Source organism: Solanum dulcamara, chromosome 11 (assembly GCF_947179165.1).
Source record: "Solanum dulcamara chromosome 11, daSolDulc1.2, whole genome shotgun sequence".
In the NCBI taxonomy this organism is placed as follows: domain Eukaryota; kingdom Viridiplantae; phylum Streptophyta; class Magnoliopsida; order Solanales; family Solanaceae; genus Solanum; species Solanum dulcamara.
Window position 1 is genome coordinate 50,404,254 of NC_077247.1, and position 67,827 is coordinate 50,472,080.

The 67,827-nt window shown below is 31.8% G+C and overlaps 7 protein-coding genes across 15 annotated transcripts; 3 read left to right on the top strand and 4 right to left on the bottom strand.

The window, feature by feature from the left end:
* Nucleotides 1-749: 749 nt before the first annotated feature.
* On the top strand, nt 750-6,932 carry LOC129874192 (deoxyhypusine synthase). 4 transcript variants are annotated; one of them, XM_055949442.1, is made up of 9 exons: nt 1,043-1,133; nt 1,719-1,871; nt 2,346-2,513; nt 3,051-3,269; nt 3,489-3,575; nt 4,872-4,952; nt 5,593-5,716; nt 5,803-6,038; nt 6,462-6,932. In XM_055949442.1, exons 3-9 carry the CDS (start codon nt 2,376-2,378, stop codon nt 6,555-6,557), a joined length of 981 nt encoding a protein of 326 aa, XP_055805417.1. In that variant the 5' UTR covers nt 1,043-1,133; nt 1,719-1,871; nt 2,346-2,375; the 3' UTR covers nt 6,558-6,932. The 4 variants fall into 4 exon arrangements, with proteins under 4 accessions (XP_055805415.1, XP_055805416.1, XP_055805417.1 ...); XM_055949440.1 differs by lacking the exon at nt 1,719-1,871 and having other exon boundaries at nt 750-1,133; XM_055949443.1 differs by lacking the exon at nt 1,719-1,871 and having other exon boundaries at nt 1,056-1,133; nt 2,350-2,513.
* Nucleotides 6,933-20,336: 13,404 nt separating this feature from the next.
* On the top strand, nt 20,337-22,423 carry LOC129873532 (deoxyhypusine synthase-like). Its single transcript, XM_055948646.1, has 7 exons — nt 20,337-20,613; nt 20,870-21,037; nt 21,118-21,336; nt 21,487-21,573; nt 21,689-21,815; nt 21,900-22,135; nt 22,234-22,423. Exons 1-7 carry the CDS (start codon nt 20,416-20,418, stop codon nt 22,327-22,329), a joined length of 1,131 nt encoding a protein of 376 aa, XP_055804621.1. The 5' UTR covers nt 20,337-20,415; the 3' UTR covers nt 22,330-22,423.
* A 1,698-nt stretch (nt 22,424-24,121) lies between these two features.
* On the top strand, nt 24,122-28,323 carry LOC129873807 (uncharacterized). Of its 6 annotated transcripts, none has more exons than XR_008762779.1 (9): nt 24,122-24,256; nt 25,412-25,676; nt 25,756-25,875; nt 25,957-26,115; nt 27,005-27,177; nt 27,353-27,458; nt 27,700-27,821; nt 27,903-27,946; nt 28,120-28,323. XR_008762779.1 is itself a non-coding variant. In XM_055948993.1 (8 exons), the coding sequence occupies exons 2-7, from the start codon at nt 25,434-25,436 to the stop codon at nt 27,933-27,935; spliced, it is 834 nt and encodes a 277-aa protein (XP_055804968.1). In that variant the 5' UTR covers nt 24,134-24,549; nt 25,412-25,433; the 3' UTR covers nt 27,936-27,946; nt 28,120-28,323. The 6 variants fall into 6 exon arrangements, 2 of the variants coding, with proteins under 2 accessions (XP_055804968.1, XP_055804969.1); XR_008762776.1 differs by having other exon boundaries at nt 24,134-24,549; XR_008762778.1 differs by having other exon boundaries at nt 24,134-24,446.
* A 650-nt stretch (nt 28,324-28,973) lies between these two features.
* Nucleotides 28,974-30,011, bottom strand: LOC129872691 (glycine-rich cell wall structural protein 1-like). The gene has a single exon (XM_055947619.1). The coding sequence runs from the start codon at nt 30,009-30,011 to the stop codon at nt 28,974-28,976; it is 1,038 nt and encodes a 345-aa protein (XP_055803594.1).
* An 8,097-nt stretch (nt 30,012-38,108) lies between these two features.
* On the bottom strand, nt 38,109-38,537 carry LOC129872692 (glycine-rich protein 5-like). Its single transcript, XM_055947620.1, has one exon. The coding sequence runs from the start codon at nt 38,535-38,537 to the stop codon at nt 38,109-38,111; it is 429 nt and encodes a 142-aa protein (XP_055803595.1).
* A 703-nt stretch (nt 38,538-39,240) lies between these two features.
* Nucleotides 39,241-41,572, bottom strand: LOC129872693 (transcription activator GLK1-like). The gene is made up of 6 exons (XM_055947621.1): nt 41,367-41,572; nt 41,057-41,133; nt 40,911-40,947; nt 39,957-40,194; nt 39,760-39,853; nt 39,241-39,621 (listed from the first exon to the last, which is right to left on the bottom strand). The coding sequence occupies exons 1-6, from the start codon at nt 41,536-41,538 to the stop codon at nt 39,469-39,471; spliced, it is 771 nt and encodes a 256-aa protein (XP_055803596.1). The 5' UTR covers nt 41,539-41,572; the 3' UTR covers nt 39,241-39,468.
* Nucleotides 41,573-58,915: 17,343 nt separating this feature from the next.
* Nucleotides 58,916-64,425, bottom strand: LOC129874662 (L-ascorbate oxidase homolog). Its single transcript, XM_055949983.1, has 8 exons — nt 64,133-64,425; nt 63,929-64,038; nt 60,748-61,018; nt 60,541-60,643; nt 60,111-60,456; nt 59,619-59,984; nt 59,410-59,488; nt 58,916-59,320 (listed from the first exon to the last, which is right to left on the bottom strand). The coding sequence occupies exons 1-8, from the start codon at nt 64,286-64,288 to the stop codon at nt 59,108-59,110; spliced, it is 1,644 nt and encodes a 547-aa protein (XP_055805958.1). The 5' UTR covers nt 64,289-64,425; the 3' UTR covers nt 58,916-59,107.
* Nucleotides 64,426-67,827: the final 3,402 nt, after the last annotated feature.

A 67,827-nucleotide genomic window follows, 5' to 3' on the forward strand; every position in this document is an offset into this window, starting at 1 on the left:
ATTATCCCCAAATTAGGGGTGTCAAAGGAGTGGATTAGGTTAAAATTGAGCAAATTATGGGTTGGGTCATTATCCGCCAATTTGACCCAATTTTTTTGAATTTTCCACTTGACCCTGACCTGAGACCTGGGAATCGTGCCTCAACCCCGTACTTGGAACATGAGACTCGTGACCCGACCTACGACCCGAGGTCATTTTGCATTTTCCCGGTAATTGGCGATACAAAAATAACTTTCGACCCTAACTCAAAACTCGAGCCTCGAATTTGACTTGAAACCCAAGGCTCGATCCCCAACCTAGGACTCGAGATCCAATCCCTGACCCTTACCTAGGACCTAAGCCAAGACACGATTCTAATTCGAGATTCGAGAACGTGGCCTAATTTGAGACTCAAGACCCAAGACTTGATCCTAATCTTAATCCTGACCTAAGACTCGAGACCCAACTTGACCTTAGCCCGGGACCCGAGACCTGAGCAGCATGACCTGATTCGCCACCTATACCCCGAACTCAATACCCTAGACCCAACCCTAATCCGGAACCTCACCCTAACTCGAGATCATAGATTTAAGATTCGAGACTCGAGCTCCGACTCATAAAAAAAAACTTAAAGTCAGTCTTAAATATAGATTAGAATTAGATTGGTATTGGGCTAAATTGAAGATCACCTTAAAATGATTTAGATTGGATTAAACTAAAATCAATCCAATATGAAAGTATCCTATGCCAACCCAAAGATTTTGGGCGGATGATCAATTTTAGGCCATATTTAACCCTCTTACCCCCAATCAACAAAAGATGTGGGCATGGGCCTCTAGCAAAATGATCAGAAACAGGCCCGTTTCGAAGAGACCGATTTAAACTCGCGTTTTGAAAACGCAAAACTCGCCGCGCAGTCGTGTACGCTGTACTGTACATAATCTTCGTCTGCAATAATGGGAGAGGACAACATCATGGACTCAGTAAGATCGGTAGTTTTCAAAGAATCCGAAAATCTTGAAGGCTCTTGCACAAAAATCGAGGGCTACGACTTCAATAAAGGCGTTAACTATGCTGAGCTTTTCAAGTCCATGGTTTCCACTGGTTTCCAAGCTTCTAATCTTGGTGACGCCATTGAAATTGTTAATCAAATGGTCAGATTTCACTGCTTTCTTTAACTTACGCTAAAATTTGTTGCTTTATGCAAATTCTCATATTTCAGTATCTGGGTTTCAAGATTTTTTTTTCCAGTTAATTTAGATCCGATGCTATTGAATTTGTTCACCCAACTCACATATTTTTTGAGCTTAGGAAAAAAGTTAATTGCTTTACACAAACAACACCTGGGTTTCAACTACGTTCCCCTTCCCATTTTATATGTCTGGTATTTGACTGGAAACAGAGTTTAAGATGTTAACTTGACTTATATAGTATGTCATTATTCATAGTGGAAGAATTAGTTTGGCAGTGAAAATATCACATTGAAGTTTAAAATTTTAATATGTTAATTAATTTGGATTCTAAAAGATCGTGAAAGTTGTATAGATATGGAATAATATCAGTCGTATTTTGAAAGTCATAAAATATTGAAAATATCATATAAATTGGAATTTAGAGTTGCTATATTATTTTTGTAGGCAAAACAAAAATAGAAAGAATGTTAATGAAGTTGGAATCTTTTATGTATATTGGAAGTATAAAAGGGCAGCCTGGTGCACTAAAGCTCCCGCTATACGCAGGGTTCGGGGAAGGGCCCAACCACAAGGGTCTATTGTACGCAGCCTTACCTTGCATTTCTACTAGAGGCTGTTTCCAAAGTTTGAACCCGTGACCTCCTGGTCACATGGCAGAAACTTTACCAGTTACTCCAAGCAACTTTGTGTATATTGGAAGTATGTAAGACTTATTTCAATACAATTGATATCTGAATTTACTTCGGAAAATCTGTCCACCCTCATACGTCAAACCTCACCATTCTTTTTATAGTTGATGATGTGCTTCTTAAAAAAAGTTTTGATTTTTTATTAACAGGCTACCTTCTTTCATACACTCAAAGTTTTTGAACTAGTTTTAAAGTTCTTAAATTGATTCCAGAAGTTTGAAATTTGTATATTGGAAGTATGTAAGACTTATTTCAATACAATTGATATCTGAATTTACTTCGGAAAATCTGTCCACCCTCATACGTCAAACCTCACCATTCTTTTTATAGTTGATGATGTGCTTCTTAAAAAAAGTTTTGATTTTTTATTAACAGGCTACCTTCTTTCATACACTCGAAGTTTTTGAACTAGTTTTAAAGTTCTTGAATTGATTCCAGAAGTTTGAAATTTGTATTTTCGTTTGGGGGTGTGATGGGTTTGAAGCTAGATTGGAGGCTTTCACATGAGCTGCCCATGGAGGATTGCAGTGAAGAAGAAAGAGATGTTGCATACAGAGAGTCAGTAACCTGCAAAATCTTTTTGGGGTTCACTTCAAACCTTGTTTCTTCTGGTGTTAGAGACACCGTCCGCTACCTTGTTCAGCACCGTATGGTGAGTAGCATTTAAGTAACAGTTCCAGTCGTCTGTTCTACTAACTTTTATGTCTGTACTGTGTTGTACCATCAAGTTTGAACTTTGTGGGCTACTTTCATATGAGATCATCTTATTATATATTCTCAATTTTTTTTATGTCCACTCCCTTCTATACTCTAAAGCTATAGTTACCGCACTAATATTATGACATCCTCTCATTCAACCTTAATACTCTTTCATATGATTTATTATGTCAAGTACTGACTTGCTGCTAGGCTTGGTTTGTACTAATTGAAGATTAAGGCTTTTGACATTATTTATCATGTTCCACTCTTTCCTTGCCTCTCTAATTTATTGGTTACTCAAACTAGAATACCTCACCCTTCTCTCTGCCACACAAGTACTAAATGCTGTTGTAGAAAATTACTGTTTTGTGTCTTAGGTTTTAGCTGTCATGCTTAGCATTCTTCTAATGAAATTGTTGTTACCATAGGGAAGAATTTTCTATTATTTATTGTGTCTTGGACCTTAGCATATTGTCTTCCCTCCCTTCAGGTTGATGTTGTGGTTACTACAGCTGGTGGTATTGAAGAGGATCTCATAAAATGCCTTGCACCAACCTACAAGGGCGACTTCTCTTTACCTGGAGCTGTTCTACGATCGAAAGGATTGAACCGTATTGGTAACTTATTGGTTCCTAATGACAACTACTGCAAATTTGAAAATTGGATCATCCCAATTTTTGACCAAATGTATGAGGAGCAGATTAATGAGGTATCTACTCTTGTCTGGTTCGGTGTTAGATCCTCCCATTACTTGTTTAATATTGGCTGAAGCCTTAAAATTTTCTCTGTATTTTGGAATTACTTTCAAATTCAAATGGATTTTTTTGCTTGGGTCATTGCGTTTGTGATATTCTTTCGGATATGATAATACTTATCTTAGCTTTGGCTTGTGATGATTTGACTGCTTTAGCTTCTTTTTGTACTACAGAAGGTTCTATGGACACCATCTACAGTCATTGCGCGCCTGGGTAAAGAAATTAATGATGAAACCTCATATTTGTATTGGGCATACAAGGTACATTTTCTAATCACCTCCCTTTCATTCCATATTTGATGAAATTATATTACTCAAGTTAGAATGCCAAATGATCTGGTCCCACATATATAATAATTACTACTCCCCCTTTTCATTTTGTGAGGTACATTTCTAATCACTTCCCTTTCATTCCATATATGATGAGATTATACTGGTGAAGTTAGAACGCCAAATGATCTGGTCCCTCATATATAATAATTACGACTTCCCCTTTCCATTTTATTGGCTTAGTTTGATTGGACACGAAGCTTATGAATGTAAAGAATACTTTTGAATCTTGTGTCATAAACTAAAGTTTGTAGATCATACCAAAATCATCCATTGAATCTTGTGGTCTTAAACAAGTCATGTCATTTATGTAAGGGAGTGTTATTAAGGGTATGTTGAAGTTAAAAACTTACTAAATTTAGAAAGAGACATTCTTTTTAGATAAACTAAAACGAGAAGTAAGGCACATAAATTGAAATGGAGGGATTAATTTTGGGAAATTATTTTTGATAAATGAGAAAGAATTAGAAAGTGTAAGAGATATTACCTGAGAGAAAATGGATTTGCATGCATCGTGGTAGCAAATTCATCGTTATTGAGATCAGCAAGTGAAATCAAGAGGAAAGGATAAAAGGAGAAGAAACCTATAAGGGATTCAGGGTTGCATCAAAAACCAAGCATTACAATATATAATCCAACTATCAGTCCAAGGAATCAGAGGAACAGAGAGTGGGAGTGTTTATGAGGTAGAAGTACACAGCGATTGGTGAGAATGATAATTGGAACATGTGTTAGAAACACATAGATATAGAAAGAGTGGGCTTGCCGATGGGGTTGTCTAGAGAAGAACAATAGAGCTTTTTCTCCTTTTGTTTTTTTTGGAATAATGAGGATTCATCTAGCCGACCCCATCCTGTTTGTGACCGAGGCATAGTTGTTGTTTGTCTTTTTTTGGTTTAGACGTCAAAAAATCACTTGAACTGCTTCTGTGAATTCACGAAAGAAAAAGAAATGCAACATTGTATAGGAAGAAAAAAGAAAGTTTAAAAGAGGATACCACTTTCTTTCAGAATTCTGGCAGATTTTTGCAATACTTAAGTTGGAGGATATCTTTTGTGCAGAAAAAATCTGTAACAGTTCTTACTCTTATCACATCATTTCTGCTTGCCAAATGCACAAAAATTCAGGAAAGTAGCTTCTATCATTTTTCTCAGGTTTTCCTTGCAATTAAATAGTACCTTTGTCATACAAGGTACTAACCCCTATGTTATAGCTTTCGTCTTTCAGGTGGGAATATTGGGGGTTGGGTTGGGGATATCTTCTGAAATACCCAGCTCTCTTTCCAAAGGGAGTTATCAATTGAAACAAGTAAGAACACCTTATTTTTTGGTTGGAAAATTAGTCAGCCTAGTTAATCTCTGTTTTTTTTTAATTTCGGTTTTTGGACTCAGGTGACGTTGTAAATAGTTCAGTAATCTTAGTGTTGTTTTGACAAACTGAAAATCCTTTTACCTTCTCAAAAATAAAAAGGTTCTAGAAATACCAGTTTTATCTCTAGATATTCCAAGTGAAGTTTTTTCACAAGCAGAGACTGCCTGCTGAAATATTGTGACTTTAATTTCTAATAGAATAAATCTCGTTTCCATGAAGTTGCTAAAGTTTGCCCCTAAAACTTTTTTTTCCTTCAATGCGGAATTTGCTCTAGTTGCACGTTCGGGTGTATACCAGAATACGAGACAATAGAATGAACTTAGGCGTGATCTCACTATTACCCATTCCACTTCACTGATTTAAAGCCCAGTTATGATAATTTTTGGATGATCAGAATTCAGAAGTTCATCATGGAAATTTTTTGAATTTTTACTTGGGCAGTTTCTCAGGAAGTCATATTCATTCTATTGAGAAAAAGGGATGGTTTCGTGCTTATTCCAGTCCAGAAAATAAAAGGAAAACATGCATTTTCTTTGATTTAATAAATTAATGTTACTCTTGTATTTATTTTTCTCAGAACCGGATTCCTGTATTCTGTCCTGGTTTGACGGATGGATCACTAGGTGACATGCTATACTTCCATTCTTTCAAAAAGGGAGATCCAGATCTTAATCCTGGTCTAGTCATAGACATTGTTGGAGGTATAAGTTTCTTATCAAGTTTATTTTTTTCTCTCATCAAGAATTTGTTTGATAAAAGAACTAACATAATTAAGTTCTATAACCAGATATTAGGGCCATGAATGGTGAAGCTGTCCATGCTGGTTTGAGGAAGACGGGAATGATTATCCTAGGTGGAGGGCTGCCTAAGCACCATGTTTGCAATGCCAATATGATGCGCAATGGTGCAGATTTTGCCATCTTCATTAACACTGCACAAGAGTTTGATGGTAGTGACTCGGGTGCCCGTCCTGATGAAGCTGTATCATGGGGAAAGATACGTGGTGGTGCCAAGACCGTGAAGGTTAACTACTTACCTCTAATACATTTTGTGCAAACATCTCCTTTGGGTGTTGTTTTCATGAGATTAAATGGAGGGGGAAAGGGTCGTGTCTGGCAGTTGGTGATGGGGAAAAAGGGTTTTCATGAGATTAAGAGGTGAACTTTCATTATTTAAAAGTTTCAAGAGGAAATATCACAAAATTTAACTTGAGGGGGGAAGTGCAAAAGTGTCGAAAGTTTAGGAGAGAGTATGCACTTTGCTTAACCTTGCAAATAGTTTATTTGTGAAATTTATTTATGTTTTCCTGTCTGGGATTTAAGTTAGGGTGACAGGAACAAGGTTCTTTTACTGGCCCTTCCACCCGTGCAATATATTTTATCAGACTAGGCTTCAAAGGATGTGAGATTCTAATTTCTTGTACTTTTTTCGATTTGTTCAATGCAGGTGCATTGTGATGCAACAATTGCATTTCCCATATTAGTAGCTGAGACATTTGCAGCTAAGAACAAGGAATTTTCCCAGATAAGGTGCCAAGTTTGAACATTGAGGAAGCTGTCCTTCCAACTACATATGAATTGCTAACTTTTGAAGCCAACTTGCTAGTGTGCAGCACCATTTATTCTGCAAACGACTAGAGAGGAGGGTATATTCATGTACCCCGAGTTAGACAACATCCTGTATGGTTCAATTAAATTATCCCCCTCCCCCCCTTCACACCATGTTATTTAGTTCTCTTCCTCTTCTAAAGTGGAGAACTCAGAGATGTGCATATGTTTTGAATCATGTTGTATCATATATTATGTGTTTGAGAGGTTGGTAAGAACTGACGAGTCCTCTTACCATATAGATGATCGATCCTTGTACTATGAGATTTAAACATGTTATTGATTACTGACACAGATTTCTTTTTTAGTCTCTTATTTCTTCAGTAACTTCTTCTTGAGCTAAAATTTAGTGACATCTCTGTTGAGTAAAACCTTATTCGACCGGGTTTTTAAACCGAACCAATAAATGCGTGATATGTATTTACATGGACTTAAGAGTCTGTTTCAATTGGCTTTTGGCTTATAAATCATTAAGTTAGAAATTCTAACTTATGCCTTTTGACTTATTTTTATCATTTTAGCTTAAAACTAAGTGTTTATATTTTATTTACCTAAACACTCTAAGAGCTCGTTTGGATTGACTGAAAAAAATAACTTTTAAGCCAAAAAATAAAAAGTTAAAGTTAAATGACTTATAAGTTAAAAAATAAAAAGTATGGACAGTCCTACTTCGGATTTTAAACTTATTTTAAGTCATTTTTAAATTTGTCAAACACTCTCATAAGCTAAAAATGACTTGACCAACTTTTAAGTCAATCCAAACAGGCTCTAAAAGTGCTTAATATCTATTTTGGCTTAAAAGTACTTAAAATAAGTCAATCCAAATAGGCTCTTATAACACTTATTATATGGAAATACATGTCAGGCATCTATCGATTTGATGTAAACAACTAGTGCAATTAAGTAAGGGGTCGTTTGGTGGCTAGTTAGAAGAAATATTATATATGTATTAGATTCTGCATTAGTAATATCATGTTTGATAATTGGTTTGGTGTATGTATAAAACTAATGTGGTCTTGTGTTTGCAATTTAGAAACATATATAAGTTACGAGGTAATTTGTGTATAATTATATATATGATATAAGATAGAATAACTAATTCCTGCATAAAATAATACACAAATTTCTTTATAACCAATTCACGTATTAATAACAATTGCATAACTCTAGGCACTACCGAACAAATTGATCGGAGTTATGCAGGTATTACTAATGCAAAAATTAGTTATGAGAAAATCTATTTTTATTTTATGTAGGTGTTAGTTATGCAAATTTAATAAATATGTTTTTAGTATTTTTATAATTATTTTTGTAAAACTAAAACCTATTTAACCTACCATTTTAGTTAAAGAAACTATCTGATACGGTTCGATTCGATCATTGCTTTTATTTTTAAGAAAATCAAGTTTAAAAATATTAGACATCTTAAAAAAATAAAATTTTGAAATATTAGACATTTTAAAAAAATAAAATTCTTATCCCTTTTGTTACCTTCTTAAAAATACAACTTAAAGCGATGGAGGCTCGTGATAACGTATTATAAAATAAACTAAATTAACAATTTAATAAAAAAAAAAGAGTAATAAAAAAGGAGAACCAAAGAGAATGTATATGTTTTTCAATGCCAAAAACTAACAATTTATAACCAGAAAAAAGCTAAAAAAAACTAGTGGACAACTTGCCCACTTTAAATGAACCCCACGTAAGAAAAAAACATCCACTTATATCATAACATAAGGGACTTATTCTACCCCAAATAAACGTGGAATTTTCATTCCACTGTTGCCGAGTAGTGCAGACAAGTCATCTTAGAATACAACACTGTGTTTAGGAGATTTGTATCTCAAATATACCTCTTCTTCTTTTTCCTTTTTTGTCATTAGAATTTATTTTTATTAAATAATTAAAATAGTGATTTAATAATTGAAAAAAATAGGGAAATGACGATTTTGTATAAAACAGAGTTACTTAATGAAGGGCAAAAAGTTCAATCAATATTTCAAGGGTCTTCGTGCTTTTAATATAGTATATATAAGGATAGATGGTGACGACTTTATAATATATATATATATATATATATATATATAAGCACAAAAAAAGTTGACATTTGAAATATATGACGCAAGATAAAAAAAATTGTGACCGTCAAATCATGATTAATAAAGCTGAGGCAATTAACTAAAATAGTTATAATTAAATTGCTGCTTAAATACGAGAAGGATCATTCCGTTTCAACAAACTTAAAAAGAAAATAATACTATCACACCAATAAATAAAAAATTAGAGCAAACTTGACACTTACTCAATAAGAGTAAGATAGTAAATTGGGAAAGATGATGAGGCTATTTTGGGGAATAAGATGAGTGGAAATTATTGTGAATCATAGGGCTGGGCATAAAATATCGAAAACCGAATTACCGAACCGAACCGGCTATTTCGGTATTTCGGTATTCGGTAATTCGGTATTTCGGTTCGGTATTCGGTACCGAAATTGATATTTCGGTATTTCGATTTCGGTATTCGGTATTTCTGTTTCGGTATTCGGGAAATACCGAATACCGAACTTTTTATTTTATTTTATTTTTTATTTTTACAAAAAAACTGGAAAAAAAATTACCAAAAAAATAAGAGTATAGTAAGAGGAAACTATCTCATTTTTTCATTTCTCTTACCATTTTCATTTCAACTTTCCCACGTTTACCGCATATTATATGCACACTTACACGTACATTATGGATAACTGCTAAAATTTAATTCATGTACATGTAAAAATTATAAATTCTAATTTCAAATTTATGCAATTGATTAAGAATTCTAATTTCACTTTGCATGATTCCCACGTTAGTTATCTACATAAATTGTTTGGTAGTTACATTGAAAACGAAAGATTCCAACTATTTCATATCTTTGCAGGAACTAATTAATAATTAGTGCAGTGATGTAGAGTTTTTGGATAATTCAAAAAAAAAACATATGTATAAAAATTATGTATGATATATTAGAGATTTTTGTTTTCACTCTTTTTCATTATTTTTATTACATGGTAATATTTTTTTTATTCTGTATCGATTCATAAATTATTTTCTCTTTATTTACGATGTATCATTTCTCCTCCGTAGAATATGGCTTACGAGCAATTTCGATTTCGATATTCGGTAAGTTAAAATGCATATATTACTTAATTATGCTGTAGTAATAAAAATGTAAGTTAAGATATGTATTCTTTAGGTTAATGTAAATATTAAATGCGGATAAATTTTTATTGTATATTAACTATTAAAAAAATATGGTATTACCGAATACCGTACCGAATCGAAGTTTGATTTACCGATTACCGAATTATCGAACCGAAATTTAAAAGTTCGGTATTTGATATATACTTTAAATTACCGATTACCAAATTATCGAACCCAAACTTTGAAAATATCGAATCGAATTTTATATAATCTATAAATAAATAAATATAAATATTCAAATTTGGGAGTTCATGTTTTTCAAGTCATATAGAATATAGATATAGATTTTTATAAATGAGAATACTTTTTATTTATTTTGAAAATAACAGCTTTTTCTTTTTACTGTTTTAGGATATTCAAAAAATACTTACGGTTAATGAAGGACTACTAATTAAATAATTAACTTATAACAATTTATATGACTTACTTTCTTTTTAATCAACTTCAAAAAGAATGATACATTTCTATATTTAAAAAATAATTTAACTTTAAAATACTCATTTCACTCTTATGAAATGACTTATAGTCATACAAATATATATGAGTTATTTTAGACCACAAGTTTCAAAAAAAATTCTTTCTTTCTTAAATTTCTTATCAAATTAAACTAACTCATATAAATTAAGAAGGAGAGAATACATACCATCATTATTTATACTTACTAAGAAATCATTATCCCATTCATTAAAAATGTGATACTCCCTTCATTTCTATTTACTTGTCAAATATTTTTCTAATTTGATTTTCTTTTTTTACTTGTCAATTTGAATAATCAAGAAATGATGATTTTTTTCCTTTCTATTATACCCTCAATTTTTTAACATTGAGTTAATGTCTTTAAAAAATGTAGTGAGTAAATAAATTTAAAACTCTACTCCTTCTGTTTCCTTTTACTTGTCAAAAATTTTCTAATTTGATTTTTTTTTAATTGTCAAGTTTGACAAATCAAGAAAGTATAATTTTTTTTACCTATTATACCCTCGATTTATTGAGAGAGTTAATATGTTTTGAAATTTGAATTATGGCTTTAGCAATTAATAAGGGTAAAATGGTAATCTCACCATACCAATAATTGATTTCTTAATAGGTGTGCCAAGTCAAAAATTGACAAGTAAAAGGGAACGGAGTGAGTATCAATTAATAAAGGTAAAATGATAAACTCATATCAATTATTATTTTCTAAATGTGTTAAATTAAAATTTGACATGAAAAAAAAAATGGAGGGAGTATTTGATTGCTTTTTACCTACCAAATCTATTAATAGGGACGTATTAAATATACATATAGAAGTATCACATGTATATTTTTATTATATTACATACACAGCATAATATAAATCTAACCCATTCATTAAAAAAACATTTGATTGCCTCTTCACCTATCAAATGCATTAGTGGGGACAGATTACCTACTACTAATATGTTAGATGTACATTCATAAATATCTCATGTATATTACACGGACAAAATAGCTGTAACTCATTCATTGAGAAAAAAATGATTGATCATCTCTTCAGCTACCAAATTCATTAATGGGGCCAGATTACCTACTACTACTAATATACAATGATCAGATATTCATACATAAATATGTAGTCGTTGAAAAAGCAGTCAAATGTGGATGTCCATGGGACTCATTTTTACTGTAGTAAATAGTGTTTTCACTATAGATGAACAGTATATATATAGTTATTTTTAATATCCATAGATATTGTGCCTCGTTAAAAATCTTACTAGAAAAAATCCAGTGAAAAAAAGCCTAGTGAAGAAAAAAGAGTACACACATCTGGTAATACGCCTTGAGTGCTGCCTCATTAAAAACCTTATCAGAAAAACCCAGTGGGACAAAACCTTGGTTAAGAGAAAAAGAGTGCAACGCGTATTTTATTCCATCTGATTAAAATTTTATTTGATATTTTGGAGACGATGCATTCCAACCTTATATCTTAGCTTCTCAAAAGTTTATGTTGGTAATGCCTTTGTGAATAAATCTACAAGATTATCACTAAAACGAACTTGTTGTACATCAATATCACCATTCTTCTGGAGATCATGTGTGAAGAATAATTTTGGTGAAATATGTTTCGTTCTATCTCCTTTTATGAAGCCACATTTCAATTGAGCTATGCACACGGCATTGTCTTCGAATATAACTGTGGGTACTTTGACATCATTTTTTAGGCCGCATCTTTCTTTAATGAACTGTATCATCGATCTCAACCATACGCATTCCGTACTTGCTTCATGAATTGTTGTTATTTCAGCATGATTTGAAGAAGTAGCAATAATAGACTATTTTGTAGATCGCCATGATATAGTAGTTCCTCCGTGTGTAAATAGATGGTTTGTCTGAGATCAAGTTTTATGTGGGTCTGATAAGTAACCTGCATCTGCATAACCAATAAGGTCTGCACGACCTTTGTCAATATAAGACAAACCCATATCAATGGTACATTTTAGGTATCGCAAGATATGTTTGATATCGTTCCAATGCCTTCACGTTGGGGATGAACTATACCTTGCCATCAAATTAACAGAAAATATTATATCAGGCCTAGTTTCATTAGCAAGGTATATAAGTTCACCAATAGCACTAAGATATGGTACTTCAGCACTAAGAAGTTCTTCATCCTCTTCTCGAGGTCGAAATGAATCTTTTTTCACTTCAAGTGATCGAACAACCATTGGAGTACTTAATGGATGTGCTTTGTCCATGTAAAATCGTTTTAACATTTTCTCAGTGTAGGCAGATTGGTGGACAAAGACCCCATCTGCTAAATGTTCAATTTGCAGAACTAGACAAAGTTTTATCTTTCCAAGGTCTTTCATCTAAAATTCTTTCTTTAGATATTCAATCGCCTTTTGGACCTCTTCAGGGATTCCAATGAGATTTATGTCATCAACAAAAACGTCGAGTATAACAAACTTTGATTTCGTTTTCTTAATAAAAACACATGGACAAATGACTCATTTATATAGCCATCATTTATTAAGTACTCATTAGACAATTATACCAAAAACGCCCTGATGTTTCAGACTATATAATGATCTTTTTAATTTCATTAAGTACATCTCCCGAGACTTATTACATGCTTCAGGTAATTTTCATGTAAATTTTATTTTCAAGTGAACCATAAAGGTAAGTTGTAACTACATCCATTAGATGTATTTTAAGTTTTTTATGTATAGTTAGACTGATGAGATATCAAAATGTTATTCTATCCATAACAGGTGAATATGTTTCTTCATAATTGATCTCGGGTCTTTGAGAGAATCCTTGTGCAACAAGGCGTACCTTGTATCTTACAATTTCATTTTTCTCATTTTGTTTTTGCATAAAAACCCATTTATATCCAACTAGTTTTACACCTTCAGGTGTTTGGACTACAGGTCCAAAAACCTCACGTTTGGCAAGTGAGTCTAATTCTGATTGAATTGTCTTTTGCCATTCTCGTTAATCACATCTACGTCGACATTCTTCGACAGATTTAGGCTAAAAAATTTCACTATCTTGCATGAGGTTAAGTGCAACATTATATGCAAAAATATTATCCACCGTAATTTTTGATCGGTCTAAATTTATCCTATCACCGGTAGAAATTTATTGAAAGTTCTTCATTCACTTGAGTTTCGAGTTCATTGATTTCTTCAAAAATATCAGGATTACTCAAATCTTGTCCTTCTTTAGGAGGTTCTTGTGTAGTATCATCTTTATTATTCCTCACGCTTCTCTTTGTAGGATTTTTATCCTTTGAACCCAATGGTCTACCACGCTTCAGGCGCGTTTAGGATTCAGAAGCTATGATACTAGTAGATGTTCCTTTTAGGACATCAATTCGGATAGGCACATTCACTGCAGAGATATGTGATTTAGTTATCCATTTTAAATTAGTAAATGCATCTGACATTTGATTTGATATGTTCTGTAAGTGGATGATCTTCTGGACCTTCTGCTCATATGTGCGGGTACGTAGATCAAAATGAAATAGTGATGAAACCTTCCACGCAATTTCTCTTGCGGGGTCCTTTTTCTCTCCTCCTAATGGTGGAAAAATTATTTCATCAATCGACAATCTGCAAATAAAGCAGTAAATAAGTCTTCTATCAACGGTTCAAGATAGCGAATTATGGAGGGTGAGTCCAACCCAACATATATGCCCAACCTTCGTTGAGGAATCATCTTTTACGTTTTGGTGGTGCTACAGGCACGTATACCGCACAACCAAAAATTCATAGATGGGCTATATTTGGCTCATAACCAAATACTAATTGTAACGGAGAATATTTATTATAATATGTCAGTCTGAGACGTACAAGTGCTGTTGCATTCAAGATAGCATGACCCCAAAAATTAATTGACAATTTTATTTTCATTAGTGGAGGTTTGGCTATCAATTGTAGGTCCTTAATAAATGACTCTGCAAGGCCATTTTGAGTATGAACATGAGCAACAAGATGTTCAATTTTTATCGCAATTGATAAGCAATAATCATCAAAAGCTTGGGATGTAAATTCTCCGACATTATCAAGGCGAATGACCTTAATTGGATAATCTGGAAATTGCACCCTTGATCTTATTATTTGTGCTAACATCTTCGCAAATCCAGCTTGCGAGATGATAAGAGGCACACATGAGATCATCTAGATGATGGATCTATTAGGACCATAAAATATCTAAACAATTCACTGGGTGGATGAATAGGTCCACATATATCTTCATGTATATGCTCTAAAAAGCCAGAATATTCGATGCCAACCTTCAGGGTTAATGGTCTGGCAATCAATTTGCCTTGATAACAAGCAGCACATGAAAATTCATCATTCGCAAGAATCTTCTTGTTCTTTAACGGATGTCCAGTTGAATTTTCAAAAATTCATTTGATCATTATTGATCCAGGATAACATATTCGATCATGCCATAGTACAAATGTATTTAGATCAGTAAACTTCTGGTTTACAATCAAATGTGCTTCAATTGCACTAATTTTTGCATAATATAGGTCAGACGACAAAGTTGATAATTTTTTCAAAATATATTTTTGGCCCGAGACACTCTTGGTTATACCAAGATATTTAGTATTCGTTTCATTAAGTGTCTCGACATGATATTCATTTCTTCGGATATCTTTAAAACTTAACAAGTTTCTTGGGAATTTAGAAGAGAATAATGCATCTTCTATAATAATTTTTATCCCCTTAAGCAAAAATATAGTAGCTCTTCCGGAACCTTCAACCATTTTCGAATTACCAAAAATTGTAGTAACATTTATTTTTCTTCTAAGCAAGTTGGAAAAATATTTCTCGTCTTTAAAAATGACATGATTTGTTCCACTATCAATTACACAAATATCCTCGTGATTGATCATTGATCCAAACAACATTTGAGGCATATCCATATTTTTTTCAAAAAGAAATAAAGAAAATATTATAATTAAAACATGATCCATTATATAAATTTTATTTATTTACATGGACTAGAAAAATACAAATGTATCATTTAGTATACACAAATAAAAAAAATTATTAAAATATTATTAAGCTTATCAATATTCATATTTTCTTCTGAAAATTAAAAAAATCAGCAACATTCAGATGCATAGGCTCAATATTATTTTCAGAGATAAAGTTTGTCTCTGGATTATTTTCTGCCCTCTTCAAGGATGCCTGATATAGCTGAACCAGACGTTTTGATGACCGGCAAGTCCGTGACCAGTGCCCCAATACCTCCACATCTATGACATATACTTTCAGAATTTTTATTTGGTAATGTTTGTGGCTTTTCACTCTTCTTTTTGCACTGCTCATAATTTTTCAGTGTCAGCCGAGCATCATGATTATAATTTTTTCTTCGATCATGACCACGACCACGACTGGGGCCATGAACTCTTTCTCGTTGGTTATAATTTATCCGATTTACTTCAGTGAGTGGCAAAGAACCAACGAGCCGACTATCATTAAATGACTTATAGTCATACAAATATATATGAGTTATTTTAGACCACAAATTTCAAAAAAAATTCTTTCTTTCTTAAATTTCTTATCAAATTTAACTAACTCATATAAATTGAGAAGGAGAGAATACATACCATAATTATTTATACTTACTATGAAATCATTATCCCATTCATTAAAAATGTGATACCCCCTTCATTCTTATTTACTTGTCAAATATTTTTCTAATTTGATTTTCTTTCTTTACTTGTCAATTTGACAAATCAAGAAACGAATTTTTTTCCCTTTCTATTATACCCTCAATTTATTAACATTGAGTTAATGTCTTTAAAAAATATAGTGAGTAAATAAATTTAAAACTCTACTCCCTCTGTTTCCTTTAATTGTCAAAAATTTTCTAATTTAATTTTTTTTAATTGTCAAATTTGATAAATCAAGAAAGTATTATTTTTTTACCTATTATACCCTCAATTTATTGAGAGAGTTAATATCTTTGGTATCAAAATATTTTAAAATTTGAATTATGGCTTTTGCAATTAATAAGGGTAAAATGGTAATCTCACCATATCAATAATTGATTTTTTAATAAGTGTGTCAAGTCAAAAATTGACAAGTTAAAGGGAATGAAGTGAGTATCAATTAATAGAGGTAAAATGATAGACTCATACCAATTATTATTTTTTTAATAAGTGTGTCAAATTAAAATTTGACATCTAAAAAAAATAGAGGGAGTATTTGATTGTTTTTTACCTACCAAATCTATTAATAGGGATGTATTAAATATACATATAGAAGTATCATATGTATATTTTTATTATATTAAATACACAGAAATAATATAAATCTAACCCATTCATTAAAAAAATATTTGATTGCCTCTTCACCTATCAAATGCATTAGTGGGGACAGATTACCTACTAATAATATGTTAGATGTACATTCATAAATATCTCATGTATATTACACAGACATAAAATAGATGTAACTCAATCATTGAGAAAAAAAATATTTGATCGTCTCTTCAGCTCCCAAATTCATTAAGGGGGCCAGATTACCTACTACTAATATACATAGATAATATTGCGTGTGTTGGGCCAGATTACCTACTACTAATATACATAGATAATATTGCGTGTGTTGTATGAAATATATGAATTGTGTATGTATGTTATTATTTTTCAAAGGGAAAAAGGTAAAAAATATTCATCTATTTTATTTTTTTGTTAAGTTATCCTCGTTTATATTATTCGGCTATTTATATCTCCGATGTTATCAAACTTAATATACCTTTCGATTTGACGGATTTTTCAAATTGATCAAAACTATTCAATTTCAATTAAAAAATTATCCAATTCCATCTTTTTAGCCCGAACTCAATCCACTAAATTAAACAAAATTCATACAAATTAAATCTCAAAATCAAGTTATCCGATCTTCTTCATTTTCTTCCTCCATGAAAACTTCTTATATTTGCAACAACAATCACCTATATATTCTTGTGGATTCATTATTGACACATAACAGTAATTAGTTAGTAGTTAATGATGTAAATGTGTAGTTGATTGATTCTGTTAAGGAGTGTTATGTCAAAAAATAGGCGGGGTTTAAAATTGATTTAGAAATAAACCAATTAAAAGGAGTCGCCACTTAGTTTTTTAAAGAAATTTAAGAAAACTTTTAATTTCAAAGACTTCAACAGAAACAAGTCTTAAAAATTTAGAGAAGAGGGTACGATGTTCATATTACTATTTTAAGAAGGTTTTAGCACTTAAAATAGCCGCTAACATGCGGTTGTCCAACAACATAAATTATTTGACTATTTTAAAAATATTTAAAGAAAGACACTTGAGTTTGCTTTGACAAAATTTAGTTATTTGAAAATACTTAAATATTTGAAAAGAGGATTTATGATCAAAATGATCAAGAAAGAAAATAATATATATATCATTTAGGTAAAATCATTTTAAAAGGATAAATATTTCATAAGAGAAAACGGTTCCTCTTTTTGGGGAATTTAATAAGTTAAAACTAACTACAATTAACATCTAAGCAAAATAAATAACATAAATATGTAAATAAATTATTACAACAAAAAATATAAATGGATAAAAATAATAAAAATCTGTCCCGACACTTAGTTTCTGTTCGCCTGAACTAAGTAGTTGGGCCACCTGCATTTAGGGCTTTTGGCTCATTTCTCCATATCACAGTTGTAGATACACTGCATATCAGTGTATACAGCATAAATTTCCTATATATCTGTAACGACCCATTATGTCGTTTTGAGTATTAGGAATTTTTAGTTAATAAAAGACTCAATTCATAAATATTTAGATGAAATTTTGGACTATTCGATAACTACGATTAAGTAATTGAAGAGTGATTTTAGATAATTAATTTAGTTGGTGGGTTAAAGTGTTAATTTAATTAATACTCTATACCAATTATTAAAGGAAAAAGATAGGGTTTATAAAATTTTATAAATAATTAGTTGGAGCAAAAAGAAACTTTTTTTTGAAGAGAACAGCGACAAGAAAAACGCAGAAACTAGAAGAAGAAAAAAAATACGGAGGAAGAAAGAAAAGAAAGGGGAAAAGAAAAATAAAGGAGAAGAAAAAAATAGAAATTTTCATTCCAAAGCGTCAAGGTAATTATTCTCATCCTTTCCATTAAATTTTTATGTGATTATGAACATATTTTTAGGGTATATTGGTGGAGAAATAATGTTAAAATAAGAAAATATGACCCTAGGGTTCTTCACATAAAATCTTGATTTGGGGGTCGAATAGCGATCCGTTTTAGCTGAAATTTGACATGTGAATTTATTTTATCATGAGTGAACATAATCGGAAAGAAAATTTCAGATTTGACTTCAATGACTCGGGATGACTTTTTGACCCAATTTTTTATCCGAAAATAAATATAGCTATATGGGTGTCATTGGATTCGTATTTTTATGAAGATTATGTATTTGAACAGATTTTGACCATTCGGAAGAATTATGAAAAACTCAAGTTTTAAAATGATTATTTAATTTAATTGAGATTTAACCCTAGTTTGAAATTCATAAAATATGGGAGTTGACATGTTAAGTGACATCAAGATTAGGAACGTATTTATAGAATTTGGTGAGTTATTGGGGCTAGGTTAAACATATATATAATATTGGTGTTTACGGATTAGTTTACTTATAAATATTATATATTTGATAGATTGAGATTGGTTTGAGGCATTGAAGAAGGGGAAAGACATTGGTGGATTAACTTGCTTTACTTCGGTTCTTCGATTGAGGTAGATTATGGTTTTTTTTATTCTATATCATAGATAGACTCTTAATAGTGATTGATAGTCATTGAGTAATGCGTGAAGTTTACTATGCATTTAATTATTGTGGTTTGGATGATTGATATGTTGTTGTGATTGGTCTGAAATCCCGAGGCCATGAAATCCATAATCTTGAACTTGCCCTATCAAAAATGGTGCCTTGAATAAAGAAGGCTTGATAAAATATTGTTAATGAAGTGGAATATAATCATGAAGAATGATAAATTAATTTGGATCGGGTGTCACGTTCCGACACGGTATATTTGGATAGGGTGTCACGTTCCGGCATGGTATATTTGGATCGGGTGTCACGTTCTGACACGATATATTTGGATCGAGTATCACGTTCCGATACGGTATTATTGGATCGGGTGTCACATTCCGGCACGGTAATATAAAAAGAGAACAATTTAAAATGACTTAATGCTACCCAATCTCCAATAACTCATTTTTTAAAAGTGTGTGATGTGGAGGCATGAGTCCTCCTGTGTGATCTTGATATTGTTGATTGGTTATGAAATTGTTTATTGTGTTGTCACTTGATCTTGATCTTGTTGGTTGCCACATATTAAGTGCTACGGTTGATTTTCCGCTATTACTTATTGCATATTAATTCCTATTTTGAGTCGGTCGATGATACCTACTCAGTACATGTTGTCCTGTACTGACCCCTACTTGTATCTTTCTTTATTTTATTTGTGGAGTGCAGCGAGTCTTCCATCGGCTTCGACTCGACTTCAGCTTTAGTCAGTCTCCAGTTCATAAGATTTCAGGGTGAGCTATCCTTCTGGCTGACGATGAATTCTCTTAGTCATGACATGATGTCATTAGTGTTCGGACACGAACTATGTCACTTATTTTATTTTAATGTTTGACATTCTAGACTTAGTATTTTAGAAGTTAGATGTCCTTAATGTGATGACTTTCAGATTTTGGAGAAAACGTATTTATTTGAACTTCCGCATTATTAGTATTAATAATAATAATAATAATAATAATAATAATAATAATAATAATAATAATAATAATAATAATAATAATAATAATAATAGCTTTTTTTGTATATTATTTAGATGTCCAAACACCAAACCAAGTCAAACCAAACCACTAGTCAGATTTTTTTTCCAATTTGATTCGGTTTGTCGGTTTGATGCGGTTTATCGGTTTGCCGCCCTAGTCACAACACTATATAATGGTGCCTGCTATTGTGCAACAATTCGATTTATAACACACACTCGGAAAGTCCAACGCAGAAACTTGTTTGCATAATCTTTTCGCAATAATGAAAGACGACATGATGGACTCAGTAAGGGCGGCAGTTTTGAAAGAATCCTCCGAAAATCTAGAAGCTTCCTGCATAAAAATCGAGGGCTACGACTTCAATAAAGACGTTAACTATGCTGAGCTTATTAAGTCCATGGTTTCCACTGGTTTCCAAGCTTCTAATCTTGGTGATGCCATTGGCATTGTTAATCAAATGGTTAGATTAATGCACTTCTTTCTTTAACTTTAGCTAAAAATGTTTTTTTTAAGTATCTGGCTCTGAACCTATTTTTTCAGCTCAGGAAAGAAGTTAATTGCTTTAAACAAACTATTCTCCCCTTCCCATCCCATTTTATATGACCGGAAACAGAGTTGACTTTTATATATTACTATGTCATTAGTCATGTTGGTAGAAAAATTAGTTTAATATCACATTAGAGGTGAAAAGTTGAAATTTGTCTTTTTGTTTGAAGCTAAATTGGAGGCTTTCACATGAGGTGCCCACGAAGGATTGCAGCGAAAAAGAAAGAGATGTTGCATACAGAGAGTCGGTTACCTGCAAAATCTTTTTGGGTTTCACTTCAAACCTTGTTTCTTCTGGTGTTAGAGAAACCATCCGATACCTTGTTCAGCACCGTATGGTGAGTACCATTTCACCAACAGTTTATTATGTCTCTACTCTGTTGGTTTTACGTAACGTCAAGTTTAAATGTCTCTGCAGGTTGATGTTGTGGTTACTACAGCAGGTGGTATTGAAGAGGATCTCATAAAATGCCTGGCACCAACCTACAAGGGGGACTTTTCTTTACCTGGAGCTGCTCTACGATCCAAAGCATTGAACCGTATTGGTAACTTATTGGTTCCTAATGACAACTACTGCAAATTTGAGAATTGGATCCTCCCAATTTTTGACCAAATGTATGACGAGCAGATTAATGAGGTACATCCTTATTTCATCTGTATTTTGGAATTATTTACTACTTTCAAATACAAATGGATTTGTGACTTGGGTCATCGCGAATATGATAATACTTATCTTAGCTTTGGCTTGTTATGATTTGACCTTTTTAGCATCTTTTTTGTACAATAGAAGGTTTTATGGACACCATCTAAAGTCATTGCTCGCCTGGGTAAAGAAATTAATGATGAAACCTCATACTTGTATTGGGCTCACAAGGTACATTTCTAAAAGGAATGGTTTAGTGTTTATTTGATTCCAGAAAATAAAATGAAAAACATGCATTTTCTTTGAGTTTATAAATTAATGTTACTCTCGTATTTATCATTCTCAGAACGGGATTCCTGTCTTCTGTCCTAGCTTGACGGATGGATCAATAGGTGACATGCTATACTTTCATTCTTTCCAAAAGGGAGATGATCAAAATCTTAATCCTGGTCTAGTCATAGACATTGTTGGAGGTATAAGTATCTTATCAAGTGATTAATTCTTTTCTCTTATCAAGAATTTGTTATTTGATAAATTAAAATAAGTTATATAAACAGATGTCAGGGCCATGGATAATGAAGCTGTCCATGCTGGTTTGAGGAAGACGGGAATAATTATCCTGGGTGGTGGGTTGCCTAAGCACCATATTTGCAATGCCAATATGATGCGCAATGGTGCAGATTTTGCCGTCTTAATTAACACTGCACAAGAGTTTGATGGTAGTGACTCTGGTGCCCGTCCTGATGAAGCTGTATCATGGGGAAAGATACGTGTTGGTGCCAAGTCCACCAAGGTTAACAACTAATTACCTCTTATATATGTATCAGACTATAGGATTCAATGGATGTGAGATTCTAATTCCTTATACTGTTTTCGATTTGTTCAATGCAGGTGCATTGTGATGCAACAATTGCATTTCCCATATTAGTAGCTGAGACATTTGCAGCTAAGCGTAAGGAACTCTCCCAGATAAGGTGCCAAGTTTGAACGTTGAGGAAGCTGTCCTTGAATTCCTTACTTATGAAGCCAACTTGCCAGTGTGCAGAATACTTGAGTAGGGTTTATTCATGTTCAAGTAAATTACCCTCCCCCCATCCCCCTCCTCACATCACATAGTCTCGTTAGTCTTCCGTATTAGTAGGCGCAATAACGCACTATAATTTCTTGTGCTCTGACTTCTGTTATTATCTCTTTATTACTTTCTGTACTTCTGTACTTTTATTGCTCCACTCTACTCTACTCCACTATACTTTATTTGTGTCGCTTTCGTTTTTTGCGTTATTTGATATTTGCTTTCTTAAATCGCGTTGAACCTCATAGCCTTATCTGACCTCTTTTTATGTTTCTTTTGAGCCGAGGGTCTCCCGAAAACAGCCGTCCTACCTTGGTAGGAGTAAGGTCTACGTACACTCTGCCCTCCTCAGACCCCACGCTATGGGATTTCACTGGGTTGTTGTATTTCTTCAGTAACTTCTTCTTGAGCTAAATTTTAATGACATCTCACTTTGATTAAGAACATATTCTTATCGGGTGTTTATATCAAATTAATAAATGTATGATATCTTTTTATATAGACTTATAACACTTATTATATCCAAATACATGTCATGTATTTATTAATTTGATGTAATAATCAGTGAGGTTATGTATTACTCCTATTAGATAGAGTTAGCAGGTATTAGTTTTGTAAATATTAGTTACAAAGAAATTTATGTATTATTTTCATGTAGTATTAGTTATGCAAGATTTAGTTGTTCATATATTAGTTATACATCTATTAATTATTCCACCTTCTATCATGTGTAAAATAATACATAGATTTCCTAATATAAGTTATGAAAAAATTAGTGAACTACTCAAAATTCTTAACTTATTTAGCGAAAATGACTACAGTTTAAAAAATTTATCAATAATAGTTGTATTATAGTTCTATTTAATAATATCCCAATTTAGTTTCTAATTTTTCCAACCTGTTATGCACACATTTTTAGAGAAATAAATAAAAATTAATTGTAAAGTGACCCACCCTCTTAATATCCTTTCTGAATATTTATAGGTTAATAGATCTGTATTCCAAAGAACCTGTTTTGTATTTCATTTCATTTTTGTATCTTTTCTGAACTATGGTCCAATTTTTTATTATCAGACCATCTTTTTGTTTTATGTATCATTTCTCTAGTTATATTCATTTTCTACAAGCATGCTTGTTGTGTTTTCTGGATCGATCTCCTTTTTGTAGCCACAAATTTTAACAAACGAATTGCATTTACATAAGAATTGAAGATCGTTAATGGAGGATGAAGAAGAACATTGAAGCTCCTTAACGGAGGAAGAACATTGAAGCTCCTTATCATATTTGAAAGATACTCCCATAATTTTTTTCTTTTTAATTACTTGTATTCTATTAAGTAAAAAACAAACAAAAAATATACAAAAAGTGTCTAAATAGCAAATTAAATTATTGCCTTTTTTAATAAATAATAAAATGTAGCTAGAGAGTCTTATTAAATATTAAAATATTGCTATTTTAAAAATTTCCTCATAAGTTATACATATATTAATTATGCACGTTTTCAAATTACAAATCAAACCTCACATTAATTTTATAAATAAATAATTTATCTTCCGACCAATCACCACATATGATAATAATTAAGCAAGATTTAATATTTTCATAACTCTAACTTCAAATCAGATCTGACGGTCCCTTACTTGTACCAGATAAAAATGGAGATTTTACTCAAATTGGTGGTTTTTCTTTAAAAGGTGCTCGTTTGTTTTGGGAAGTGTATGTGGTGGTGCGGGGTTTGCCAAAGTGTGGCCCCTCAAATATCTATAATTTCAGGCTGACAAATTCATATTGAAAATTTGGACAGAAACAATCTCATAGACGTAGTCACTCTTTCTCAAATTGGTAATTGGTCTATATTTCTAGTAAAAAATTAATTGAAATTAAAGTAGGGCTATAATGACATTTACAACAAAATGGAAATCAATCAGCAGCCACTAAAAGAAGCAATTGGAATTTTTGGTGGAAAATAAATGGAATTCAGATGAAGAAACCTTAGGGCCATTCATGAAATTCATGCCCCAACAAAATCCAAGTAACCTTTTTGTTTGTGCATATTTATATGTGGCTATCTTCTTCATCTTTCTTTGTATTTCAGCAGTTGTTAAACTGAATTCTCATCTGAAATCGCTGATAAGGTTAGTTTAAGCTTTCAGAACTGTGAAAGGTTTCTTCTTTTTGACACCCCTTTCTCCTTATAACCACTAAATTTATCTCCTGATTTTGATACAGAGAATTTTATTGAAGTTTAGTGATTGGTTGAATCGTAGCTCGCGAATTGTGTCTCCTCTTCCCCTTCAAATTACCTCATAAATTTTCACATAACCCGAAGCCTCATCCTTGGACTAACAATTTTTCAGAACAAAGATATTATTTTCCAGTATTAGAATGGAATGCATCCGAACAGAGCTGAATGGTTATAGAATTATCCTATAGCCAATGCCCACTTAGTTTAAGCTTAAGGTGTAGTTGTTGTAGTAGTTCATGCTGGTACCTTTCTGTTGTTGTGTGTAGAGTTGTAGATGATGCTTGCTAGTAGATAAAACCCTCCTTGTTGGATTATCTATGAAGGGTGAAAGCAGATAATTGATATGATTATAATGTAAATGAACTAGTTCGTAGTGCCAATTTGCATAGATTGCGCCTTTTTAGTTACTAACCAATAGAGTTAAGGTTTTAGTTTGGGAGAAATATGTGCAGAATGTGAGTGAAAGTCAAGTCGTTTACTGGTGTATTGTGGAGAAGAAACAGATAAATTGAAGTCACGAAAAAAAAGGGATAATATTTGTTTTCGTTTTGGTTTCCCTGTTTCACTTACTCAAGGAAACACAGAGTGATATTAAAGAGCTTAGAAATTAGATAGTCACCCTCTGCAACACTAACTTGATAAAGCAGTAGATTTTTTCATTTCTGCATATTTCTTAAATGCTTCTGAAGAAGGTAAGTAGGAAACAAACTTATTCCAAATTTCATTGTATTATCTTTTGTTGTTGCTTCAAGGTGAGCATATCATGGTTCAACAATGTTAGGTCTTCAGAATGTACAAGCCATTAGCAGCTGTCAATCATTTCTGGATACTACTGTGCTGCATGAAGCCATTCATTGCAAGAGTAAAAATTTCAATCCTTTGATTAGTAATCTTAGTTCTGCTACCCTTGTGCGTTCTCCCGCTAAAGGAGTCAGCAGTTGTTCTTTCTCTTGGAATTGGCTGAGTCAACTGAAAACCTATAAACTCTCTCAGCATGCTACTTCATATAGATTGCTGGTAAGCGCTTATTAGAACCTTTCTCGCTCTCTTGACATATACCTTATCTTTGTGTATTCTCATTTCGTGGTTGCTTCAGTGCCGGTCACAAGATGCTACTTCACCTGAAAATGAGTATCGCTCCTCCCGAAATATAGCCATCAGCCTGTTCAGGCGATACAAGAATTTTCTTGAGCGCGGAGGAGGTGACAACTTAAAAGTATTCTCAGTAATTTATTCCTTCCTCTGTAACTTCCGTTTGTTGCTCTCTTCATGCATACTTATGATTCTGTTCTTTCAGGAGTTCATCAGTGCTGGTGTGAATGCATATGCTTTGGGATGTACTGATGAAGGATTGAGGAAAGAATTGTTTTCATTGAAGGAATCAGGTGTTGAAATTGAAGCCATGGAAACATATGGAGGAAGTACCAGCCTGAAGTCCAAGATTTTATCTGAGGAGGTGAGTCACTTGCTGCATTGCACAATCAGGGGTACGTGTGGATAGAAAGCAATTGCATATGATTGGCAGCTTTGTGTCATGTTGTAAATTCTACTATCTCTGTATCTAGGAGTATGCAGTATGTACATAATCCATTATATAATACTGAGGAAGTTGAATGAAGATTTGTTGCCATCTATGTTGCTCGGACTCTTCAAAAATGTCAACGGGTTCGTGTCGGATTCTCCAAAAGTAGTGTACTTTTGGAGAATCCGACACGGGTGCGGCATCGAAAGTGAAGAATCCGCGCAACTTAGGGTGCCATATGTTTGCCGTCAAGTTGCCAAATCATCGACTTTCTTCCCACTGACTGCGAAACTCATTTCTATAGGCACCTAGGTGGAGTATCTCAAAGGTTTTTACTAGACTGCCTCTTTTCTTAAAGTAACAGTGTAACACTAGCATACATTGAAATGAAATGTTCTGCTGCTGTTTGGTTTCAGATAGACTAGTTTCTCTGGAGTTTTGATTAAAAACAATATTTGTTTTCTCGAGAAGTTTCTTTAGGAACTCTTGATATCGACTCTGATTCTAGAAACATTGTCGGATTCCTTCAGCGGTTCCTCCTTAATTTTGGGACGGGAAAAGGTGTCTGCAAAAGAACAAGGGTGCTAATAAGTTGTTAAATTTTGTCCATGCTACTGTATAATGATGTGTTGCCAGAGTGGTTAGATAGGTGTTAAAAGTTTCTCTCCAGATGTCTGAATTTCCTCATTTTTAAATGGATATAAGTTCTATAAATCAGTTGATTACATGTATCTGATGCAAGTTTTTCTATAATCATGAGAACCACCATGACTACTAAAGATCTGTGATTACAGCTTTTAAATGACACATGGTTATGGTGCAGGTTGATGAGTGTATTATGTGGTTGAGCATTATATTCATCACCATCCTATGTACACCTCAACCAACTATAGTTCGATGGTCATCCACATCCCCAGTTTCTGATGAAATGATAGTCCAGTGGAAGGGCTTCTGTGCAATTATAGCAAATGCATACTTTGTGAGAGGAATGGCATGGTAAGGTTGCCGGAGGGCATACCATCCTAAAGTAGATATTTTTTCGTAGAGAGGAAACCTGTCATCAATTGTTTTCTTTCGAGGAATTTATTGGAAGTTCATTTTTAATATTTAGTTTTGTTCAAGAATTGAGTGTAGTTAATTGTGTATTAACATGCTCTTCTCTGCTCCTAAGGCTTCCAGTGAAGACTCTCCAACTAGAGCAGATGGCAGTTGCTGGTCATGCTGAAGAGCCCTCAGTTGTTGCTAGCCGGATGAGAATAGTTTTTACCACTCTAGAGGTGAGTTCAATAGACAAATTTCTATTTCTAATAATCTTTCCAAAACAATATTACCAGAAATATGCAATGCCTGATTCATGATTCGATTTTCCGGTTTGATAGGGCTCAGTGGTTAGGCATGCGTAAACAAGTATATATTAATTCTAAAGCATGACCCTATAAAGATCACCTTGTTTTATGATTTGATAATTACTATACTTATTATGAAAGAAATAATGACTCATCCAACCTTAATGGACAGAGTAATCCGGTACTTTTGCTGGTGGGAGATAACAGTACCCCGTGGAATTAGACAAAGTGCGCACAAGCTGATCGGGATACCACGGTTATAAAAATATAATAATGATGACAATTAGTGTTAGCGTAAGAAACTAATTCCTTCAACATTAGAGAGTCTAATTAGGATATAAATGATATCTCACCTGTTGGAATACTAATCTATAGGTGGAGATTATTCTTGGATATATCCTTCCATAAGATGTTAAAAGGTATGTTAACAAAGAAACTATAGATAATTTTTACTATATGTATACAAAGAACTTTTTGTTTCAAAATTCTATGGTTTTCAATAGACCAAAAAAAAACTTGGAGTTGTTGGTCTTTTGTTCGTAACATGTTCTTTCTTATTTACCAAGTATATTTTTTCCTTTTATCTTTTTAGGTTGTGAGTCCACAGTGGCCTAGAGGATGAAGCAGCAGATCCAGAATTGTACTTCACAAAAATGAAACATAGTTCAACAAGTATATCTACATATCTTTATGACTATTTCATCCATGCTCTGTTAACATGAATATTCTGTTACAAAAATGTATGTTTGACATGCAAACTTTCATTAAATATTCAGAGAGCAAACTTAAAAGGATATATTGAGTAAAGCTAGTCTGTGCTGCTCTGAACACTGCTCACTCTGAACTTCTGCTGAACATATTGCTATACTTTCACAGTGACTCAGAGCATATATATATAAGATCAAAACCCACATATTCTGAATTCTGATGTTGATCAAGATAGGCGATTCTACAGGGGAAAACACCTCAACAAACTTTTTATCTACTGTTATCTCACACCTCTTTGATACAATAATATTCTCAACTCTCATTTTATGGAAAAATCTTTTCGTAGGGAGCACTTCTTCCGGGGCCCTACGCAGCGCTAATCTGAATTAATCACATTTTAATGTGAATACCAGAATAGGAAATTAAACGGTTCAATCATACAACCAAAATAGGAAAAACAAAAGAGGAAGAATATTGAAACTTTACTTCACAAAATGGTAAAAGTTCCTTTAATCGACATGAATATGCAAAGAAAGAATACAAATATATATATCATTTGCTCATTGTACAATACAATTGTAATTGTCACTCATGAATCTCTCTCTCTCTCTCTCTCAGTGACCTTATCCGAATTATTGTCTTTAATTATACTAGAACAGGAAATAAAAAACAAATACAATTTGCATGGCAAATGATTGGCTGACCATTTAGCTTTTGAGCAAAGTTGGCACTGAGATTTTAGGGTTGCTTGTCACCATTGATCTTGCTTCCTTCATCAACAGGACTAGAATTTCCACTTACTGTACCTGTTCCTATCCCAAACCCAAATCCCATACCCATACCAAACCCTATTCCAATGCCACCATTATTATTACTATTGCCACCATAACCACTGTCTTCTCCTTCACCATAACCAGAACCACCACCATTCTCATCACTAGTGTTTCTGCCTCCTCCACCAGCAGCCCCACCAACTCCACCACCCACTCCAGAACCACTACCGTGGCCAGAGCCTCCACCAGCGCCATTGCTTCCACCACCTCCCCCTCCCCCTCCATCACCACCACCATTTCCACCAAAACCTACACCCATCCCGAAACCACTTCCATGACCATAGCCACTGTTGGTGCCACCGCCTCCACCACCTCCTCCTCCTCCTCCTCCTCCACCTCCACTTGCCCCACCAACTCCAGCACCAAACCCACTACCATGACCTGATCCTCCTGTAGATCCACCTTCACCACCACCACCACCACCGCCACCTCCTCCTCTTCCTCCCCCAGCAAAACCACCACCACCTTTACGTCCACCAAAAGTTCCAAAACCTGCACCTGCTCCAAAACCACTACCATGACCATACCCTCCATCTAAACCACTACCACCTCCCCCACCAGAGCCTCCACCACCTCCACCACCTTCTGTACTAGCTCCAGCTCCGAATCCTTCACCATGACCAGAACCACCAGCTCCATTCCCACCACCACCACCACGACCTCCTCCACCTCCACCACCTCCACCACCTCCCACACCAACACCTGCCCCTGCACCATGACCCTCTCCATGTCCCAAACCTTCATTACCACTTCCTCCTCCACCTCCACCACCACCACCTCCACCTCCTCCTCCTCCTCCACGATTATAAAAACTTCTGCAGCCACGCCATCCACCATAGTTGCAATAATCATCTCCATCCTCCCCACGGCCCTCCTCCATACACGCCATAACAATGCTTAGTACAAGAAGAGTCACACACAAAGAACGAATAGAAATAGCCATGACTCTTCAGATAACAATTAGTGTAAGCTCGGTGCTGATGAGTAGTGAGTCTAATGACCAACTTTTCAGCTTCCACTTCTTGTTTCTTCTTTGTGCAAATGACTCCTCTATTTATAGCCATATTATTCATGCAATCATTTGGCCATACCTCAAATTATGGTAAGTGTGTGTCTTTATTCTTTTTTGTAAAAGAAGGTCAACAATGAATTGACAGGCTACTAAACTATAGCCTGGCACTTAAAATTTTCGATATTTAGTTGGTACAAAATATTACAAAGTATCGTAAATAAATTCATGATTTAAAGTTTATTTGTTTTTATAAGAGATAAAATATCAAAAACACATTTAAATTATTCATTTTTTTTGAGTTTCATATTTAAACTATTGAAAGTGTGAGTTTCATACCTAAATTATCACTTCTCATTTTGAGAAACACACCTCAGTGGTATGTGTAATACAATCTCTCTACTCTCTCTATTTTTTGAATTTTTTTGGCCACATGGCTAAAATATTCTACATTGATAAAAATTAAATAAACTATTAATATTAGTTAAAAGTTAAAACTAAAGTATTTCTATCCCCCAAAAAAAGAAATTATTTTTTTTAAAAAAAAGTTATTTTTCTCACTCATGTGTATGTATCTAACACAAAACGAGAAAAAAATTGAAAATGGAGGATAAAGTGTGTTGGGTAGATTTTTTTTTTTTAAAAAAAGATATAAAAAAAATATCTAAATTATTATTTGAAGGAGTGGGGGGAAAGATGAAGTAAAAAAATTTTAAAAAAACTTTTATAAAAGATATTTAGAAAATAAAAATAAAACAAAAAATTTTGGGGGGGGGGGGGGAGTATGGTGAGAAAAAGTGGTGGAGTGGAGTAATAAAAATATTTTATATTTTATTTTGTATTTTTTTGAGGATGAATAGTAATACTTTAATATTTAATTTTAACTAATTCTAAGAATTTATTTAATTTTTGTTTAGGTGGAATATTTTGTCTAAGTGGAGTGTGATGTGTCAAATTTTTTAAAATGAAAGAGAGGGTGTAGCATTACACTATGGTGAGAGTGAAAAAAAAAGAGAAAGATATGTTTCTCAAACTAAGTAGTGATAGTTTAGGTATGAAACTCACGCTCCCAATAGTTTAGGTATGAAATTCAAAAAAGAAGAATAATTTAGATATATTTTTGACACTTATCTATTTCTATAACAATTTCAAATAGTAATAATTATTTATAGCTAAATTCTTTAATAATATATAAAATTTAATAAAAATTATTCAATTCACGTAAACTGGTATAATGCCCTATAAAAAACGTCTTTGACTAGTATGGAATATGAGTTGTCAGTACTAGATATTCCCCTAACTAAAGGATCATGGTTCGGTCTAATTCTAATTATTTCAACGACAAGAGAAATTCCAAAAGTTGCGAACCAATTAGATATTAATGGAATTTTTAAACACAGTAAAGACAATAGGACTACATGTGATTAAACCTATGGCTTACACATGTTAATGTCGTACATTATGATAATCGAAAATGAAATAGTGGAGTTGGTGCCTATATCTCTTCACTAATTTAAGGTAATTCTCAACAAAGATTTTGGATTCGTTTGATCATGATTTCCAAGTGTCATTCTCTTTTATTTATAGCTCTACATGCCATTTACTATTAATACCAAAGATTATAGAGTTGAAAGATTGTATTTCTATTGGCATAGAAAAAGAGTAATTAAGAGCAAGTAAAATAATTTCTTTATCTTTTTATATATTATACTCATTTTAGGACTATACTAATATATATTCTCCTTGTGTAAGACCCATTAATAATTTTTATTTTATTTTCAAGACATATGACAGAATTTTTTTTTGAATTATTTGTTTGTGCAGCCCATGTGAGTGTAGGATTTATAATTGGAAAATAATTATTGGCAAACTAAATAAATAAAAAAAGTAGTAGGAAGAGTAGTTTGGTAATATTATAGATTTATAGATATAGTGGCATTTCATTGGATATTTGTAGTGTACTTGTGGCAAGGAACAAAATGGAGTCGATATATAATGGCACCCATATTGTCACTCATGGTCCAAACATGATCAGAAAGTCAACAATCCTTTCGTTTACTTACTTCCAGCCTTTGATCCCAAGGACCACTTTATATAAAATTTCTACTTCTAATTTAACTTTTTGGTCAATGATGAGTGGATACATTTGTGACTAATTTCATCCAACTAGACATTCTACTTCAATCAGCACCCAGTTACACCCCACAAGATTTAAGTTATATATATTGGACGTGTTAAAAAAAATAAAAAATCATCAATTTAAACTGTTATAATAAAATTGTTACTTTATTTTCTGGCTGAATCCAAATAAAGACAGACAATAGACGAAATATTAATTATCTACTTAAAACTTCCTAATTTTTTTCTTTTGCGTTGAACACTTTATTGTAATTATTAGTGACTTCATTGTAATTATTAGTGACTTCATGATATAGCTTGCAAAATAATCACAAAGCCCAAAATCAATACTCATAAGGAAACGTGTAAAAGAAAATAAAATAAAAGTGAGCTAAACAAAAAAAGTACGTACGTACGTAATATTATCGAAAAATATAGCCAGTGTAAGTGGTTCTTGCAATTATTTACTGCTTCTTAAAAATAATTACAATACATTTCCAGTCAACAAACCATCTTTACGGTGGCTGACTGCCTATCAGTTAGGCAGCAATTATACTTGGGTGTTGTTCACCCTTAAATCAGTATAGTTAAATTTATTAAACTGATTTAAGGACAAACAAATTAAGATGACCAAATAATAGGATTGTTTTTGTTAAATTACTTATTAAAATAATAAAAATATAAAAAAGTAGTGAAGTAGATTAGACATGTTCTCTAGTGAGGTTATCGAAAAAGCAAGAAGTAATTAATAGTATTTGTTACAGAAGTTGAGAGTAATAGATTGTGAATAATAAAATTGTGATCCTCTCCAAATACATTTAAAACTAAAACCCTATATAACGCTTAATGTGAATTCGAATCTCGCTCTTTTGTTCCGTGTTGGACTGCAAAGACATATGATGAGAATGATCTTCGCTTATATTCACATTCTTGACTTGTTATACAAATATTCCTCAACTTACAACTCCGGAAATAGATCAACAAGGACAAATTCATATGTTAAAAACTTGATATCGCCTCTCTTATGTCTTCCATCTTCATGTCTCATCATGACATCAAACAAACTCATATGTTAAAGTAGATATCACCTTAGTTGCGTTATGTCTCTTCTATCTTCAATCTCCACGCGGTGACACAACGGAGTTCAGGTAGAAAATTATACTCTTTATATATGGTTAAATTTTTTTGTATTTATAATAGATGTTGAACCCTCTTCGATTAGTTCATGTGTCTACTTTTTTCAGATTTTGAACTCCTTCAGTTAAAATCCCGCCTCTGCTACTGTGACTCCACAACATGTCATTATTGACAAACTATCAAGTCTGATTGGTAAATACTTATTCAGTGTTTACATCAAATCATATCAATTAGTAATTATTATGAAAGTAATTTAATGAAGTTTATTTATTAATAATCATGGTTAGGAGAAAGAACGCATCCACTAGTTGGTCGGTCATGTAAAATTCGGTATATTTTTACTCATACGTGATTAGTTATTATATTTTAGTAATTCACTTCTGGAACTTAGAACCCCAAAATCCTTTATTAAAGAAATGCGAAAATTTGATTTGTTAAAAATAACCAAAAAAAAAAAAAAACATCCCAAATGGAGTGTCTATGTTTGTGCATCTTCTTTTTTCCATCATGAACTCATAAAGATAGAAAACGATAAAGCAATGTAGGGGGAAACTTTATGAAAAGTAACATAATGTTATTCCATTTTTATGTTCATCATTTTCTAGCACATTTAATTTTGAGATTTGAGAATGCTCTTCTTTGTCTTTTTCCATGCACCAAATATTCAAGCTGCTTCTTAAATCTTCTAAATGGAATACAATTGTACAAGCTACTCCCACTTGAGCTACTATATATAGGTATCTCTTCAACTTCAATATTAAGTTTTAATTTTGTTTATTTATATATAGTGCTCTCCAGTACCCTCTTCAATTAATGGCTTTTAAAAATTTCCTAGTTGAATATTCTAGATAATTTTTTAAAACCAAATATGCTTTGTTCTTAATTAGCTTAAAATTATAGTATACATTAGGAAATTTTTAATAAAATGCAATTTATATGTGCCCGAATGATGCACGATTGAAAAAACAAAGGATTTCATTTTTAGATATTGACCGTGTAATTTTAATTTCTTTTGCCACTATTTGTTGTATTTATTTGAATAAACACTAAAAAATGTCAAAATTGTGGGCATTTGATTGGTGGAAGTCAAGAAAGAAGGCCAATGATCATTTTCACATATTTTATCAAATATAGTGGTATAAATGTGTTCATAAGCACCAACCATGACTCTAAATTGCCTATAAATAGGCATCTCCACTGTGAACACATAACAACAAAAATCTAGAGAAATACATGTGAGATTTAGAGAATTTTCTCTTGGAGATCTATAGTATTTTAGGTATTTGAGTGTGTGAGAAAAATATTGTGTATTATATGGTTGTAACAATTTTCATATAGTGAATATTTTTCTGAGTGGTTCGTGGTTTTTCTCCAATTGGGAAGTTTTCCACGTTAAATCTTTGTGTTGTTATTCTCTTTAAATTTCTCTGTCATTTTCTGCTTGAAGAAAGTCTAAAAGGGACGAAAATTATTTGGTGCTTTTTCTCAACACTATTAGTATAGTATGGCATATTATAGCAGATGATCTGAATTATTTTTAAGTTACTAATATCACTTATTATGAACAGTTATTTATAGTTAACTTCTGATCGTATTAAAGAATTTCTTTTACATTGTTTTTTACTATATAGAAGCTAGTTGAATTGATGACAAAAGGGTACGGAATACGCCCAGACATGTCTGGCTGTAGAACGGCGTTCAAATAATAAACAAATGGACCATTTTGTTTTTCTTAATCATTGTTTCTTGGGGAAAAAATAGATAATTTGTTGTGGATTAGTAGTAAATAAGTACTTTAATCAAAGAATATCTCCGTGATAAGACCTGCTTATGTATAAGTTATAGGAATAGTTATCCATATGTACAATCTAAACAAACAATTTATGATTATAGTTTAATAATGTTTTTTTAAAATCTTAATTAGCCAATATTAAAATTCATAAAGTCGAATTTCTTCCAATGTTATTGTTATTAACTTGTTTTTCAAACTATCGTAGAACCCTCTTTATTTTTTTATTTTATATTTTAAAAATCTGTATCACATGATGTATACAAGTGTATACTCATTGTGTACACTATATATATATACATACATATTTATACATTATTATACACGTTTTATGCATATAAATGTGTAAGTGATGTATTATGCTTTGTATTATCATGTATGAGTAGTGTATAGCTATGTTTAAACAATATATTCATACAATCTCTGGGAAATTTTAATAAATTATGAATATATCGCGGAAAGGAAAGTAAGACTAATATAAAGTATTTAATTAGAATTATTATTGCTATTTTAGAAATCTATTAATGCATGTTAATGTTTTATTAATATGGGTAACTATCCCACAACGTAGACCTGTTATTTAAAATTGAAAATAAAAACATGTACACCATTTGCTAGATTAATAATAATTGGAAAAAAGGGAAAAAAATTAACGTTTTGGGGTTCTTCAATCTTAAGTGGCACTGCTAATTACTAATTAACACTATACAAAAAATAATTTTTAGTGGCAATTAATTAACAACAATAGGTTAATTGCCGCTATATATATATTTTTAGAGACAATTAATACTCTTTGTAAACTTTTCTAAAGCCTATAGCGACATTGAATCCAATGAAAATTAATTAATGTCAGTAAAGACTTTAACACTCTTTATTAATGTGTATATTTTTTATCGTTAAAAGCTATTTTTGTTTAGTGTAATTCTATAGCCGCTTATGTAAATTAGGTAAGAAATTGATAGTTAGGCTAAAAATGGTGTTGGCTTGTACGAGTCCACCACATGAGTCAGGGGACCAGGTCCCTTGACACAATCAGTTAACAAAATGCTCAAGTTAAGTGCAGAATGTAAAATGTCACACAATGTTTTTACGTGAAAAATCTCCTTGCTCAAGGAAGGAAAAAACAACGACCTGTCCAACAGGATTTCACCAACCATTCTTTACTGAGATGCAAGAGCAAAGTAATCTATTACAACCTATTGTAACTAGACACTAACCCTCTCCACCCCTTGGCTTGCAATACCTCTATTACAAGACTTTGAGCGTAAGCAATACCTCTGTTGCCCACTATCCCAACTAACTCTAGTTGACATAGACTTTGAATACTCCGATTAAGCTAACTCTAGCCATGACTCGGAAACTAAGCAATAACTCTATTGCCCACAATACCAACTACCTCTAGCTGACGTAGAGTTCAAACACACATTTCAAAGCTAACTCTAGCTATGAACTCGATGCAAAACTGATACAAGGAAAGATGATCAATATTCTTTTATAGCATAGGAACTGATCTTACAATGTTAGAACATAAGACACAATATTACAACAAAGCAGCAACCTAAAAAACTATTCTTCAAATATAGCTCGATCAGGTCCCTTGTTGCCTTGATGAAGTTGTTCTTTCTTGAGAGAAAATGATGGTCTTTGCTTGTGTATTCTTGATGTGCAAAAACTTAATTATTTCTTGTCCAAGGATAAGTATTAAGGTATGGACAAAAACAACCTCGTGCATTTTGATTGGCTGGACGTCTCTTTCCTTCGGCTGTTGCCCACCAACCACAATAGGTGGTGACAACTTTTACAGCTGGACCAAGTCCCCCGATCAGGTCCTATGGTTTGTAGTCTCTTCTGATTTGCCCACCAACCACAACAGGTGGTGGCAGCTTTTACAGCTGGTTCCCATTTGGTATGTGACACACACCGATCATGGGACTAGGTCCGCCAATTAGGTCTCATGGTTTGTTGATGCATCAAAACTTGAATTATAACATTTTCCCCCTTTTTGATGATGACAAACCATGCAGACGTGTGTTCATGTTTATGCTAACCAGGTCCCTATACTTTCCCTATGTCGGGCAGTTCCCCTTGTCACATAGCTTTGTAATTAACATGAACATATAACTTCCCCCTATCAGTATGCATTTTTTGTCTGTCATGTCCCTCTTTGCATCATTTTTTTGTACGGTAGTTTGTTAAATCATCAAAACCCAAGATATAATAAATGGTTAGTTAGCTAGATGACCAAATGATCATTCTCCTTAATATTTTCTAGGTTATACTAAAGGTGACAAATGAGCGAGTTGAGCTGAACAAGACATAATGAACTAATTTAATAAATAAAAAATTATTGACTTACACAAAAGTTACCTGATCTGAAATGGGGTAAAAAAATGACATTAAGAAGAAAAAGGCTCTCTTTTCTCTCCTCAAATTCAAATTACAGAAATCAAGTCGATAGTACATGTGAGGGGATTGGGTCTCATTTTCAAATGTGTTAGCCCATTTGGGAATGCAAGGCCCATTTGTTAGCTCATTTGGAACATGAATCTACCAAGGTTGGTTTTGATGTTGGAATTTGGGAGGGTCAATATTTTTGTCTTGCTCACCTTAACAAAAGCCTGTAGCCTATGGAAATGGTTCCTCTTTATTTCCACAAGTTTCTATTAAGATTTGAGACACTTAGTGTATTAATTCAAAAACGGAAGAGGAAAAACAAAACAAACAAGCAGGAAATTAAAACACAAGACTTTCATTATTAATGGCATAACCAAGAATATCTGACTTGGGAATTTCTTGCTATAGCTAGCATTCGAATAACATTAAAAAATATTGAGAAAAAAGAGCATAAATAGTTCTCCTTGAAGTTGCTACTATTATTTATTCTAGTTCATAGAAATTAAACATGTATAATATATTTTCTTTTAACGAATTTATACCAATAGATGCTGTATTTTGCGGGTTTTTATTAATAATTTGTGAGTATAAGTTCAAGGATGCATGTCATTTTTAATTGCTGCATCACCTCCTTCACCTAGGTCACCTGCATCAATATTATCATTAGGATTATTGCCACCATTATCTTCAAAGCCTTCATTAATCCTAGAACCAGTTCCAGCTCCAGCACTACTTGTTCCACCACTTCCGGCGAAAGGACCAAAACCACTTCCAAAAGCACCTCCAATGCCACCACCAAATCCACCAATGCCGGTTCCTAAACCAAATGGAGGCCTAATTCCACCTCTAAGACCACCAAAACTCCCAAAAAAAGGCGATAAAGGACCGTGCAGCTGGAAATATTCATTCTGCTCATCAGCTGTTGCTTTCGCCTTTGTTGCACTTAGGCTCCTCGCGTTTGTAGCGTAAGCAAGAACACTCGTGATAATAAGAACAACAAGAAGGAGAATCTTGGTTGCCATTGTAACTCGTTGAAGAATATTAGATGATGTTATAATTTGAGTGTGAGAATTGGGTTTGTAGGGTTAAGTTATATAGGTCTCCAGAAATCTCTACAATAATGTTGAATTTGGAAGATAGAAATTAATATCACTAACTCATACATATTGCGTGTATTAACATGATCATGTATTAGGGAGGGGAAAAAAAAGAGCCAACTACACCTTCTCGACTTCATGATCAACCTAAGTCCTAGCACAAAGCAAACAAATCAAATTACACAACTTATAACAGTCAATTAGTTTTCTCCTTTATTTTAAAGGTCGTCTTATCATTTTAACGTTAGCAACTTCATATATACTGTTTTCGTGTTCTATTTCGTAACAAAAATTGTTAGATGCATAGTATAGATTAGAACTTACGGAGGTCCTAATTAAGTTTACAACTCACCATTGCTATCCATTATCAAAAAGAATTTTCACGTGCTTGGCTAGTGAAGAAAAACAATATTCAAGCCCACACGTGAAGGAGAGGTGTCGTAAATCTATAATCTCTCTGACTAACCTTTTAAATTTTTAGATGAGACGATAAACACACATATTTCAACAATATTCTATAAAGTTGAAATTAAACCGGTACATTATGAACTATTCAGGTAACCTATATCAGAACCATTATATATATTGATCAATTAATGATCATGATAGGAGAGAGATTGGTCACAGCCCCTTTGCCAGTCTCAGTTGGATCGATTACAAAACTGATTAAGTTACAAAGTTGTAAAATTAACCTAGCTAGCTAACTAGCTCGGTTAGTTTAAACAAAAACAAGAAGTTTACTTAATTACTTGGATTAGCCAAGACAAAAGAAAAAAAAGGAGTACAGTACTATATGATAAGGATATTAATTAAAAGAGTTTGTTTTTCTTGAGGGAAAAGAAGAGACCAAAGGATTTTAACCAAGGGTGAGGTCAAGAGAGATATCTGAACTGAGAGATAGCTCTAAGGACATAGTGCTACGGGAGTCTTCCTCTTCAATCATTGAAGCTGCACTCTTATTTGACAAACTGCTACCATATGATCGTACCATTTTATTCCCATCCCCATCCTGCCAAAAAAAAAAAAAATGTTAAGTAGTACGTCGTAATTCTCTATTATATCAGTACATTGTCATTGTTCCCAATTTAGTATGTCAAGCTAAAGAAAGTTAATTAATAAAAAGCGAATTAAGGATTTCGTTAATTACTTGAACATTGCAGTCATTGAAGAAATCCCTGAACATGTTGCAAGGTGGGTTGGATCCTCCTTCCAATCCCATCATCTTCTGTGGCATAGGTTTCCTGTTCAATTATAACAACAGGGACGGGAGGGGTAAAGATGTACTTTCATATATCATCATTGTAATATAAATGAATTGATGAGAAAAAGAAATATGAGACGAACCATGGAGGAGGAAAAACAGTAGGGCTGGAGGCAATTTGGTCGAGATAGTTAGTTGTTACTGTCGAATTAGGACGTCCATCAAAAAAGGCTTTGCCATTAATATTCCCATTATAGTAATGATGAAGAAAGTTTCTCTGTGGATAATTCATTTGATCTGGACCATCCATTCTGTTCCTCTTAATCCCATTTGCAGCTTCTGCTTCTGCTAATAACCAAAAAGTCAAATGAGTTGGTGGTATACATGATTAACTCAATCGTAACCTATTTATGTGTGAGAAAATTAAATTAACAAAAAAAAAAAAGTATCAACGAAATGTATAAGACCCAAATAAAAAGGTGAATTCTCTATTTTGGCCTCCCTAGTACCAGTAGTCCCTTTTCAATTTTAGTAAACCTAAAGGCGTTAAGGAGTCCGGCAAAACATAAAGGGTAAAATGAAACATAAAAAGATTCCTCAAATGTAACTTCAATTCACTATATTTTCTTGATTGTATCACTGCTCACTCATATACTTTCTATTTTCTCAGAAAATTGACACAAAATTTCTATTGAATCAGCTTCTTAGATGATAAAATCAAGTTTCAAGCGGTCAAAGAAAAAATCTCTAGAAAGAATTTTAAGGAAAAGAAACCCATTGAAAAGAATTTTAATTATGCTCCTGATTTTTTTTAAAAAAAAAATAAATAAATTATAATCCAACCACCCAACGTATCTTCCTGAGGTGGTGGGCGGTTTGGCATGACCCCTATCATGTGCCTTGATCAAAAGAGAAATACAAAAATGAAGAGGGACATCAAGCCAAAACCTTCAAGTTTTGAGTATTTATCTAGGCCGAACACCAAAAAAATAGGTCTGGGACCTTAGTTATGTATAAGTGTAGTATATATACAAAAGCATATATGTAACTTATAGAAGAAATGGAATCTGAGGAAGAGAATAAAGTAATGGGGATACCTTGCATCATATGTTCATGCTTCATGCTTCTGTACATCTATTCATATCATCAAAAATACATATTCTTAAAGTTTAAGAAAGGGTGGGAGAAAAAAAAAGAATTTAGAAACCCTATAGAATTAATTAAAGGGCTATCTGTTTATTACCTGAAGGTGACTCTTAATGTGAGATATGGTGAGGCCCTTCACATCCATCAACTGTAACACCATCTTTGGTGTTGCTCCTAGTTATTAGTATTTATGTACAACAACAAATTAAAGGAATGTAAAATTCAATTAATAAATAATAGATACCAAATTATTCAGTCAGCTTGATATATAGATAGGTCCACTCCACTCCTCTTTAAAAAAAAAAGAGATGGAACCAATTAAAGGAATGTAAAATCTTTAATTAAGAATTAAGAGAAATGGTCCCTTTTTTTATGCTACATATATAAGAAAAGAGATTTAGGCTTACGATCTTCTCCACCAAGACGCTCAACAGCATGGACAAAGCTGCGATGAAGATCATGTGTCCATCGGAGTCTCGGCATTTTGGATCTAACATATGGTCTTACACCTGATGATTTATTTTCTAGCTCCATGGATAAAGAAGGAGAATTTTCAGAGAATTCTAACCCCTTCATCATCTTGTTAAAAGATGAGAGGTTGGGAAGATAGAGGTAAGCTGGTTTGGATGAAGAGAGAAAGGAGTTATGTTCTATGTTCAAGTATATACAAAGGGAATAAATATAAGGGAGTCACTGTTGTCACCTTTTGTCTACTTGTGTCCAGGCTTTTACAAAAATGGATTTTTCTTACATAAAATTGAGTTCCTCAAAGAGTTTAATTTTAAGTCTTTTCAATTTTGATTATGTAGCTGAAAATTTTGAATTTTGTTCAACCTTGCACTCATAATTGGATGGAAATAGTGGGGAAAAAAGGAACTCGAAATAAAGGGAAAAAAAACAATAAAGATTCTGATTACTTTACAGGACATGCTTTGTTTGAGGTCAGTATCGAAACATTCTTGTGTGCCCTCATATGAGATAGGAGTTCACCTCGACCTCAACAACCCCCCCCCCCCCACCCACCTCCGCAAAGACACCTTTACCTGAAAAAATGGTCTAAAGAGATCATTAATGGTGATTGAACATAGTAAACATCGTCAATATTTAGATTAGCTAAAAGACAATCTCGTGTGTGAAAACCTCTTTTGGCATTTGGTGAAGTCAGTTACGAATAATCAATTAAGACTACAAGCGTGTACTGTATGAGTTATATATACAAAGTGTTTTTGTTTGTGATCAAAGTTTTGATAAACATATTATTCGTCAAGTGTATTGTTTCTTAAAATGGGATTAATAACACACCTCTTCTAGTCCATATTAAGTGAATTGTTAGGGTATGACACATTCTTTAAAAAAATATTTAAACACATAATTAAATGTTACTTTCCACTATTATCCTTTTGATTATTTTCAAATTAGTCTTCTAAAAAATGTAAAGTAGTTAAGAACGTTATTAAATGAAGGATAAATATGAAAAAAATCTCAACAATTTTCTTGAAGAGGATCTAGGGTGTGAGGTGTAGGTTCTCGAAAATCTGGTAATTATTATCGCATAGATTCTGTATTTGTATAATTGATAAATCTATTAAATATATAAGAATTAATCTAAATAGCAGTCCGTCCAACCGTGCTTAAATTAAAAATAGGCACCAAATGTATAATATATGTATATATAACCATATATAATCCATGTACATGACCTAGAAAAAGAAAATAATGAATTCGGAGGGCTATTAGTGTTAAGATTTCAAAAATATTTGGTAGGAATCTAATAACAAAGAAGTTTTTTGGTCAAGCGGTAGCAATAAAATTCGCTTAGGTTTAGCTATCCTTCTTGTTGAGGGTTTGATTCATCTTAGGCACATATAATAAAGTTTTTTAAAAATAAAATAAAATTAAAATAATAGGAACACAAAAACTTATAATCTTGGATCCATCTCAACCAAAAGACAACAGTTCCAACAACGCTTGCATTTTATTACTTCCTCCATTCCATATTACTTCTCAATTTTTTCTTTTACGCATCTATTAAAAAATTATAAATAAAAAATATATTTTTACTAATTTACCCTTTTAAGTCTTTTTAATATACTCTATTTATGAGCTTTTATCTACACAATTAATGCACTCTTTTGACTAGCTGTGCACAAGGGGGGGAGGGGGCAATGATTTCTTCCAACTTTACAATATTTATGCTTTCTTAAGGGTAAAATAAAATAAAAGATTAATTCTATCTTGATTTGTAAATTGATAAATATTTTTAATAATATATACAAGTAATATGAAAATAATAAGAGTGAGTAAAGTACAATAGTAACCTTGTTTATTGGACAATTGGGAGAGCAAACGTGATTAAATTTGCTTAGAGGAGATGAGGCCAAAGAAGGAAAAGATGAGGGTGACATAGGCAAATGTATGTCCTTAAGGAAACATACCAAATTCCCCCAGCCCCACAAATTCTGAGTTCCATTTTCCTCTTCCCTGAAACCGTAACTCCTCATCCGTAAAGTTCCTCTCCTTTTTTTTTTTTTTTCCGTTCTCGGAACGTTATTAACGTTAACCCTGGCCTGACTAGACGGAACCAATGACATAGAGACGCGCAATGACACGTTTAAAAATTCGATGACATGTGGCTCATTCGCGATAACATTTATAAATAAATGATGAAATCGATCAATTATTAAATGAGATTGATCTCATTATATTAAAGTATATATGTTTATCGTATATTTTATGATGATGACACATTATTGTCCGAATTTTCATATGATACTTATATAATTTATTGGGGTGTGTATGCAGAAATTCTAAATATCTTACACGTTGGATGGATCAAATTTGGGGGAAATCCATTCCCAAATTCCAGTCATGTCCTAATGTAGCCAAAATTCGATACGTATCGAAAACGGGAAGGGAAGATAGTGGTTTTAGAAAATGGAAGGAATATTCTCTGAAAGGATTTTGGAGAATATCCGTAAGCATGAATTAAAATACGGACAGTACTCAAGAAATATGAGAATTTAATTTTCTTCAAATGGTTTTCTGCATATGGACGTCAGTCAGGCTGGTTGGAAGTGTGAACGCAGTACTAGATTTTGAAAGAAAGAATGAAGAAAGCCAACTTACCCATAATTTCAGGCAAGAGATTAATTTAGCTAAAGTTAACTTGAAAATCCAATCCGTGAACAACATCTGCATGTGTCATATATACATACTTTCCCAATTCGAGCCAAGTTCAATTGAATTGAGTTGAGCCTAACCAAACATTTTACATTAAATTAAATTACCAAGCCAAGCAACTGACCTTTACTGGAATTTAAATAAACCTGAGTCTGTTAGAATCAAAATAATTAAGTGTCACGTGAAAGTTAGCAAAGCAAATTTCGGAAGATAATAAGTAAAACGATAAAAGAGAAAAATATTAAAAGAGACAGAAACATTTAATGAATTTTGGTCAATCTACCTAAATCATAATCCACAAGAGAAGATAAACAATTAACTATATAAAAGATGGTACAAAATTTTGAGTGAAATCTGTGAAGTTATTTCTCATTATTGTTGACTTTCCTTTAGCCTTTCTCTCAGCAGTCTTGTTATATCCTCCTTGATCCTCAATCGAACGATGTGATTTTCGAGTGTCATCTCTTTGCATTTGTGTTTCAAGTAAGTTTTGAAATTCTTCCATAAAGAAGGTAACTTCTCAATTAGCATTGTCACTTGAAATATGTCATGGACAACCAAACCTGCATAAAACATTACGGAAGTAATAACATACTTCAGGCTCGTTTGGTATGAGGGATAAGAGATAATTGATATTGAAATTAATTTTAGGATAGTTTTATATCATATTGGGTTGAGATAAAATCGCGAGATAACTTAGTTCCGAATCAACGATTCTCCGAAATTGTAGTATTATTTTTATCCCACATTGAGGATGAGATAACAATCTTGGGATAAACTAATCCCCGAATAACTAATTGAGATAACTTGTTCCCCTATTAAACGAGCCCTTGATACTTGCAACAAAGGTATTGTTTAAGTTTATACCTTAGCAAGGAAACCGTGGATAATAACTTGCAATTCTTGTGAACTTGGATAACGACATATTTGTCATCTTTCATTTTGAAGTCCAGAAATTAACGGATAATTATAAACTTCCTCAACCCGATATCCTCTATTTTGTACTTCTTTTTCAACGTATTCCATAAATTTTTTGAAGTCCATATTATTTTTAATCGACGAGGATATATATAATTATGATGAACAGAAAAGATGGGGGGGGGGGGGAGACTAGACCTTAACTCCCTATATACATCAGTAATTGCTTAACAAAAACAAGCCAGGAAAAGAAGAACGACGAAGCTTCACTTGCTAAGCATTCTCAAAGTTCTCTAGGCTACAAATTAGTTAAAAAAAAATTGGCCTTATCATATCTGATCCTCATGTTAGGCATTTGTATTTTATCCAAAAATAAAGACTTTTTTCCCCTTCCGGAATTTGATCAAAGTTGTTGTATAACATAAGATTACTAAGGTTTGTGGCTAATTTAGCTAGGAAATCCGCCACCATGTTGGCTTCTCTCTAGCAGTGAGAGAAAGAAATCTCAGTATTATCAATCAAGTTAGTAGTGTCTTCAACAAACAACCTTCAAGTCTATATTGTTCGAGGTCTTTTCCTTCATCATAGTTACTATCATGAATGAATCCATTTCCACAATGCCTTTAGTGTAGTCTCTGTTCTTCAGCTATTTTGCTGCAAACTGTCCAGTCATGGCTTCATCACTATTATGATCCTTGCATTGCACTGGGGCAGCAAAGGTAAAGAAAAAAATTTCTTTGTCGTCTCTTTCTATACCATCAATACCAGCTTTCCCGTTGGGTTCAAAGTAGCTTCCATCAGAATTGATTGTTATCTGATTAATTTGTGGCTTAGTCCAGGTAATTGTTTTGGCAATTACTTTTGGTCTAAGCTTCTGTACTAGTTCACACATTTGATGCCATTGAAGCTCCATTTTTTACATAGAGAAAGATTTGTCCATAGCAGCCTTCATATACCATGAAATTTGTTGTTCTATTCCTCTAATGTAGACTTTCTTTTGAATCCCATATTTACAAGAGCATATGGTCTTCCAAATTTGCCAGCAAATCACAATTGGTGTCACCTGCATTATCATCCTATGAATGCTATTGACCTCGGAAGTCTGCCACCACTTCTCCAGAGAGCTTTTCATTGGCCTGCTTTGGTATTTTATCCCCAATGGATGACCAAAAATTTTCACAATTTTTGTACTGGCTCACTGGTATATAAAGGCTGGGGTTTCTTATTTCTGTCATATCTGTTGGAAGCATAATAACAATAATTAATAAATACTGAAGATTTTAATTCTTCAAATTGGATATTTCAGATTTAATAAATCAGTGAAGTTTTTTATCTTCAAACTGACTTTTTATTTATTACAAATAGATGTATAAATCGATGAAGTTTTTATATCTTCAAATCTAGTGAGTATTCAAAAGGAGTAGAGAATCACACATATTTTAATCTCTAAAATCGGAATAGAATCAACAATTGTATTTAATAAACAATTATAGAATATAAAACTAAGTTTCTTAAACTTGTTATCCTTGTTGTATTTGAAAATTAAATATTGTAAAACTTTAAATAAAGTATAATCAGAAATGGAGAAGAAATAAAATTATATCCGAGCCTGCTAAATTCACAATATGTTTTTAAGAAACTTAATTCTCTCCTAATACCTCAGCTATTTTCTCCTGAAAATAATGGATAAACCACACTGGTATACAAAGAGTATCCAAATTTCACTTAGAACGAATTGCTTTGCTATTGCATGAAATATTGTGGTACTTTTTATTTTCTTACAAAATATAGAAAAAAAAAGAGTAAAATTTTCATAAGGAAAAATCAGAGGAAGCAGAAATGTATTTATTGTTAACAAATGATAGTTTTTGAACATGTGTTATATTGTGTCTTATTGAAAAAGTTACAATTTATTCGATGTGAAAAAATATTATTTAAATTGCATCATTTCTCCTAGTGTCTTTTCAAGAAAACACTTTCATTGATCATTCACATCTCTTGTACTTGGACCGAAGCTACAAGCATTGTCCTAAGGGAATCAAATTAACTCCTCTTCACCGAAAATTTTCACCTATAAATAGGTAAAGTTAAGGAAAAACCGTATAAAATGAACCCTTTAAACAAATTATTTACCACTCCATATCCTTTTCCTAATAACTCCTTTATATACCCCATCAACCAAACTAATTACCCCTGTATCATTTTTAATTATTTTTAAATTCATGTGTTGACGTCAGCGTCCACCCTATATGATACCGATACCGATAGAGTATCACAGAGGATTAAGCTCAGTTTTATATGATATCGATATAGTATCAACATACCGACGGAGTATCAAAAAGAATATATTTACTAATCATTAATTTAATAAATAAGATTGTGATTTTTAATAATTTTCTCTTAATTGTTTTGTTTTTATTTTTTTTAAAAATAACTCAATTCTATATGATACCGATAAGGTATCAATATATTGTTATGGTATCATTGAGGATTTTAAAAGTGTTTCATTAAGGATTTTCAATATCATTATAATATACGAATATACTGTGGTAGTATCATTCAAGTAATATCGAATGACTTAGGATATATATATATATATATACTAGGATGGTATCATTCAATATTTGTATGAGACGATCCTTAATGATTATATGAAATAATCCTTAATGATACCATGTCAGTATATGATGTTTTTCATAGAATTGTAGCTGAAGGATTGAAGTAGACATCAATGATACCATGACAGTATATAGATATAATGTGGTGGTATCATTAAGGATTGAAGCAGCCTCAATGATACCATGTCAGTATATTATTACTGAGACAGTATCTTGCTCGCGAATCTCATGCATTGAGGGGTATGAATTGTAAAAAAATATTTATTTGTAATTATTTTGCTTTTATGGGACATTAACTTAGTTTTTCCTTTTAAGTTAATTACACTAGACTCCCTTATTTGTCGAACTGCTAGTGCTAGCTAGCATGATAATTCTAATTTGTTAATTTGGTACACCCAAATTATTACTATATTGTTGCCAATTTATTGTATCAAGTTAAAGAAAGTACAACTTATAAAAAGCGAAAGATTTCGTTAATTACTTGAAAAATTGCAGTCATAGATGGATCTAACTAGACTCATAAATCATAATTACAGAATTCACGTGAAATCATAGCTTACCTTGTAGATTCGCCCTTGTCATATACAAAAAGTGGAGACCTTAAGTTCACTAATTATATACTAGTACGTTTTATATAAAACAATCCTAATGTCAAACTTTTCAGTTACTAATTAAAGTCGGTGAACCTTATTGAAATCTATATATAATATAAAGTCAAATATAAATAAGGTGATGTGACATATCTCTAAAGTCATCATTTATATTTATTTTTTTTCTCCTTTTTTGACATTTTTCTCTATTTTCTCTTTTTTAAAATTAAAGAATTAATTATATTCTATCTTATTTATGAAGTTTCATTAATTTTTTTAACAATCATATTAATTAATTGTGTATAAGTTATTATATTAATTATTATATAAATTATTTAAGAATTGAAAAGGCCACTCCACGTCTTCTCCTTTCCTAATTTCTTTCAACTCTTTTTTTAATTTTCCACTTTCTATTTTAATTGTTGTGATATATACACTAATATAAAATAAAAAGTGATGTGACATTTTTTTAGATCAAGAAATTTATTTTATTTTATTGGGCTTCTTCTAATTATAAATTAACAATATTTTTTTATATTTTAAGTATTTTTCTTTTTTTATTTAATATATTTATAAAGAGTAACCACTCAAAACTGATATCTCTTCAATTTCTACTCTTAATTATATTCATAACTCTCATAATTTTCATAGTCATAACTCCTAAACTTTAATTTGTAATACCTTATGCCTTATGGTATTCCTCTATTATGCCTATATAAACTCATATTTTGTTTCATGAAGACTCTCATTCAAAGTTAGTTTTTCTCTTCTCCATCACTTTGGCTTGTGAATTATAACATGTAACAGGAAAGAAGTATATGAAAACAAAAAATATTTCATTCTCAAGTCTTTCTTTTCATTTTATGTATTTGATTGTGCTTTCTTAATTTTAGGATATATTTTTTTTACATATTTGTTAACCTCCTCCAAGCAATTATATATATATGATTAAGAAAATCTTCACGATAATCATACTAAGGTAATTATGATAGTGGTGATATTTTTAATGCATCATTTTTGCCTGGTTGGTCAAAAAGTCAATTTTCGTCTAACACTAATTTAATAATTATAAAGTATAGCGATTATAATATTTGTTAGACTTCAAAAGATTATGATTTTTAATTGTTAGTACACTCGGTTTTTGTTTTTATTTTGCAGATATGTTGTATAGTTTGAATTTCTTTCCTCTTTTTGATATAATTATTTTTGAATTGGTATGATTGAAATAGAAATATTATAAATATCATACATATATAGTGCAATATCATATTAACAATTGTATATATTTCTCTTGTATTTTATGTTATTATCATTAAATAATTTATTTTATTTATTCATAATTATGTTTTATAAATTCTTTAAGTAGAAAGATATGAGGAAGACTTTGATATAACTTTAGGGAGTGAAACATGGTGGTAGATCTATTTGCAAAGAAAGACCTAGAAGAAACTTTTTGAAGCATAATTAAAAATTATTTTTGCTAGAGATTTTTTTACTTTGACTTGTAATAGTAATTTAGCTACACAACACTACTTTTTTAGTTCTCAACAATCCTATTTTTATTATGAAGCATAATTTATATAATTATCTTATTTCAACCAATAGAATTGTGATGATCAATTTTATATTTATTTTTCTCTCAAAGAAAATTAAAGATGAAATAATTTATTCTATAATATCATTGTTTATTATTTTACGTATGTAACAATTTATTTTTATAGCTATTCTTTTCTTGATTGAAATGTATTTATAATTTTATTTTATTTCCTTTTTATTACATTATGAATGTAATAGTATAGATTGTCTTTTTTATATATATTAACGACATAACTATAAAAATATATGTCTATATATTATTTAATTGTGATTTTTGTAGCCATGTAACACATCTCTTATGCATTCAAATCGTTTATCCTTTTTTTTTCATCTTATTTACTTTCCTCCCTTATTTTTGTTGTTCATATTTATTTTCACAAAAAAAAAATAATGCATAATAATTAATGTATTTAATGTCTAATAATATTATACATTCAAGTTATTAGTAACTCATATCTCTTTATCTGTTTTATAACTTCTACTCTTAAATATTATTCATAACTCCTATTTGTTTCATTTTCATAAATTTTAAATATATTTATTTAATGTGTAAAAAACTATAGTAGACGTATGTAATAATAAAGGCACAATATAAAAGTTCAAAAGTCTATTTTTTAAGAAATCAGTGTTTGTTAGAGGATCGTACTCCTACAAAAGATTAAAAAAAAATTAAAACAAAAAATAATATTTTCAACTTAATACAGTAGATTATTATGTCAAAGTATAACCTCTAATTATTTCATCTACTTCACCACTCATTTATTCTAATTTTTTATTTTATTATGTACATATTAAATGTTTGTACTTAAAAAAAGTCAAAAAAATTTTGTTTTACATATTAAACTTATTAAAGAAAAATGAATGAACTATCATATCCAGAATGAAGATAAAGATCTATATTGTATTCTCTGTCACTAACATTAATCTAAATATTACATAATACTTCATTTAAAATAAGAAACTATCAATATATATTATATCTATATAAATGAAATATAGTAATTTATTATTTTTCCTATAACGGCGCGGATAATTTCACTAGTTATTACATACGTTAGGTTAACGTATTTGCCTATGTCGTCAAACGCAACTAATTCCAGAATGCCAATAAATGCACACCTTTGAAAGAACTTCCCTTCACATTCATATAGAATTTCTACCCTTGTTATCCTACGGAATATGGAATCAGAAAAAATACGAAGGTCAAATATAACATAAAAAGATTCTTGAAGAAGTGAATTTCCTCGCAATATGACTGCACACATTTACTTACTTGTCTTTCTGGATCATAGAGTTCTCAATTCATACTACTTTTTACTTGGATAAAAAATATATTTATATCAAGTTTCAAATCAGTCAATGAGTACATTCTACGGTATAATGAGTTGGAGCAATTTAAAAAGAAAAGAACAAATTTGTGTATTCAACATTGTACACACAAACTTTTATCCTGTTACAGTAGATTACTTATCATATATTAGTGCTACAACAAAAACAGTTTTTAGTGGCAATAAATACGCATACTAACAAAGAGTGCTAAAGCCTTACTGGCATTATTAGTTAATTGTCATTAGATACAATGTTGCTATAGGCTTTAGCGATATTTACAAAGAGTGTTAATTGTCTTTAAAATAATATATTTAGCGACAATTAATCTACCATCGTTAATTAATTGACACTAAAGATCATTTTTAATGTAGTGTAGTCTGAAGAGGCGGATTCAACATTGTATATAGCACCGAATCTATTATAAATTTGTGTGTAAATATTCACTAGCCCAACATCATGTTAAAAAGATGAGAGGTTGGTAAGATGGATAGGGGAATTAAAGGAGTTAGCTAGGTCTATGCTATACAACAAAAAGAGAGGAAATAGTATTAGGGAATTACCTGCTGTCAAGTTTTGTCTACTTGTGCATTCAGGCTTTTACAACAAGGATTTTCTTACAAAAAATTGAGTTCATCTTGAAGAGTTTAATTTAATAGTCTTTTGAATTTTGATTACAAAGCCAGAATATTTTCACGGTATTTCAGAAACTCTAGTGATATGTTCAACCTAGAATTCATTATTGGATGAAAAATTGTGAAAAGGGAGAACTGAAAAAGGAAACAAAAAATTATTCTGCTGAAAAGGGTTGATTGATGATAAGTCTTACTTTTTACAACATATACTTTGTTTGAAGTCAGTATCAAAACATTCTTGTGCCCTCTCATATATATATTTGTACCAAGAAATTATAAGGGGCACCTCCACCACCCATTTTTCATCAGTAAAAAATAGTTCATGTTATATATTCCTTGTATTTTTCAACAACTTTATTGACACACCTCTTAAAATAATATACAAGGAGTATGTCTAATTATAAAAGTATTTATTGAAATTATCCTTTATTTCTTAAAACGTCTCACTTAATTAATATATACTCCATAGTCCGCATTGGAAAAAGATATATACTTTCTTCGTTTTAGCTAATTATGTAAACCTAGTCTCTCAGTATAAAAAAGAAATGAAAAGATTTGAAATTTGTAATCTGAAGTATGTTATAATACTTATGTGGTTATTATAAACTTGTGATCATTATGTAAACCTATTTAATCTGACTAGTCCAGCAATCTAAAAAAGATTTGAAAATTGTGATCTGAAATATGTTATAATACTTATGTGGTTATAAGATCTTATAAACTTGTGATCCTAATTATGTCATACCATGTATGTGCTTGTAATTAGAGTTTCTCATTAAAGGTTAAAAAAAATTAAATTATTTCCGAATTTTAAAATAGGTCATTTTAAAAAAAGAATAGACTAATAATGAGACGTGTTCACATACGTCATTGAAACAGACAAAATAATAAATAACTAAATGTATTTTTCATACAATACTATTAGGTAGTAATTTATTTTCTTTTCCTTGAAAAATAACTTATACTCCCTCGGCCCCAAAATATTTATATGTAATACATGAAAATACTATGGGGGTGGGGTGGGATTAGCGATGGTGATGAGTGAGTTGGTCAAGGGGAGAGGGTGAAGACAATAAGCTTAAAATGCTACTTATAAAATTTGTTTTCTTTATTACTTTTAAGAAAGTCATTTTTCTAAATTTGAAGATATAATTTCTAAAGTCAAACCTGAAGCTTAAGCAGATTGTGGACAACATCATCAACTACAAGAAAAGGGCTAGATTACAAAAGATTGTGGGCAACAACATCAACTACCAGAAGAGGGCTAAATTACAAATCAATCACTGGAAAATCAAGTAGTTGATTTTCTTGCTAAGCTAACTTCAAGCAATGATCAAAATTTGATGATCACTACTTTCCAACAACTTCCAGGAGAGGCTAATGGTATATTTCAGTTAGACAAATATTAGATGCTTAGCATGAGGACTAGCTTTGACAAAGCTAACTTTTTTGTAAGCTAAATTTTTTTTTTGTATAAATAGAGTACTCCAGAAGATAGGTATATTGTGAGGCCTTCTATTTTTGGGTGATGAAATCACCAAGTAGCTACTAAGTTGTGCTTATTGAGGCCCCTCTTGCTAATGAAACACCTCTTAGATACTGTCTGGATAATCTATACTATATTAAAAGTACGAAAATCGTTAATAATATTATTTGAAATTTTAATCCTTCATTAAAAGACTGTTCTACAGACAAAATCATCTTTTTACTATTTTTCTTTAACTATCATAACTTTTATTTTAATGATATTAAATATGGATTATGATAAATCCTAGAATAATCTGTCCTAAAATAATTGGCCAACTCCTAAATATTTGGTAGAAGGTTTTGTTTATTAAGACATCCTAAAATAATGAAAAATTCCATGAGTCCTAATTATATAAGGAGAGGTTTAGAACTAAATATGTCCGTGGATAATGAAATTGAGTTAGTCAAGGACTCCTTTCAACTTATTATGATCATTTTTAAGAATTTACACTTTTTCATTAATTTTTATTTTATGACCTAAACATATTGTTTACGTATTATGTTTTCTAGGTTTATTAGGAGTTTTAAAGTTAAATTTTCTACATTAGGAATTTGAAATATAATATTTTTTATATATTAAACACATGTGTTTCGCTTTACCATTTTTAGTTTCTTACCCTTTTATTTCTATGAGGAGTCCACCTATTTTTCTTCTGGTCAATGTCTTTTTTAAGAAAACTTTCAATGTAAACTAATAATTTTCTTCTTCCGATACTAATTTGAAATTCGTCTCCTGATTTTTAATTCGGGACCGACTCCCGACATCGATTTGAGGCCAACTCTCGAGTCCCAAATTGACTCGGAATCGAATCTTGATTTCGGTGTCGGATCCTACGTAAAATTCGAGGTCGAATTCTAAATTGGGTATCGAAGTCAAGATTTGAGTCAAGTGTCAGAATGGCGTTTTGAATTGGGTGTCAAAGTCAGATTTCAGATCAAGAGTTAGGTCAGGTCAGGTCATAGGTCAACTATCAGGTTCGATTCCCAAATCGGATGTCGAAATCAAATATTAAGGTCAGATCTCGGTTTAGAAATCGAGCCATGGATTGGTCATTAGGGTCAGGTCCCGAATTGGGTTTCAGGTTGGATTTCAGTTCAAAATTTGGATCTCGAGGTCGGATCCTAAATCAATCGCTAGTGTCAAGTGTCGAGGTCGAGTCCTAGATTGAAAATTGGGGTCATGTCCGATTAGGAAATTGGGTCCTGGGTCAAGAGTCTAGAGTCGAGAGAGTCCGGGTTGTCCCACTTCGGATATCGGATTCAAGTCCTGGTTCAGATGTCAGGGTCTCGATTTGGACATCAGGTCCCCGGTGAGGGAGTTAGAAGTCATGTCTTAGGTCGAGTGTCGAATTTGGATCCCAATCGATCATCGAGGTCGTGTCTAGATTCGGATATCGAGGTCAGAGTTTTTCATAGAAAATAATTCCCTACATCTAATTTTACTACTTAATTATTGGTATGGTGGTGAGTTATAATATTTCTCTTTAAATGTATTTTTTATCTTTAAAAACTTGTAAAGTACGTACACTTCATTAGTTTTCTTTTTTTTTCTTTCTGAAAAGAATATTTTTTATAATATTTTAAGGAGAAAAGTGAAAACATTTAATTTCTCTACGTATCAAACACGTGCACCCGTAGAGTTGGATCAATTATTCGTATTTTAGAAAGTATGTATTACTTATGTCATCAAGACCAAGAGGCTGTTGGCAGATCTAATTTTCTCATTATATTTTAGTAATAACAAGAATGATGAGCAGTGAAGTGAGGCCAAATAAAGAAAAGATAAGGCTGACATATATAGGCAAAAATGTGTGTGTCCACAAGGAAACAATTCCCAATAATTCTCCAGTCATTTTGTGGAGAACATAACTCTCTCCTTCTCATCCGTATGGTACGTAAATTTACTACTTCTTCTTTTTGTACATCACCTTGTTCAAAATATTGCTCTAGCCTAGATGCAAAAGCTTGTTACATGTGACTCATTTGTGATAGCTTTTTCAGATAATGTAACGTGGCTTCGTTATTTTGACTTATATTTTCTTTTTTTTATCAAAAATTTGACAGTTATTTTATCAAAAATTTGACAGTCATAAAATTTACATTTGGCAATTATAAATGTTAAAGATTTGACTATCACAATACTTGTTACATTTACATTAAAATGTTAAATTTTTGTATCTTCCAATGATATCACGCATGATAGATATTAAGTAGCTCATTTTATCCCTATGGCCATTAGTTGAAAGACACCTTGAAGCACATGAAAATATTACATTACTTTCTTTTTTTGTCTTTCCATTAGAGTAATTTTCTAAGAGAGTCAGTGTTGGGAAACAGTGAACCCTTTCTTTGGAGTAATCTTGTGAGGTTATTCTTTTGAGGTATTTGGGATTAATTAGAGTATTTATTCTAATTTTGTACTTTTGTTGATATAGTGAAATCTTTCTCTCCGCCTATGGACTAGGCCACATCAATCGAACCACGTTAAATTTGTGTCTTTTTTATTTGCTTTAGTTTTATTATTATCAACTTACTATTATTTTTGATATTATCATTATAATATTATTTGACTAAATTCTAGATTATTCGAGTTATCAATCCTAACAGATAATTTAATAGATCGATTAAACCTCAACATATATACCAAACCATGTTGGGCCCATGGGCGGATACACGTTTTATAAAAAGATTATATATACACCGATTCTTTAAAAAAAAAAGGCCTTTAATTTCATCTAATGTAGTATTTTGAAAGATTGTTTTTTTAAGACTTATTTGTTTCCAAAAAATAAAATTATACAATAACAAATCCTGAAATTGAACCCGCAACCTTAACTTAGACAAAAAGTCTAAAAGCTCGTATTTATATATTTAATCTTTGTCACTATGATTTACTCATTCCTTAGTGTAAACTTAGGTCTTAGGCCAATGTGGGACTTGTGTCCTTGTTTAACACGTCATCTAATGCCCAGTGCTTATTAACATCTGATGCGTGTGCAATTTTAATTTCGGAGTTTCAAGATTAGATGAAATAAGTTTTGCTCTGATACCATGTAAATGTAGGTATTAGGCCTAATTTACACCCCAAAAATTAGTTCAAAGAAAAGAAAATTGTCCAAACTTTATAAAGAGTCCATCCATCTCACTAACCACCAACGTCATACTTTTAACACTTAAGTTCCTAAAATATCACGGTGCCAAATTAAAAGTTTAGTATATTACATGTATGTGGTTCATTCGTGATAAATTACTTGTTCTAATAAACTAGTCGATCAATCGGTCATTAAGACCGACCTAGACTAGACATAGCAAATCATGTTTGTAATTTTTCTGAAATACATGATAGAATGACAAACTCTCCACGTCATCATTTATGGTTTCTCTCCTAAGATAGTAAGTAAAATGGAGTATAATATTTGGGTAGGTGCATAAATTCTAATTGTCTTACGTCAGTATTAGTGGGAAGGATGGAATTTAGAAATGTAGCCAAATTTATGGTACGTAAGTGGACAGAAATATATTCTCGGGAAGGATTTGGCAGAGATAGGAGAAGTCGTGCGCATGAATAATGAACACTCGAGTTATTTCAGGAAAAAAAAACATTCAGATGGTTTCGTAAGGAACATGACTTGTGGTCAACATTATTAGATCTATTGCTTTTGATTGTTTGCACTCAAACTAATCTTTTTTTTCTAATTCATAAGTTAAAATAAAAGCTCCTTAGAATAAAATTCCGACATAGGAGAGGATGTCACACCAATCGCAAAAATAAGATTTTTTTTTTTTAATTTAATGTATAGAATCTTGTACAATATATAGGTACGTACGATACTACGAACTTAACGTAAAAGTTTATAAGTACATGTGAAAATAGAGTATAATTTAGATGGGAAGTTTTACAATCTCATTTTGTTTGTGCTCAACTGCTCATCATGACCATTAATCTGCATGAATAAAGCTATTCAGGTAACATTGGGCTGAGTTGCTGTTCAGAATCAACTACAAATCAAAGCCCAACCCACTCGAGATTTTTTTTTCTCTTGTTGTAAATATATAGATAATATATGGCCAATTACTTAAATAATATATTATATAGCATTAATTACAAGTTTTAGTTCATATTTCATCTTTATCAAAAATAATAATAATAATTTTCGTACCCAAAATAGCAAAAAAGAAATAAAAACACTCTTCCTTTTCTTTCTTTTTCTCTCTCTCTCTCTCTCCTTTTTTTTTCCTTATCCGATTTTCCCCTTTTCTTTTCTCTTTTTCTTTCTCTTTCTCTTTCTTCCTCTCTTTCTCTCTCTCCTTCTTTTTTTTTCTTTCTCCCTAATAATAATTAATTATTCTAATTTAAAACTTAATTTTGAATTGAATATACAGAAATGATGTTTTTACTACCTTTTAAATTAGGTGATTTTTTTTATGTAAATAAATATATATTACATTTCTAACACAATACAACAACAACAACAACAACAATCCAATGAAATTCCACAACGTGGGTCTGGGGAGGGTAAAGTGTACCTAAACCTTATTCCTATCAAGGTAGAACGGTTGTTTTCGAAAGACCCTCGGCTCAATAAAAGCATAAAAAGAGGTTAGTTAAGGCTAAGAATTTCAAAACGTTATGGAAAAGCAAATAACGAAAGCGACACAGATAAAATAGAGTAATCAAAGTACAAAAAGTAATAGATAGTAATAGATAATAAAAAAAATCAGAGCACAAGAAATTATAGTGCGCTAATGCGCCTACTAATAAGGAAGAGTAACATGACTATGTACTAGCCTTTTAATACAAATATATTATATGTGAATTTTAAATATTTTGAAATTATTTAAATTAGTTTTAAATTAGAATAATTAATTATTATTTAAAAAAAGAGAGAGAAAGAGAAAGAGAAAAAGAGAAAAAGAAAAAAAAATAGATAGAAAAAAAAAAGAGAAGAAAAGGGAAGGAGGAAAGGAGGGGGGGGGAGAGGGGAGGATAATAAGGCGATTTTAGTTATTAATTAAGATAAATATATTATAGACCGTAATAAAAAAAATATCCTAAAAAAAGTAATTATTAATATAAAAAAGTTTATGTAAAAACTCCATATATATATATATAAGACCTAATAGGTAACTTGTAGGTTATAATAATGTTGTTTCGAATGCCGAATTTGCTATTACTTTAAGTACTCAAGTATTCATCCATAGATTCTGTATGCATAAAAAGTTAAACTTAGTGACTCCAACCAACTGAAAGACAAATACATTTCGGATTTAGACTCGAGGTGTGAAAAGGTTATATAGATTAGATGATTTATTTTTCTGTCAGACCAAGTGACCTGATAAATTCTGATGATGGGAGGTTGCAAGGTACTCAGTAAATTAACCGATTTGCACTAGCTAGCCCAAACTAGTTAGGCTCTACCAGAAGACACTTGTTCATTGTCATTTCTCCAGGAGCAATGTTATAACCACCAAGTAAAGATACTCTTGCCTTGAAGTTAAAAAAGTAATTCTCTGCTTAACCAAAAGTTTTTGTTTTTTTTGGGGGGGGAGGGGGGGGGGGGCAATGAAATGAAAAATGATCACTTCCAACAATTAAAAACAGGATACATATATCATATAGAAAGAAAAGAAGAAGACTATAAGTCATAGTCCAAACTCAGCTTCTTAACTCTTCCCTGATTAGATCTTTCCCCTAGCTTACGTTGATATATGCCGGTCACCCTCTCGTGACAGAAAACTAGCTAGAACTATTACTGTTTCAAAGAGGCCTGGTGTGGTGACCTCTAGCTCTGCCACAAAGAAGAGCATTCTTTGGTATTGGAAGTTCATCTCTCCAAGAATTTGCTGGGGAGTAAACTCTCAAGTAGAATTGCTGTCCCAAGTACCTCCTTGACCAATTCTCAGACCTTATATTCCACATTCCTACATTGTCCAATGCCATGTATATTGCAGTCCATGACTTGGGGTACACCTGAATTTACAATCAAACAAATATATTGGAGCATAAGTTCAAGGATGTTTTAGCATTGAACAAAGTTGAGATTGTATGTTTTGACAGACCTGAACGGTGCAACGTGCAATCGTGTCCCTTAAGTTGTAGTGTGATCTACTTGATGGAGTCCATTGTCCACCATCCATACTGTTCATTCACAAAGATAAAATTAAGAATCAAGAGGACTCTAAATGTAAAAATAGTAAATTTGATGAAGATCAAGAGGTTTTTCTTGTTTTTTTTTTTTTTGAAGTATGATGATAAAGAGATGATTTACCCAACAACAAAGAAAGAATAGCCATCTATATGCCATGATTGGACAGTGTTCTCCCAATTTTGGAAAATGATCTCAACGTAAGATCTGAAGTTGGCGTCCATGACAGGGGTTCCAATATAGGCATTTCCATTGTAAGGCTGGTCAGAGATGCTACCAAGGTTGAAAACTCCTCCAATGTTGAAGTAATCAGCCAGCTTTAGTGGGGTATCCGGATCAGTGTATGAGACACTGTTGACAGCATATCTCTGTTTGCCGTTTATATATGGAGCAGAGTTGGCAAGCATGATTGTGCGCGATGGCTTGATCAATCCATAATGGTAGGAACCTTGAGGATTAGGCCTTGGTCCACTTGCAGTAAGATTCCAACTAATTTGACAATCAACAAATGGTGATTTTTCAGTTTCATAATGGAAGTGATACTACCTAATCAATCATGGATCATTTTCTTTTGAGTGATCAGGTAAGAGAATTAGACAAAAGACGATGTATTACCGAATAGATCTGGCCTGGTAAAGGGACCAATTGATTTGAGTAGTAGGCCCTCCAGGGGGAGGTCCAGAGACTTTTGTCCATGAGTTGCTGTAGTGAAGAACAGCAGTAGTGGTTAGCACTCGTCTGGTGAAGCGTGAAGAGACCACGACATAATAGTCCTTTGGAGGCTGATTAGCTGTGACAAAAACTGAATAAGACTGTCCTAGATGGATGTCAAGTGAAGTGTAGGTTGTTTGAAGTGTATGTGATCCCTCAACTTCAACCAGTTTCATTGTATGCCCTTGAATTCTGAAATTAATTGATGTTGCAATCCCCACATTAGATATCCTGAACCTATATGTCTTGCCTGCTCATTGAGTTGGAAATGTTAAGAAGACGAAGCACAGTAAAAAAAAACAAGTTTTTGTAATCAGACAAGTTAGCAGTTTACCTTGATCAACTGTAAATGTGTATCCGTTCCATCCACGACCATTGATGATAAGACCATCAGGTAACGGAAGATCATGACCACTATCTAAAATGTACTTCAGTTGCTGCAAGAATCAAATCCCCGCGTAAATTTAGCACCAAAATCATTCAGTTAAACAATGAAAAGATATCAACAGATATGATAACTACGCCAAAGAGATGGACTCACCCTGTGACTTCTCTTGTACAAGTCTCCAGCTAGTACAGTGAAATCATGAGCAGGTGGAGCAAAAGGTACTGGAATTCGAGGACGACTATAGATTCTGATGGCACCATATCCCCCTGCTGCCTTGTGCATTGAAAGTGATGGGAAGTAGAAATAACTGCCTATCTGGTCTTTTGCTTGGAGGGTATAAGTGAAGTTTTTTCCAGGTAGAATTGGACATGTTGTTCCATAAACTCCATCTTGCCATGAGTTCCTCCTTTGTTGTATACCATTCCTGAAACAATTGTCAAAAAAGTTTAAGCCTCAGAAATCAAGAAAAATGACAATTGAATAATTCCTGAGTTGGTTCATACTCTATACCACCAATAAGTTAATAAAATTATTGCTAGCTTCTCTCTCTACATCAAAAAATGATCTTTAGCGGCAATTAATTTATACCAATAACTTAATTGCCGCTAAAATATTTTTCAGATGTAATTATAAGTGATAATTACATTTTAATACTGTAAATGCTGCTAAATCTATAGTGACACTGAATTAATAACAATTAATTAATGTCGGTAAAGGGCTCTCTGTTAATGTACATATTTATTGCCACTAAAAATTATTTTTATTGTAATGTATTTAGAGAAATTAGAGCAAACGGTTGTTATGTCATTAAGGATTGCTATTAATATAGACCATTTTAATTTGTTATTCCAATTTAATCTATGGACCACTTCAAGATTAACCTATGCAGGAAAGGAGCTAAAATGAATTTTTATCAGCTTATATTTTATATTTATTAGCATTTTTACGGTCTACAACATATCCTTGAAAGATTCCACAAGTAACTAAGCATGGATTCATCATTGCATAATCTGGTGGAATTAGACTTCATTAGCCTTCATAGTGCTAATAATACAATTCCCTTTGGCCCTACAGAATGACATGCCACTTTCTCTCTGTTATCAAGGAGTGTGGCTCATTGTATTCCACATATAAAATTTGAATAAAATTTAGTAATAGTTCATGTCAGAGATCTTTAGATCTAGCACGTGGGTAGAGTGTTTCTTTGTTGTACCAAAGATTTGTACCCATGCCATATTAATTCCATGTCTCTCATTAAGGGGTCGTTTGGTTTGATATAAATTACGTTGGAATAAGTTATGTTGAAATAAATTATGCTGAAATAAGTTATGATGGAATTAGTTATGATGAGAGTAATTTTTATTGCTTGTTTTATTGGTCATATTCAAAGTTATATTCATTGCATAATTTCTAAGAATAAGTTGTTTGTTTATGAAAATACCCTCCATCTTATTTAATGTAAATATTTTTATTTATGAATTTCCATGATTGTGCCACGTGTTTTTTAAATTAAATTTTCATCTTATTTAACTTGAAAATAAAACATTCATCTTTTTTATTTTTAAATAAAATTTTCATCTTATTTAATTTAAATATAAAATTTTCCTCTTATTTAGCTTAAAAATAAAACTTTCATCTTGTTTAGCTTAAAAATAAAACTTTCATTTTAAGTTTATTAAAGTCAAAGAAATTTTGTTATTAAAATTATCTATATTTTAAAGTTATCTACATTTTAACTGATATATAAAAAATAATTTTTAAGTTAGTAATAAATTATTTAATTAAAAATATGTAATTTAGTAGTGGAGTGAACATTTTAAGAGAAATCAAAATATAAATAAACATAAGAATTAGACAAATAAACTCAACTTATAATATATTCATAAATAGAAATTTTATTTATAGAATATAATTTTTAATAGAAAAATATATTATCATAAAAATAATAATTAATTAAAATTATGAATGTTATTATAAAAATTATATAAATATACGTGAATGTAAAAGTGGTGTATAAAAAAGAATTTAATGAGGTATTTTTATTATTTTATATTTTTAACCCAGAATAAGTTATCCTGGAATATTATTCCACCCCAGGGATGAATAAATTATTCCAGTATTAATTGTTAATCCTGTGATAAATTATCCCAGCCTTTGCAACCAAATAAGGGGTCGTTTGGTTTGAATACAAGTTATGACGGGATTAGTTATGACGGAATAAGTTATGATGGGATTAGTTATGATGGGACCATTTCTTAATGAGTGTCTGGTTTGTTGCATTCAAAATAATATACATTATATAAATTTTAAGAATAAATTATTTGTTTATAAAAATACCCTTTATGAATGTGAAAAGTGATGTATAAAAAGGGTGTATAAAAAGGGTTTAAAGGGATATTTTTGACATTTACCTACTTTATTCCGAGATAAGTTATCCCGAGATTACTATACCACCCAAGAGGAGGGATAACTTATCCCGGTATTAATTATTAATCCCAGGATAAGTTATCCCGAACTTATCAATCAAACGACAAATTAAGTGGCACTATAATTTAATCCTGGAACTATTTGATGTTATCCTTCACTCCAAACGACCCCTAAGGCATTAAGGGCTCGTTGATTGAGTATAAGTTATTTCGAGATTTTGTGATTTTATTCCGGTCAAACGTGAAATAAATTTGTCCTAAAACTAATTCTGAATTGGTTATCCTTTGTCCTTTATACCGAAGGAGCCCTAAGTTCCAAGAGAAGACATGAAAGCTATGTTTGAGAACTCAAAATAAAAGGAAATAACAGGACCAGGGACCTACTCACATGGACCAGACCAGCATCTAAATGATTTAAACAAGTCTAATTCTTACAGCTCATACCTCCATTGTGTAACTAGACCAAAAATCATCTTAATCATAATTAATTCAGATTCGAGATGTGTATAACCCACTTAAAGGAGAAAAAAAAAGGTCTCTTCAGACTAGAATTCGAAATCTTTATTAAACAAGATGTCATCCGTTTCTATCCATCTTTTTCATTCCAAAGACACCGTTTAGCTTTTTGCTTAAAAGATGTACACTTTTCTATAATATTATACTGTCATATTAGGAATAACAGAACTAACATATTATTGTAGCTACCTTTAAGACGAAAAATGGTTTTATCGTATAAATTTCACTGTTTATGAACGTACAAAGAAGGCAAAATATTAAATAGATCTGCATCAAAGACAAGTTTATTGTATCTAAAAACGTCAATCACATTGCTCAACAGCCAAAAGATTGCACCTTTTTTATATCTAAATGGCATTAACAGGGGATTATGAAAGAAATTGAAATCTTACCAAGAAATGAGAAAAGGCTCATTCAAGTAGTTATAGACACTGATAATCAAATTGTCATTAGTTACACAGTCAATCTGTGGCCCTGGAAACTGCCCATTTATCAAGATCCCCTGCCACCACCATTTTCAAAAAAAAAAAAACAGAGTGTTAGTTAAATCGCCTTAGTAAAAATCCAAGAAACGTACATTAAGAAGAATTATATACCTGTTGTTTGACACCCAGAGGGTAAATATCTCCATAAGTGATTTTCCAAGTGTAGTACCTATAAGGGTTGTCAGCATATACACTTTGTAAAGTACTAACTAATACAAGAATAATAGTGAAAATGGTAGAATAATGAACATTGCTCGTCTCCCTCATTGTGTGTTGTTTCTTTTTGTTTTTTCTTGAAAAGAAAATGAACTTTTTCTGCTTTCCCCTTCTTCTCCAAAATGGAAAATGTTTGGAGGGAAAAGAGAGAGAGAAAAGGAGAGAAGTAACAAAGGCTTGTGAGTTGTTTGTCAGTGAGAGTGGACAAAATATATTGTGAAGTGAGAAGGACTAGCCCCTGTGACCCTCTTTCACATGCAACTGGAATTCATGGATTTAAAAATATTTAAAAAGAAACCATGAATAATGCACATTAACAAATTAACTAAAGTTACCGAGGAGGATCCGGAGTAATAAGGACTTTTTCATTCTTTAATAAAAAGTTTTGATTTCGAGATTTTTTGATATAAAGTCATCTTTTTTAACAAGCAATTTTTTTTAATATGAGATTTTCCCGCACAAATACAAATTAAGTTGGGTAGGTTCGAGTCCCCAAATACGGAGTCTTCTGTATTAGAGAATATTTTATTGGGACTTTCCAATAGAAATTCAATTTTAGTCGGATCTCAATGCGGCCATCCAACACCCAGTGAAAAATTTTAAAAAAAAAATGAATGAGTCATCATAAATATGAAATCATCTTTATCAGATAGTGTTTACTCAGACTTTTTGGCTCAAATGCAGATTTAATCAAACTCAAATACCTAACACCAAAGTGTTGAAAAAATAATTAACTGAAGCCTCGAAGACAGCGAATTAAGCATATTTTTCTTCATCACGATGTACCAGTTATAAAGAGGTTTTCAGTTGAAACAAATAAAGATAGATGCGTTAGTAACACTTTTAAATTTGTCCTTCACCTTCGGTGATAATCTTTTGTTTTGATTTCGATAATATCTTATTAAGCATATTTCACTTTCAATTTTATACATTTTTGATCATTTTATTGTGAATATTAACAAATTTATCAAGATTATCAATAATTCTATGAAGTAATGTAAATTATATAATACTTACTCAAATAATAATTTTCTATTAATCAAAGGTTAAATTTGTTTTGTCGAATATCACGAACATTAAAATAAAATTTAAGAATATTTGATGGATCAAGAGTGCAATTATCTCAAGATAGATTGATATTTTTGTGGGCTTTTTAAATTCCTTTGTAGGGTCTTCTAGGAGGGATTTAATGGGAAAATTACGCGGATAAGCAAACATTTACTAGTTGATTAGCTAATATAGCTATAGTTTGAATTAATTATGGCTCGCGACAAACATCTAGCTGTAATTATAGCTTGAGTTTTATATAATTCGCGCGATTATATAATTGAGTTTGTATAATTCCCGTCATTTATACAAATGTTGTGCGCGAATCGAATTGTATCGTGAATTATACAAACATTGTGCATGAATTGTATAGTGAAATATACAAATGTTATACAAAAACTGTGAATTGTATAGCGAATTATACAAACGTATACAAATTCTGAGCGAATTATACAAATCCTACTATAACTATAGCTACGAATGGTAATTAGCAAACTATAGTTATAAAACATAATTAAGATATTTTTCAGTGGCTATATACGAAAATTTTCGTTAAATTTTTAATGCAAACTCCATGTAAAGAATTTATTATATTCGCTTACTACATTAAGTATTACATTTAAGAACATCAACTAACTACTATTTTACATTTTTTGCCTAGGTTGCTAAATTTTATATCTTTGACTTTTGGATCCAATCAAAAGCAGATCTAGAATTTGAAGACTATGAGTCTAATAACGATTTAGGATTAATAATTAGGTTTACAATTAATATGTATACATTTTTTATGAATTTTTGAATACATATGAAAAAAAATTACTAGGTTGTTACATCCATCCCGGGTCTAATTAGTTTTTGTTATGGCTTTTGAAAGGGATGTTAAAAACTCTACTAGTTGTTTCATTTTAGGAGTATTTTTACTATATGGAGGGCTAAAAAAGTACTACTATTTAAAAAAGATTTTCTTAAATATCTTTTATAGTTGATTTGATTTTTTTTACAATTCTCACAGATTTTGATATTCTTTCTGTCTATCTTTACTTATCCATCATTATTGACTTGACATATCTCTTAAAAAATAATAAATACAATATCAATTTTATTATATCACTTTCTAATATTATAAACTAAACTTTGGAAAATACTAGAAAAATGGCAATAATTAATAATAAAGATAAAATTAAAAATTAAATACTAAATTATCTCTTATTTTTCAAACGGAAGAAACTAAAATGAACGCAAGGAATACTATACATGAAAGTTGAACCACTTTTAGCAGACAATTCTTCTTCGTAATTATCAACCTTATAACGCGTACGACGAAGATATAAATTGGTTGTGTACTTCATGAATTTGTTGCCATATTTTTTTCTTTAAATATTTGACAATCGAAATTAAAGAAGGGAATTTTTTGTATATAGTTGTTCAAAAATATTTTAATTATGGTCCATGGCTATAGTTTGCTAATTATAATTCGCAACTATAGTTATAACAGGGTTTGTATAATTCGTGCAGCATTTATATATGTTTATATAATTAGCTATATAATTCACAGTTTTTGTATAACTTTCGTATATTTCACTATATAATTCATGCATAACGTTTGTATAATTCGCTATACAATTTGTATTGTTTGTATATTTCACTACACAATTCGATTCGCGCACAACGTTTGTATAAGTCGTGCGAATTATACAAAACTGTATAATCGCGCGAATTATGCAAAACTCAAGCTGTAATTACAGCTAAATGTTTGTCGCGAGTCATAATTAATTCAAATTATAGTTATATTAGCTAATCAACTAATAAATATTTGTTTATCCGCGTAATTTTCCCAAAATTTAATTTGTTCCCGGATCGACAAGATGTAAATATTATAAAATTGTTATATTTGGCATCACAAAACCCCAAGTTTGATCAAGCATCAATTGTATATTTGTATGTAACCCACATGTATGCTCCGTTGTTAATTTCAAAAATCGATCATGTTCTTGTGGGCTTCCTTGTATTTCTCTTCTGTTTTTTTTTTTTTTGGTTACAATTAAAGAATTCCTTTATGTATTTGATGTTACCAAGCAACATTGGTTGGAACATGTTGTCAATCATTTAAGAGGCATCTAATGCTTCATTTTCGATTTGTTTAAGTATGTAAATTTTGGACAAAGTAGATCCAAAAAAATGTTTAAATGGAATTCGATGATTAATAAACAAATAATTATATCTATGCACAATATAGAGTTTATTTGGTCAACTTTCTACAAACTATTTATTTTGAGGTATAACAGGGGAAGAATCCCGACTCTATTGTAGCTCTGTCCATTGAATCTTGTTAATTTCTTAGTAAAAATCTTGTTGCAAAATGGAATTTAGATAGGATAAACTTGAAAATCGGAAAATATATATAAACTGTTGATGAATAATGTTCCATCCTATTTTTTATTTTTTTTACTTTCTTTTACAAAGCCAAGCCATTCTCGTGAGCCAAAAGGATCATGATGTGGTTAAAATTTGCTCTGTTTCGTAGTTAAGGCCAGCTGTTACAA

Coding starts and splice junctions, on each gene's coding strand:
- LOC129872692 (XM_055947620.1), bottom strand. CDS start 38,537: ATGGCAACCAAGATTCTCCTTCTTGTTGTTCTTATTATCACGAGTGTT.
- LOC129874192 (XM_055949440.1), top strand. CDS start 936: ATGGGAGAGGACAACATCATGGACTCAGTAAGATCGGTAGTTTTCAAA. Junction 1,134..2,345: donor TTGAAATTGTTAATCAAATG/GTCAGATTTCAC, acceptor ATGGGTTTGAAG/CTAGATTGGAGGCTTTCACA. Junction 6,039..6,461: donor GTGGTGCCAAGACCGTGAAG/GTTAACTACTTA, acceptor TGTTCAATGCAG/GTGCATTGTGATGCAACAAT.
- LOC129872691 (XM_055947619.1), bottom strand. CDS start 30,011: ATGGCTATTTCTATTCGTTCTTTGTGTGTGACTCTTCTTGTACTAAGC.
- LOC129872693 (XM_055947621.1), bottom strand. CDS start 41,538: ATGATGAAGGGGTTAGAATTCTCTGAAAATTCTCCTTCTTTATCCATG. Junction 40,948..41,056: donor ACATTAAGAGTCACCTTCAG/GTAATAAACAGA, acceptor TGATATGAATAG/ATGTACAGAAGCATGAAGCA. Junction 39,854..39,956: donor ACTGTTTTTCCTCCTCCATG/GTTCGTCTCATA, acceptor ATAATTGAACAG/GAAACCTATGCCACAGAAGA.
- LOC129873807 (XM_055948993.1), top strand. CDS start 25,434: ATGTTAGGTCTTCAGAATGTACAAGCCATTAGCAGCTGTCAATCATTT. Junction 25,876..25,956: donor GAGGAGGTGACAACTTAAAA/GTATTCTCAGTA, acceptor CTGTTCTTTCAG/GAGTTCATCAGTGCTGGTGT. Junction 26,116..27,004: donor CCAAGATTTTATCTGAGGAG/GTGAGTCACTTG, acceptor GTTATGGTGCAG/GTTGATGAGTGTATTATGTG.
- LOC129874662 (XM_055949983.1), bottom strand. CDS start 64,288: ATGAGGGAGACGAGCAATGTTCATTATTCTACCATTTTCACTATTATT. Junction 60,644..60,747: donor TGTACAAGAGAAGTCACAGG/GTGAGTCCATCT, acceptor TGATTCTTGCAG/CAACTGAAGTACATTTTAGA. Junction 59,321..59,409: donor TTGCACGTTGCACCGTTCAG/GTCTGTCAAAAC, acceptor TTGTAAATTCAG/GTGTACCCCAAGTCATGGAC.
- LOC129873532 (XM_055948646.1), top strand. CDS start 20,416: ATGAAAGACGACATGATGGACTCAGTAAGGGCGGCAGTTTTGAAAGAA. Junction 20,614..20,869: donor TTGGCATTGTTAATCAAATG/GTTAGATTAATG, acceptor TTTTGTTTGAAG/CTAAATTGGAGGCTTTCACA. Junction 21,574..21,688: donor ACTTGTATTGGGCTCACAAG/GTACATTTCTAA, acceptor TATCATTCTCAG/AACGGGATTCCTGTCTTCTG.